The sequence below is a fragment of the Monodelphis domestica genome, chromosome 8 (genome assembly GCF_027887165.1).
Source record: "Monodelphis domestica isolate mMonDom1 chromosome 8, mMonDom1.pri, whole genome shotgun sequence".
Taxonomy (NCBI): Eukaryota; Metazoa; Chordata; class Mammalia; order Didelphimorphia; family Didelphidae; genus Monodelphis; species Monodelphis domestica.
This window is the reverse complement of record NC_077234.1, coordinates 51,911,165-51,983,253: the sequence shown is the minus strand read 5'-3', so window position 1 is coordinate 51,983,253 and position 72,089 is coordinate 51,911,165. Positions and strand designations below refer to the sequence as shown.

Below are 72,089 nucleotides of genomic sequence, written 5' to 3'. Positions count from 1 at the left end.
TGTGAACCCTTTTTTAAGTTGGTGCCCAATAAATGCAATCATTCGAGGGCAAATAAAAACAAACATACTTTAATACCCTTTTCAATACTTTACCAGACCTGTGATTTCATTGGTATAGAAAGCTTCTAAGGATGCCTTTCTTCTACCATAACAGCTAAGCATAATTTGGAAACTTTGGAGCCTTAGCAAGTTTCTCAGGGTACTGAGAGATTAGATAACTTGATCACTCCTACAGTTGGCACCTCTCAAAAGCAGAATTCAAATACTCTCCCTCTCTTTGAGGATGGCTCCCACATTATGTTGCACTGCGTTTCAATGTAAGGGTGTGACTTTATTTTGAGGAGAGGATTGACACACATTTTCTAGAATCATGGATCTAGAAATGGGGGACACCTTAGAAGTCATCGAGGTCAACTTCCTAATTTAACAGATGAGGAAATATAGGACCAGAATGATTCATTATTTTGTTCAAAGTCACTTTGGTAGTAGATGGCTGAGATGAGATTTGAACTTCCCATCATAGCTCTTAAACTCAGCATTCCTGCTTTCTGCTGAGCAGTCAACAAAATGTAAGCTCCTTCAGGATAGAGACTTCTTCCTAGGTATCTTTATCCCAACAGTTAGCACAATTTAGGGTACAGAGTAGGCATTAAATAAATACTTACAGTTTTATATTGGGTCTCTAGGTGGCACCGTGGATAGAGTGCCCAGCCTGGAATCAGAAAAACTAATCTTCTTGAGTTCAAAAATGGCTTTAGACACTTATCAGGTCACATAACCTTGTTTGCCTTAGTTTCTTCATGTGTAAAAGATGATGGAGAAGGAACTGGCAAACCATCCCAGTATCTTTGACAAGAAAACCCCAAATGGGGTTATGAAGAGTAGAATGTGATGGAAAACTTCTGAACAACAACTAGGTGGTCCAGTGCACAAAGTAGTGGACTTAAAGGCAGGACTAGTTGTGCCACTCCGGCAAGTCACTAACTGTTTTCCTTAATTTTCTCATCTTTAAAATGGGGATAATAAGAACACCTACTTCCTACCGTTGTTTTGAGAATGAAAAGAGACAACACTTGCAAAGTGTAGTAAAGTAGTTATCTCGATGCCCTACCCATAATAAGCACTATGTAAATGTTAGCTATTATTTATTGAACTGAATATTGCTTCTGAGAAACCTTTGCCATAGGGAAGAAGTTAATTATATTCTTAGGGTGACTGTTGCCTTCCTGAGTGACAATTAAGGTCAAATCACAAGGAAATGGAGAAAGGAAGAAGAATAAAGACAGACAGGGACAGACAGAGATGGAGTGACAGAGACAGAGAGTCAGAGACAGACACACACACAGAGATAGAGATGAAAATACCTACAGAGAAACCTAGAGGGAGATGGTGAAGAGGCACATTAAACTTGTACAACTATCAAACCTACAGCAGCCAAAATGCTTAGAGTTCTGGAAATGCAACACTGATGTTTGCCAAGGCACGGAGAGGTAGTAAACTTACTCTATGCACAGAAAGCTAATGTTCCCAATATTTGCCATTAAAGTTCTTTAGTTCGACAGCGTTGAAAGCATAGCATTCTCTCGATATCATTTCCCACAGCAATAACCCTATCAACCCTCTCCAACAAAATTCATCACTTTGTATCTTATTTTTAAAAAAGGTCCTAATTCTCATGGAGTAACAGTTCCATCTTGTGGATATTTCAGAAGTTGACTCTAAAATCTTTAAAAGCCATACTGTGTTTTTGTAATAATAAAGCATTTCCTTCCAGGCATTTGCTTTATGTGTCAAAGGAAATGAAGCGAATACTAGATGCATGATACAGGTGTTTCACCTGTTATAAACCAAAGAACACCTAAAAGAATTTTATAAAGCAAAAGTATGCAAAAGTTATTGTGTATTTAAAAGATATGGCAGCTAGGTTATGGAGTATAAAGAGTTGTGGATTTGGAATAAGGCAGATCCGGATTCAAATCTAGCCTCAGATACCTTGTGGTTTTGTAATCCTGGAAAAGTAACTTAACTCAGCCTTGGTGCAGTGGATACAGTAATGGTCCTGGAGTTGGGAGGACATGAATTCAGATCTTACACTAACTATCTGTTTGATCCTGAGCAAGTCACTGAACCCCATTTGTCTCAATTTCTTTATCTGGAAAATGGGATAAGAAATGGCACACTATTCTAGTATCTTTGCCAAGCAAAACCCCAATGGGGACACAAAAAATTAGACACAACTAATCAATTGAACAAAAATAAAAAAATTTAGGATAATAATGGCATATATTTTATAGGGTTTCTATAAAAATCGAAGTGCTCCTCAAATCTGAAGTTCTAAATAAGTGCTAGATGTTATTATTATATTGAATATTTCTGTGTTTCAATAAGGAATATATTTTAGAATACTTTTTTAGAATATATGCTAGAAGTTGCATAAAGATGGAAGTAATTGAACTTAGATGGGATGGGATGGAGTGGTTCTATAGTTAGAGAACCTCATTTCAAATTCTGGCTCTTTTATTTACTATCTGTCTAATCTTAGGTAAGCTAACTTCTCTGATCCTCATTTGAATCATCTGGAAAATGATAGGTTTGGACAAGATGGTCTCTAAATTCCTTTCTTTCCATATGGAATGGGAATGGAATAATCTGTGAGGTAATAAAGCAGATATCTTCTGCTTTATTACATTTCAAATGACCCTGTGGAATCTTAGGGGTGGGGAGAAGAATAGTTTTTTTGTCTAAGTGTGATTGATGACCTTGAATATCATCATGATGAAAAGTCTTTCTCTTAATATTGTAGGACGCCTTAAAGTTTATATAGACAGTCAGGCGCTGGCTATAAGTCCTCTTCCTCTTGGTACCAATTTTTTCCTGATTTTTTATAATGAATATTCAGAGATAGACATGTCCAGGAGATATTGTGGGATCAGACAACCCAGATTCCTTATTAGACATCAGATTAATAGTTGGAGCTGAGAACTTCTGGAGCTAAAACGGATCTATATTTGGCCCCAAACTATTTAGCATTTTTATCAGTGACTTGGATAAAGGTATAAATTCATAAATCACAGATGATATCAAACTGTGAGGGGAAGGTAATATATTAAATGACTTAAGGAGGAATTCCCAACCTGGTGTATATATTCATATTCAGAGGGAAAGAGAAGCTTATCAAGAGAGTATGGGAAATATTTGGCACATAAACATTTTAACCTGTTGAAAATAAATAACTATTCCTATGTATATATGCATAGTAAACTCTAGAATTTGTTTCCTTTCACATTGAATAGAAGATATAGTAATGTTTACTGAAAATCAAGGGATATGGGGAGCAAAAATGATGGGATCTCATTTGTTAAGGCATTGGACTGAATCTATCAAGATGAAATTCAATAGAGATGAATATAATACTTTGTATATGATTAAAATAATCCTCATGTATAAAATGGGTTAGACAGAAGTAGTTCTGAAAAAAATGTGGGAGTTTTAGGAGATTATAAGTACAGGAGTCAACAGGGTGATGTAGCAGATAATAAATCTAATGTGGTTATTTGATTTCATGGAGAGGGTCATTGTTTCCAGAAATAGGAAATCAATAGTCCCAATGTATCCTGAATTCCTTGAGCCTCATTGGGAATATTATGTTCAGTTATGGGCACCATGGCTTGAGAATGACATTGCTAAGTTTGTGCAGTGGATAACAATTGGGATGGTGACAAACTTTGAGTCTATGCCACTTGAGGATCATTTGAAGAAACAGGGGATATTTACCCCTGAAAAAAGAAGACTCCAATTGAAAGAATAATGATGGTTGGATAAAGTATATTTGTTCAAGTATTTGAAGGGATATCATATGGAAGGAGGATAAAAATTGTCCTCTTTTGTCTCAGAGCAGGTTGAACCAGGAAGATGGTGGAAGCTAAAAATGAGCAGGGAAGGCTTAGTTTAAGAACTTCTGAAAAAATAGAACTTTTGAAAAGTGAGAAGGCCACCTAGAGAGTTAGTGAGTTTTTCTCCCCTTGGATTTCTGTTAATAGAGGCAGGTGACCACCCATTTGGTATGTTATAGGTGGTGTTCCTATACTGTATTTGGTTGGATGAGATGGAGATGCCTTTTAGCTATCAAATTCTGTGATTTTGAATCTCTCAGTCTAAATCTTTTCTAGATTATGGTTAAATAAAATCTAAATCACTTATATAAAGTCACACAGTTCTTGGAACATATTAGGCACTTAATAAATATATGTTGAATTTCAGGCATAATAAGTAAATGGCAGAACTGTTGTTTTTCCTTTGTTTTGAAGAGGAGCAATGACATCAATGGGTGATGTCTTGACTTGAACACAAATTGGATTCAATTAAGACAGCATTGCACAAAGTCATTAGCCTCTTTCTTCTAGCACCATCAAAGTCCATTGGCAAAGAGAAAGTCAAGACAACTGATGATAGCCTGGGATACAGTAGATGACCGTGGCATCTTCAATATCTGACCAAGCTCTAAGATCTCAAAATTGTTCTCATCCATTCATTCTGCTAGGAGAAATGCTCATGTTCTTGGAATAGACACCTCTAAGTAACTGATGAGTTGGAAGTCCATCAGTAATCATCAACCTGGTGTAGCCCATCTGCTAAGGCACTTTTACCAGGGTATTGCCATTGTTCATACTTCAGCTTTCCCATCAGACAGAGGTAGACCACCTCAGGTATGGAAAAATACTATACCAATTGCTTTCAATTCTAGGACCATTGCTTTTTTTTGTCTATATTTTTCTCTTTCTTGACATTTTCATTTACTCCTATGCCTTCCACATCTCCTTCACAGGATCATGGGATTTAGAGTTAGAAGAGGTCTTTGAAATCACAATATTTCAGAGTTGGAAGGAACTCACTAGACACTACCTAGTCCAACCTGTCTCTGAGCAAGACTGTTCTTTGCAGTATGCCCACTGAGTGATCATATAGTCTTTCATGGAACCCATGGTGATAAAGGACTCACTGTCTTTTGAAGCAACTCATTCCATTTTTGTTTAACTATCTTTTAAGAGAATTTGCATAACATCAAGATCAAATTTGTATTTTTCAACTTCTCCCTATTGTTCCTGGTTTTTCCTTATGGGGCCAAGAAGACTAAATTTAATCTTTCTTTTACATGAAAGTCCATCAATACTTAAGGTGAACTGTCATGGATCACTAACATCTTCTCTTCTTTTTGCTAACTTCATCAGTCTTTTAATAGATTTTCCTGTGGCATCTTCTAGAGAATCTTCATCATTATGATTGCTTTCTTTTGGAAAATATTATAGATTAATTTCCTTTCTGAAATATGGTTCCTGAACTGAATATAATGCTTCAGATGTAGCCTGACCACATTGTTATTGTACTTCTACTCACCCTTCCTCCAATTTGATTATTCCTGTCATTGATACCACCATTCACCTGTTTTCCAATGTTAATAACCTTCTGTCTTTTTTGACAATTTTCTGTCATACGTGTTTAGAAGCTAGGTGCTGTTGATTCTACTTGTAAAATTTCTTTCTAATCCATTTTCATTCTCCCCTTGTTTCCCTTTCAATTACAACATCCCCAGAATATCATCTATATTTATATCTGTACACATATGTTATATATTATATCATGCCCCACCCCCAAAATTAAAAATCCACGTTTATATATGGATCTATAATTTCATTACTGGAGGTTAATTTCCAGAGAGGAAATTCCTTCTACCAGTATAGATGGCCAAAAGCACTGTGATTTATAACTTCAGAATTGTTTGGGAAATTCATTAATTAAATCAATATTATAATCTATAAAATCATCTCATCTAAGAAGGCAGGACTTAAAATCTTCCTCAATAGAAGTTAGCTTTCTATCCACTAGCCATCATTCTTCCTCTATATAATAGATCCCTTATAGTATATTATTTGTTAGAGTATAAGACAGCTTCTTTTATTCTTGTGTACTCCAAAATGTATGTATTTGCTAGAAGTATCTATCTTCTTCATATATCTGGTCATATTCTTCTGCTAAAACACATTACATAAATTCAGTGGTTCTCTATTTCTACTAACAATGAATAATAAGTTAAATATAATATTATATAATAGTATGTAATATGATAAAATATATAAAATAAAGCTCAAATGCAGACTCACTGTCTAGACCCTTAGTAATTTTATGTTATACTTCCTTTCAAGATTTTTGTCATTTTTCACTCTAACCTCCAGTCAAATCAGAATATTCTTTGATTTCAATAAACAAGCAATATACTCATATCTTCCTAAGTTATCTCAGTTGTTCCAAATCCCTGGGATTTTTTCCTTCCTCTTTTCCTATTCTATAATTCTTAGTCATTCATTAAAGCCCTCTTCAAATAGTGTCTCTTCCCGTAAGCCTTCCTTCATATCCATTTTGTCTTAGGACATTGTTTTATAACTCTCTAAAAAAACCTTATGTAATACTGTATATTCAGAAATTTGTTTTTAATTCAATCCAGAATGAAAGATGAGAATACAGATTAATTCTGATATAAATGTTATATTTCCTCTAGCACCTACATGGTGCTCTGTATAAAACTGATGTTTTAAAAATGTTTATTAAACACTATTTTGACTAATATATCTAAATACAACTAAATACAAAGGGGATATAGTGGATTGGATTCCATGCCTACTGAGCTTCGTTGCAAGGCAGAAATTCATTGATTCTGTACACTGGTGCCATTCTCCATCTCATAACCAATAAAATTTGAACAAAATGAAATTTGATTTTCTTCCTTTACAGATAATAGCAAGGAGCCATATAAAGATTTTCTATGGACTTGCCTTTTCAGAATTCATCAGAAATACTTTCTAAGCAAAAACATTCTAATGTGAAGCATTGCTGCCATCTACAGTACAAGAGAGGAAAGCAGAACACATAATTCAAAGGTTCTATGCTTGGTTCCCGAAACAGGTACATTGCTGGAAAATAGTAGAGATAAGAACTCTGAGATATCATCTCACACATATTAGATGGGCTAAAATGATGAAAGGTCAAATGACAAAGGATGGAGGGGATATGGAAAAATGGGACTACCAATAACACTCTTAGAGGAACTGTGAACTGATCCAACCAATTTGGAGAGCAATCAGGAATTGTGTTCGAAGAGTCAGGAAATTCTGTATATCCTTTTATCCAGCTATATCTCCATTAGGTTTATTACCCAAGGTGATCAGCAGAAAAGAAAAAAAAAACTTTTTTGATAGCAGTTCTCTTTGTGGTGCCAAATAACTGGAAATTGAAGGGATGGCCATCAATGGAAAATGGCTGAACAACTTGTGTTGGGGATTTTTGGTGCCCAGAAGGCTGTAGTGAGGATGGGACTTGTCTGATCTACCCCAAATTCCCATCTAAACCACTTAAAAAAGACTTAACCATTTTGGAGCAGTGAAGCCATCCCCCTACCCAGAATTGTCGAGAGAATCAACAGGAAAAGGTTTGTCTCCATCGGGTGGGAGGGAAACTCAGGTCTCAATGGGAATCCCCAGCTAGGTTAGGCAGCACCCAAGTGGGGGAAAGAGGGAGGTTCTGCCTCCACACTGGAGAAGCCTCAATCCAGAGCACGCCAGCAGCAAACCAGAAAGAGTAGAAATTAGTAGGGAGACTCAACTGGACATTGGATTATAACAGGATACCACTCCTAGTGTAGGGGCAGATCACAAGCTGCATGAGAAAGATTAAGAATGAACTTTGGGTGTGGCTGATTGAACATTTAATTTGTATGTATACTTTCATGCCAAAGGGGTCTGCCCCCTAACTGGCTTTTTGTCAATGTGCCTAGCAATCATTGGTTTTGTTCTCTTTTCCTCTTATCCTCAAATTATTGTAATGTCAAAGTTGGTATGTTTACAAGCCTCAGCAGAGACTAGTCTTCCTCGGGCCTCAGGGGAGTAATGTAAAATGGATATTTGAACCCTAGACTTCAATCCCCAGAAGTCCTTGGTACTTCCCAGAATTCCCTATAATCTCACTTGAGTCCCCACCTGGGCAAGATCACAATTTGTATTTAAACTGGCTGTAACACCTGCTTTGCTCTCTCTCTCTTCCTCTACTCAGACATGGCAAGATGTAGTGAGTAAGACGTGAATGGGCTAATTAGCCCATTTTCTATCCTTGATTTCTAATAATTTTTAATAAACCTCATAAAATATCATACTTTTATTACAAGAGACTAATTAACTGTTACAGTATATAATGATAATAATTCAAATAATCCTTGTCCACAGAATTTACTTTCTACTTGAATAAAGAAACACATATACCAATAAATCAATATTCTGATTATCTCTGATCTTATCAGTATGAGTATTCCCTTAAGTGGTGTGTGTTACAACTTATCTATTTCTACTTATTCTCTTCCACTCCTGTTTTTATTTCACATAAATTTGTTAGAGGGAGCCACTTGACATTCTGAGATCTTCTTTGACTTCTCATGACATTGCACAGATATTGTCCATGTCTTTGTTATTTTGCATTATGCACTTTTTTGATGCCATCCTTCAGACTATTTCTATGAAAGATTTTATTTGTAATGTGTTACATCATGTTGAAGGTCAACATGAACCCCTCTGTTGCTCTTTGGATGGTCCTCAACTGTAGATTTTTAGAAAATGTGGAGTCCTGTGATTTGTACTGATATAATGTGATGAAAATAAAAGGAGGAGGAAGAACTGAAAGATGGGAAAGAGGAGGGGGGAGAAGAGGAGAAAGAGAAGCATGAAGAAAAGAAAGTAAGAAGTGGTGGTAGAGGAGAAGGAAGTAGTGGGAGCAGTGGTGGTGATTTTGTAATGGTGTTTAGTGACTTGAAGAGATGAACATTAGAAAGGAATTTTTTTCCAAGAATAAGAGATAGCCCCTATGTGAAGGCATGGAGATTGAAGATAGAACCCCATTTAAGAAAACTATAATTGAGGACAGTTTGGCTGAAGTATAGATTCTATTGAGGAGTGGAGGAGGAAGATAGCATGGAGCCAGGGCTTTCAATTCCAGACTGAAGAGTTTCTATTTAATAACAGTGTCCTAGGAAACCAATGATGAATCTTGAGCATGGTAGTGAAGTAGGAAAACCCATACTTTAGGAATATCTTTGGTAATTACGTAAAGAAGAAATTAGAGAATGGGGAGAATAGATGAATGGAAGGAAAACAAATAAGAGGTTAATGAAATCTTTCAGGAGAAAGGTAATGAGAGACTGAATTAAAGTGGTTATCATGTGATTAGAGAAAAGTAAAGGTACAGATCTGAGTCATAGTGTGGGGGTAAAATTGATACTATTTAGCCATGGAATTCACATGAATGTAGGGATGGAGAGGTAAGACCCAAGGATGATTGTCATGTTATAAACTAAAATGACTGGAAAAATGATGGTGACCTTGATAAAAATAGCGAGGTTTAGAATATTGGAAGGTTTCCTGGCTGGAGATTATGTTCTCTTATATATATTGAGGTTCTGATACTTAAAGACATTCAGATGGAAATGTCCAATGTTTAACTGATAATGTTGTTTTCATTTATATATTTCAGCTCTTCTTTCATTACCCATCCTAGTTAAACAACCGTATATGATTCAAATATGTAACTTATTGTATAATTCAAATGTGTAAGTAAAATATATGTATAAAATATAACAATATAGTATTTATATTGTTCATATAATACTAATAAAATATATATTTGTCAAGAATATATAATAACACATAAAGTTTAATTGTAACATATGATTCAAATTTATAAAAATTTCCTAGGTGAAATTTTCTTTTTGCTAGATGTTTTTCAGGATATTTTATTTCTACTGAAATTCTGGATTTTAATGACACATTTATGGGTGAATTATATACTCTAACAGTTTGCTATGGATTCTATTAATCTACATTTTAAGCTATTTTCAATATTTCTTGCCACTTTTCCTGCGTGATTTCTTGGAATTAGATTTTCACACTATATGAATATTTTTTTACTAGGAGAACAATAATTTTTAAGATGTCTAGCTTAGTGGTATTATCTAGTGTGGCAGAGGCTGGCACATAAGAAAAGTGCCAGGCTGAAGAGTGGGTGAAACTGATCAAGGGGAGACCCTCTGGTCTCGAGTAGTGGAGGGAGGACAAGAGGGACAAGAGTAAATTGGGGAGAACAGCTTTAGCTAAGGAGGGAAGGCAGAAGGGGGACAATCTTCAAACCCCCTCTCCTCTTTCTGAGCCAACCCTAAACATCAGCTGTGTTCCTTGTACCCCTCTTTGAGAAGGGAGGTCTCCACTGTTTCCCCCTCCCTATACTGAAGGTCTTAACTGCTCTGTTACAAATTAACCTCCTCCCCTTATAATGCACTAGCTCCATTCTTACAGTATGTAAAACTCAAGACTTACAGTTTTTTTTCTTATCTTTTTCTTTCTTCTTCTTTTTTTGCTATTGATTTTTATTTTTTACCTAAGCTGTTCCATTCCTTCTGTAAAGTATGGTTTTATTAAGATCTTCCTCCAAATGTTCTAACTTATTGAGTTTCCTTTTTCTGTTCTACTTTTCAATAATTTTATCCATCTTAGTAGATACCAGCTCTTCCTTTAATTAAAAAAAAACTCAAAGTTCGTAGAAATTAGTCTATTCTTTATTCTAAGTATCTAGGTTTTCCTGTATTACTCTTTGCTGCTAGCAATTTCTTTTTCTTTCTTTCACTGTATTAAATTTATTTATTTTATTGTAATCTTAACTTTTTTCTTCCAACTTTTATTTTTTCCACATGGGTCTTTTTCCATGAAATTTTTAAAATCACAGCATTTCATAGCAGGAAAGGACCTCAGTGGCCATCTAATTTAATAGCACAAAATAAAGAAAATAATTCTTTATTAATGATCACCAAATCTTTGTTTGAAGACTTCCAATGAAAACCATTTTCCTTTTGGGTAGCTTTGTTTATTAGGAAGTTTGTATTTTCTAACATAAATCCTACACACTTGCCTTTCAGCAATTTCTACTTAATTGTTGTTCCTAATCTTATCTTCTTTGTATGAAGAGAATTAGTCTAATTTCTCTTTTGCACAATTATTTCTCAAGAACTTGAAAACAGATAGTATGACATCTTAGGATAAACACTCATAGGTCCTTCAACATATACTCATATGGTATGCATTAAAGGTCTTGTCTCACCCTGGGTACCCTCATGTGGATGCTCAATATGATAATCAATGGCTTTTCTAAATATATCCTTCCTAATGAACTCAGTATTTCAGACATAGTCTGAATAGCGAAGAGTATAGTGGAACAAGCAGTTCCTTATTCCTCCATAAAACCATTAGAATTTATAGTCAATTAATATCTGACTAAAGAACTCCACCAGCCTCATAAATTATTTCATTGCTTCTAGACTACCTCCCTTCCAATTCATCACTCTCTGATTAAAAACTTTTGGTGGCTTCTTATTGTGTACCAATGCACCAATATGTAGCCAGGCAAGGACATCTACAAATTGGTACTTCCATTTCATTTCAGTCTTATCTTGTTGATGCAATATATTTTAGTCAAGTTAGTCTTTCATTTCTTTCTCATTAAAAAAACAAACTTATATACCTTCAGCACTTCTGCTAGAACTGATAAGAAGGCTGAATCTGGAGATTTTAGTTTAGGTCTAATAACTTTGACTTTACTCCCAAATCTTGTATTTGGGGACAAATGGTAAGATCATTTTGAGTTTATTAAATTGTAATATTGCTGGGATATTTAAGGAAAATGCATAGAAATAATCATCAAGGGCAAGTATTCAGTAGGAATTTAAAAATCAGTGAATCTAGAACTTGAGAGAGATTGAGGTGGATATATAGAAATAGACATTATTCATATTTTTATATCCTTGAGTAGCTAAAAATAAGATTCAGATATGGTTGCTATATACATAAAACCTATAATAGAAGATGTTTTTTGCAATATGTATTATTTTGTAGAAATATGTAATAATTACCAAAAAGCCATAGAATAAAAAAGAAGTGAAAATTATTTCTAATGGGAAGGATTAGGGAGGGCTTCCTGAAGGATTTGGCATTTGAGTTGACTTAATAACCAACTTATTGATTAATTGATTAATAAATAAGGTATTCATAGCATAGGGGATTTCAGACAAAAAAGCATCATACAACATAGAGATAGGTTAACAAACTTAATGGCAACTTACAAGAGAAAGTAAGATGCTACCTGAAGTCAGAGACAGTTTCAGTATGCATGGGCAGCACACAGGGTGCTGTGATAGAATCTATTGGAATGTCTTGAGACCCTTATTATTTTAGACAAAGAGCCGGTATTAGACAAATGAGAAGCTGCTCTTATTAGTTAGCTATATTACCAGTAACATGAGGTTTTCTTTTTTTAAAAATTATTTATTAATAAAAAAATTACAGTAATTAAGAGGAGAAATAAAATGGGGTTAGTGAAATTCTTCAAGTGACTAAGATATTCCTTAAATGGTTGCATGGGCTGATAAATTAACTCTGTGAAAATCAGAAGAAATGCCCAAATAGGAATTTTTTTCTACATTAAATGTCCCTTAGTGAATAAGGTTACTTGAGTTAGTAAGCATCAATCATTTAAGTGCTTATTTAGGGGTAGACAGGTGGCTCAGTAGATAGATGAGCCTAGAGACAGGAAGTCCTGGTTTCAAATTGGACCTTAGATATCTCCTAGCTATGTGATCCTGAGCAAATCACTTAACTCCAATTACCTTGCCCTTCCCATTCCTCTGTCTAGAACTAATACTTATTATTAATTCTAAGAAAGAATGTAAGTTTTTTAAAAGTTTATTAAACATTCATTATTAAACATTGTTAAACATTCAGTACACATTCAGTGCCAAGTATTAAACCAAAAGCCAAGAACAGAGAGAAAGGCAAAAACTAGTCCCTGTCCTTAAGGAGTTTACAGCCTAATGTTGGAGATAACATGGACATAAGTGAGGGGAGGAAAGGAACATATATTTATTAAGTGCCTACCTATTATACCCAAGGTACAATTCTAAGTTCTTTGGAAATAGCTGATTTTATGCCATCTACATATAACTATGCATATATAAAATATATACAGTAGATGAACATTGCCAATGAAAAAGAATTTATTGAGTGTTTATTACATGCTAAGTGCTAGGACATACAAAGACAAAAATGAAATATCTTTCTCATGGAGCTGGAGGTAAAGTATAACATAAATATGTTCAGGAGAGTGTTCATTAACAATCTCTGCTCCATTTTCATTTATTTACCTAATTTTTCCTCTACCAACCTTTTTTTATTTTGAAAATCAGTTTTTAGCTCTTCAAGGAATTCATGTTGGACTTGTGTCCATTCCCACCCCCACCTTGAGGCTTTGCTTGTAGCTATTTTGACTGTATTATCTTTTTTTTTTTTCTGAATTTGTGCCTTAATCTTCCTTTCCCATATTAGTTTTTATGGTCAGTTAATTTTTTGTTGTTTTCTCATTTTCCCAACCCACTTCTTGACTTGGAATTTCATGTTAATTAATATAAATAATGGTGAATCTGTTTCTAGGGCAGGAAGTGGGCACTATCTCAAAAGCTTCCAGCTTTGAATAGTTTTGGGGGTTTAGAAGTGTTCATCTATTACAAAGTGATGTTATCTGGGGAGAGATATTATCACTGCTCTCCAGGTATACAATCTGGGCTTTACTCTGGAAGGATCTCTAATCCCTTCAGACCAGAAATGATACTGTCCCTCAGGGCTTCCATTCTATCGTAACCACTAGTGCTCATCCCTGCTCTAGGGCTATGAATAAGAAGCATAGGCAATAGAGGTGATAAACAGCATCTGGTTCTGCAGCTAGTGCTAGCTCAAGGGCCCCTTGTCTGACCAGTGTAGATTTTAAAATTAATATCCAAATACTTCAAGTATTTTATTTAATAAAAGTTATTAATATTAACTTGAAGCAAAAGGAAGCTAAAAGGCTAGAGTCAAGAGGGAGTTCACCCAGCCTCCCACATGGGAAAAAAAGGGAGGGAGAGGAAGGATCCATAAAATTATATACACACATGTAACAAACACAAACGTGAATGAAGGGACAAGGATTCTTGGGACAAAAAAATAATTCTGGGAGATGGAGTCTGTTATAAGGAAAAGAAGGAGCAGGAGCTACTGCAAAGAGGAAGGTTCCAGAATTCTGGGGTTGTGAGAGCTTGGTTTTTGACTGGTAACAGTTGAAGCTAAGGATGGCAGTGAGTCTAGCTCCTTGTGAGTTTGACTAGTCTCCCTCTCTTGTGACTGTAACCCTTATCCAGCAGTTGATTCCTGTGTCCCTGTGTGTGTGTCTTGTGGCTGAAAGAGTGAATTCCAATGGAGCTGCTCAAGACATCCATGTGCCAACTGTCAGTGAGAACTCTTTCCTCTTGTCCTGTTCCTGCTACCTTCAATTCCTTACTATCTTTATATATCAACTAAGAGGGTTTTAATTTAGCTAGTTGTAGGAATTAGATTTGTAGGCAGAGAAGTGTTAAATAGTGTAGGTTATCAATTTGATTTTGGGGGAAGGTTATTTATAGTCTTTATAGATAGATCATCCCAATTCCCTTCCCTTCCTTCCCTTATCTTAAATAAACAATTATTTTAGTTTTGTATATATATATGTATATATTATTTCAGAATAATATTTCAAGTCCACAGGTTCAAGATTTTCTAATTACACATTAGGTCATAAAGCTGCCAGATGCCCTTGCCATCTCCAACTTGAGAAGCTGCTGCTTCTTTTATCATCACCTCCTAGTCTCACCACTGATGGTTCATCCACATGGACTCCAGATTATCCTTCTTCCCTTTGTCACAGAGCTCTGTCTTCAACTACTGATGTTGTCTTAGTCAGAAAGAATGTTTTACTTTGACCTTTTGCTGTCTGTGCCAGTTCAAAATTTGATTTGGGGTATTATTTTAAAGTTGTTTGGAGGGGAATATTGGGAGTTCTTTCTCTACTCCACTATTCTGGCTCTGTCCCTGCTGTTTTCTAAATTACCTAATGAAGAATGAAGGATACAAAGCAGGAATTTGTAATGAGAAACAAGGAAGTAAGAGAGTTAACCGAAATGATTCTACTGGAATGTACCCTTTACCAGTCATGAGCTTATATAATAAATAATAACATACCTATTAATAAATGTTCTCTGTTTAAATTTATTTTATCTATTCATTTTATTTTCTGTAAGCACAAAAGCACTTTCAAGCACAAAAGAATGGAGAAAAAACACATCCAAATTGTATAGAAATGAAAGAATGCCAATTTTGTTATAGTCATACTTTTATTGCAAAATCTGAGCATTTAAGACAAGACGAGAAAGTAAATTTTGCTTTCCTTCACTAATGGCATCAAAAATTGATCTTTGAAAGTTAGATGATAGATTCACATCCAAGGAAAAAAGTCAAAGAATGAGTCTGACCTTTAAAGGTCCTATATTACATCTTCTTTATAAAAAGGAAAAATATGACAAATCAAACAACATAAAATATCTCTGTAGGTACAAATCAGTCCTAATTTTTGGCAAAGTCCAGTAAAATTGATTAGGAAATCATCAGCATTTTCAGAGTATCTGTTAATATTATTATTTCTAGGACTCAGGCGAGATAAGAAAGCTATAGATATGCCTTTCGCCTGCAGGATCTCTGCCAGCTATAGGGTTGCTGACAACAGGTTTGACTAGGAGGGAAGTGAGAGGGAAGAGTTGAAGATCAGAATGCAGTCAACTACTATTATCATTCCATTCATATTTACCCTAAAACTTTCCTCTTTGCTAGTTAGAAATTATACAGGGGTTTAAGGTTTGCAAAGTGCTTTAAGTATCATTTGTTTCTTAATAACATTGTCAGGCATGTACCACTAATAGCCTAATTTTATAAATGAGAATGAGACTTGTTCAGGGCTTTACTCTTCCTCTTTTCCTACAGCAGATTAAAGAAAAAAAGCTTCTTTAATCTCTTTCTGTTTGTATTTAGATTCCTTCACCAGCTTCTTCTGAACTTTTCCACTTCTCATAGTATTGTTACATGACTATGACAAGTTTTTGAATTATCCTTCATTCAATGACATTGCTTGGGTTTTCTTTCTAGATGTGCCTTTTAAAAATCTAAATTGGTCAAAGAGCTCCCTATGCATCCACATCAGGCTCTTTTAGTAGCTCCCCCTTTTCTTCTCTTCTGTGCCTTCAAATTTTCATTCCTGATAACTTCTTGTTTATTATGCTATTATTTACTTTTAGTCTATTGGCTCTTGCCACTTTTCATCCTCAAAAGTCTTTCAAATAAACTCTCAAAAATATTGAATAGCTAGCTTTTCTCAATTATATCAGATTTTGAACTTAAGATTCACATTATACTTAGCAATGAATCTCTCATTGTAAATGAAAATCAGATCTAAAAATACAATTTTCTACTTAGTGGTTCATTATCTTTAGGAAAGGATTTTTTTTTTGTTTTTTTTTGTTTTTACTTTTTTATATCATGACAGTCTGGTGAAATCTGTGAACTCAGAATAAGGTTTTAAAATTCAAAAAAAGAAAATACATAAAATCACAAAGAAAATCATTTATATTTAAAGTAATGGATTTATATGCATAGATATAGACGTGCATATATAAATATATAGATATACAAAAAGGTTTTGGTCTCCAGGTTAAGAACTCTTACTTTATGATGATGAAAATTAACCAAAAATATTTCAATAAATTATTAGTTGCTTCCTTTCTGCCAGAATGAATTCAAGTAGGTAACCAGATAAATGAAAGCTAGGTTCAATACTCTGTAATACCCTGATCTTGAGATATATTTCCAGAAGTCCTCATACCCTCCACTTTTTTTTTTGCTCTGATACCAATGCCATTTCTGCTTCCACCTCTCTTGCTTTGCAGTGAAAACATTTTCTCCCTTTCTGGTTGCTGGACTTTCTTATATGCTTAGTTTTAATTACTCTATTCTTTTAAAATAGTTTATACTTCTAAATTGACATATTTAGAAAAAGGGTCCCATTTACCATCTATTAGTCATGCCTGGGAGGTCCAGTTTTCTTTCTTTTATTGTGCTACCTGGTTTACTTCTTTATTAGCTATACTTTGTGCATTTGCATTTAGCTATCTGAGGACAATAGCTCCTTGTATTTTTCCTCTTAGAAAATTAGAAGAAATTTAGAAGAATGTTTTGTTTCTTGAGATATAAAATTTTAAAAATATCCTTCAATTTTACATGTATGAGTACAAGGACACTATAAATAAAACAACTAATATTTTTCTCTTTCTGAGTATCTTTCTCTCTCTCTCCCCCTTCCTCCTTGCTTTCTTTCTTTCTTGCTTGCTTGCTTCCTTTCTTCCTCCCTCCTACCCCACTCTGTCTTCCTCCTCCCCCACTCGTCTTATTGACAGAAATGATAGAAATATCCCATCCAGTCCTCCATCTAGACACCAGTGCCTTCCTAGTGCAGACATGTTACCATTTGAACTGCCACTACTATATAGAACCTCTTTCTGACCAAGTGCTAAGGTGAGACATAAAATGCCTACTCTGGATGCCTTCAAACTATATCATAGGTTGATTTTGTTAAAATATCGATCCATTGGGAGAGCACAATTTCAGTTTGTTTCTGATTCCTGTTTTGAGTCTCTATCATGCATGATTTCCAGGCTTTATGCCCAGCATTTCTTTTGCATGGAAGAAGTAAATTCCTCTCTATTGAATAACTTTTCCTTTTCTTTTGGGGACACCTTGTAGAGCTATAAAGTCAACGAGTTTGAGTAAAAGAGTTTAACCCCTGTTTTTGGAGATTGTACTACCCTAGGGACTTAACCTGATCTACCTCTACCTGTGTCCAGAAATGAGGAATCCCTTAGTGGACAGGTAGCGGTCCCCAAAATAACAACCTTGGCCAAGTTATTTGTAAACAAGTTTTGCAGGTGTGTGTGCACATGTGTGTAAACTTAAAGTTAAGCTTTTGGAACAACCCAAGTTGTTTTGTTACAAGATATCCATTTAGCTTTCTGTTCAAGTTTCATATGTAGCTGAATCTCTCTGAAAGTTGTTAATACTAAAAGTAAAGCTAAAAAAATCTCCACTTTCAAAACCAATTTTACAGGATTCTTGGGTCCCTTCGATTCCAGACCAGAGACATGTAACAGTTGAAGTGAACTTGTACTATTGGGGATGCTGTCAAGTAGTACAGATGAGTATGTTGAGATATACTTGTAATTATCAACTAAAAGTAAGTTAAAGGGAGCAGCTAGGTGGCTCAGTGTATTGTGAGCCCGCCCTAGAGATCCTGGGTTCAAATATGGCCTCAAATAGTCATTCCTAGCTGTATGAAACTCGGCAAGCCACTTAATGCCCATTGCTGTTCTTGCCTCATATCCAATATACAGAACTGAATCTAAGACAGAAGATAAGAATTTTTTTTAATTAAAAAAGAGTAGGTCAATCTGGAGATCACTTTAATTTCCCTTGTCCCCTGATGTCTATACTACCTTCTTTGTTTAAAATATTTTTTGTGTGTATTGAAGATCTCCAAATCATGGGTTTGGAAGAGATCTCAAAGGCCAGTTAGGCTAACCTATGCCTGAACAATATTCCCCTCTACACCATACCTGAAATATGGCCATCCAACTTTGGTCTGAAAACCCTCAGGGAGACTTCATGAGGTAGACAATTTCACGGATTATGGATAGTTTAATGTTTCTGCTTGTTATCAAGCTTAGATAAATCTTTACTGGTCATTCACCTGGCAACTGTTCCTCTATGACAGTGTTATAGTAACCCACAGATGTGGAAATAAGGCAATATTTGAATATGTGGAGAGATGTTTTCAGCAAGCGTTGATTTGTAAATTTGGACTTTGAGGTGGAACAAATCTCCGTTTCTCCCAAGAAAAAAGTGATTAGCTCTGCTTTCTACACCAAGTCCTTCAACATATATTTTTCCCACTCTTTACCTTTGATTGAAAAATACAAACAATTTGATGGTGATCAGGGAATTAAGAAACAAAAACAGAAGAAACTATGTTTGAAAAAAGGGGAGGGGAATCCTCTTCTTTTGATTAGTAACCAGTCCCAGTCCCTGCTAAACTTCAAAGTATTCTCTAAACACTGAATTTTCATCAGTGATGCTGCAAGTCTGAACTCTCATCTTTCATGCCATAACATCAAAAGAGAAAAAAGAAGAGTGGCCAGATTTCAAAGCAACCTTGTACTCGGGTCAGAAACTCTATTTAGCTACCACACATACACAAGTAGTTAATGACTTTGTTAAGTTATATTTTAATAAATACTATCATTAATATTTTCTTTAAAAAAAGAAAGAAAGCTGATATCCAGGCATTTCAGAAATAAATCCTGAGCCCAAGGGATTTCTAGAAGAAAATGAAAAAAGAATTAACCAGCGTCAAATGTGGACATCTTCAAAGGGAAAAGGATCGTTTAGAGTTACTTTTTACTTACTGAAAAATGGCCTGCATATTTTATTGTTTCTATCATCTTGCTTGTTATAGTCCAGCCAGTGAATGTTCAAAGAACATAAAGTCCTACAAATAAATAAACTGTGAATATGAAGGATGATACAAAAAGGCAACAATTAAGATCAAACGCTTGACGTGTAAGCTTTGATTATGAGAAGCAATTATGTTTCCCAGTGGTTCTCCAGCAAAGTGTCATTTAGCCAAGATAGCAGTGCAGCAGGAAATCGGAAAGTTGTAAGTATCATTGCACAGTGAGTAATTAGGAAAACATATCTGGATGGCCCAGGCGTCATGGAGGTGTTTGCTCTTATCGATAGTTATTTCTGCTCACAAGAGTCAAATACGTCTTTCTGGGCTAGGTAGGGAGCTGTGTGCATTGGTTTGAATTTTGTCAGATGTAATTTCTCATATGAGATATGCCTTTTATGCAAGGGAAATTGAAATTTTTGCCATCGAGTCAAATGTGGAAGCCCGTGACATCACGTACTTCTCAACTTTCATGTGAAAAAGTATGGCGGTTGGTTCTAAGCTGATATAAAATATATACAAGAATGCGCTGTCACAGACATTTGAAAACTAACCTATAGAATATGTACAAGGGGTTTGGCACAGGAAAGGTTTATGCTTTTAATGGAAAGACTTCTAAACTTGTTACAGGACATGAATTTGCTTTCCATCTCAGGCTATCATAATAGTTGTGTGACCTCATGCCAGTAATTTAATCTCTCTGAGACCCCGTTTCTTTATTTTTAAAATTAGGTGTTTGGACTAACATAGAGGTTCCTTCTAGCTTTAGATCCATTGTTATATGGTTAGTAGGAGAAATGGTATTGGAACATCTTCCACCAAGGAGTCAGAACACAGCTGATGTGCCATAGGACCATAGATCTAGTGCTGAAAAGGACCCTAGCCAATATTTGGTCTAGTTTCATTATTTCACAGGTTAGGAAACTAAAGCCTAAACTAAAGTTTGATTAATTAAACTAAAGTTTAATATCTCATACCAGGTGCAAGGTCATTAATGGGAAAACCAGGGTTATCTGATACCAAACCCAAGAGTTATCTAAGTCACATAGAAAGTGTCAGAAATTGAACAGGAATCTAGGTTTTCCTGCCTTAATGCCCAGCACTCTCTCTAGTAATGAAAACTATTGTGACAAGGAAAAGAAATAAAAGAGGGATAACAACACCCTTCTAGTCAGTTATTTCCTAAATTCTCGTGTGGGTTGACTCACAGTCACAGTGAAGGTCAGGTGAAATGTCAGAATAGAGATTTCTTTTCTACTTTCTGCAAGAAAATGTAAATGACATTTAGTAAGGTTGCTTGAGTCAGTCAAGTATCAAATATTTGTGTTTATTAAGCATTTTTATGTGTCAGGTGCTGTGCTAAGAGCCAAGAACAGAGAGAAAGGCAAACACCAGTCCCTGTCCTCAAGGAGCTTATGTTCTACACGCTGGTGTAGAATAAGGATGGAGGGAAGAAGGGAACAAGCATTTATTAAATACCTGCCTATTGCTCTCCAGGCACTATTCTAAGTGTTTTGAAAGTCATATATTTTATAATAAGTACATATAAAATGTTTACACTAGATGAAGGCTATGTGAAAGTACCATCTGTCAGTGACCAAGAATGGAATGAGTGCTTGTTACCTGCTAAGTGCTGGGAGATGCAAAGACAAAATGAAAGAGCCCTTGTTGTGGAGCTCAAGCTAAGGTAAAACATAAGGATGCTCAGGACAGTATTCATTAACAATCTCTGGCCCATGTTTACATTCAGAGATCATTGCATTTAGAAATAGAGATGCCCTTACGAATCATTCATTCATAAATGATTTGCTAAGGTCACACAAAGAGTGAGTATCAGAGACATGGTTCAAATCCAGGCTCTTACGAGAGTCAGAGTCCTACAGTCAGATCCCATGTAGAGTATTATGTTTTGTGTTTTATATATATATGTTTGGATATGTATGTATTCATATATTTTACAATTTATATACACATACACACATGAAGGACATTGATGCACTGGAGAGCATCCAAAGGATCACGACCAGGATGGTGAACAGTTTCAAATCAAACCCTATTAGCCCTGGCTGAAGGAACTGGACATATTTAGCCTGGGGGAAAAAGACTCAGGGTCAAGGTGATGGCTCTCTTCGAGCATGTGAAAGGGTGTCATTTAAAGGGGGTGTAGCTGGAACTCAGTGCCAGCCTGAGACTTAGAAGGGTCCTGGATTCAAACCCTGAGTTCAACATTAAATTCTTTGAATCTGTTTCCCTATCTGCACAGTGGGGTACCCCAATTCACAAGATTTTTTATTTGTTTCAGGTGGCATTAAATGTGATTTGCTTATGAAGGACTTTGCAAATGTTTCAGCACCATGTGACTATAAACTTTGGCTGTTAAGCCCAGGAGAACAGAACTAGGACCCTTAAAAACTATTGTGGAGAGATAGATTTAGGATTGGGGGAAGGAAGACCTTCCTAATATACTCAGCAATCAGGTGGAATAGGAGGTTCTCTCTTCCCCAAACCACAATTGAATGACCTTTTGTTGGGTTGATTGTAAAGGAAACCAATTGCTGCCGGATCTAGGTTTTAACTCCAAGATTCTTTGTTTCTGAATCCAAACTTCTTTCTACTGTTATGCTTTTGCCCACAGGTACTAGAATTACATCAAAATGTGGTGAAAAAAAAGTTAAGATCTCTTTGAAGAATTTCTTGAGCTATAGTGGCCATTGAGGAAATTCACTGAATAATATTCAGAATGGTTCACACTGAGTAACTCTTTTGAAGACGCTGAGACAGGAGCTGTCAGAGCACTTTTAAAGATTCATTTCTTGATTCCTGTTTTATCAATTTCAAAAACCAAAATTTATCTCGACAAAATTAGGATTTGGAAGGAACGATGGTTTACAGTTTGATACACCAGGAGCTCTCCCATGCTCATATGTGCCCCACAAACAATGATGCTCAGACTCACTATATTCTTCCAGCTAGATGACTTCTTAGGCTCCCCTTATCCCATATCCAATTGATTCCAAAGGTGGGTTATTTTTTCCTTCATGACATCTCTAAAATATGCATTCTTCTCTCCTCTGCTGTCTTTTAGTAACTGGTTCATGCACTCAGCATCTCATGAGCTATTGCAATAGCCTGCATTTTGGTTTCCTCAATTCAAGGCTTTCCCACTCTAGTCCATCCTCCACTCAGTGTAGGTCTGTACATATCTCTCCCCATCTCCTTTCTATTCATTAAACTCCAATGGCTCCCTATTGCCTCCAGGATCAAATATAAAATCCTCTATTTATCTTCTTAAGTGTGCCATAACTTGTCTCTTCCAAACACTCCAGTCTTCTTGCATCTTTTTCCCTACTTGTCTGTGATCCAGTGACACTGGCCTCCTTGCTACTTCTTGCATTAGAACCTCCATCTCCTGAGTCTAAACTGATTCACTGGCTGTTCCCTTTGCCTAGACCTGTCTTTTTCCTGATCTTTGCCTTCCAGCTTCCTTCTGGTCTCAGATCCTCTCCTATCTTCTACAAAGAAGCCTGTCCCAGTCTTCCTTAACCTTAGCATCTTCATTCTGAGATCATATCCAATTTAGCCGGGTTATATTTTGTTTGTTCATAGTTAGTTGCTTATGTTTTGTCTCCTCCATTGGACTGTGAGCTCCTTGAGGGAAAAAAAAAAACCCTGGTTTTTTGCGTTTCTTTCTTATGCACTTAGCATACTGCCTGACACATAGTAGGGCTTATTGATTTAATTTGATTTGAGGAAAAGGCAGGACAGAGAAGTGGTCTTATTCAGGTCTGGTTTAGCAAGGGAACATAATGGGGTAGCAAATTAAATAATTATCCTAATACTTTGTTCAGATATAAATAAAGAGGTATTTGAACTTTGGGGAGGACAAAGGGATGACTGCTGATTTATGGTTTCATTGGTTTGGTGAATGTCCTAAGATCAAATGTCCCACTACTGATACAAAGAGGCTACTGTTCTGCCAATTACAGGTGTTTGGGGGAAAGTGAGAGGACTTGCCTAGGGCCAAACAAATCTGTCAGTATCCAAGAAATAATTTGAACTCAGGTCCAATTTTTTTTAATACCACATTGCCAAAATCATTTCTATTTATGGGAGATCCAAGATCAGTGATTCCCATGATTTAGATAACCAGCTGCTCTTTGTTATTTTTGATGTTTTGTTTTAGAGCTTCCTGGCACTGAAGAGATTTCCAGAAGATTAGACTATCTTATTATCACTATCAAGTGTCTAGGACAAAAGATAAATATAACTTATTGTGCTCCATGCAGTTTACCTAAGAAAACTGACTATACTTACAAAGAGAAAACAGGCTCCAATCATGGCTGCTTTGATTTTCACATCTAGATCTGCAGGAACATGTATCCCAAAGTTGTCAGCATTTGTGAAGACATCATTTACAAATCCTGACCAATATTTTGAAATCTTCCCAATTGTTATCTTCTCATTAATGGTTTTCACCTGTAAAAAATATTGTTTTCAAAGTGAAAATAAGGAAATCAATACCATTTAAAAAGTTTTTAAAAATTTCCTTTAATCAATATGGATTATTTAATTATAAGATCTTGTTACTTAGAGAACCAAGACAAAGAAAGAAGCAGTATATAGGGTATAAAAGAAACACTGAACTGGGGCAAGATATAACCTGCTAGTGTTTTGATTTCCTCATTCATAATTTGAAGGGATTAGATTATATTATTTCTAAAGTCCCTTTTACCTAAAAAATTTATGGTAATACCCTTAAATCTTATTTTCTCCTCTCATTAAATAACTAATATGAAAAAGACTACTGAGGGCTCTGCAAAGATTTGGAAAGTAATTATTCAAGTAACTTCATAAAATATTATCAGAAATTCAAATCCTTTTTTGCACCATCCATCTTAGCTTTCCATAACAATTTCAGTTTATGGAGCTCACCTAGGAGTGGGTGGACAGCCAGGCAGATGAGCAAAGCATAGTGCCCTAGAGTTAGCAAACTCAGCAACCCAGCCCTTTGATCTTGCTCTCTTTAGATCTTCTTGTTGACCAAGCATTTCTTCACCTGGTGTCTGATTTAGCTCACAGCCCATCTGGATGACCATTGGCAACATCCTAATTGCACAGTGTGCACCATAGGAAAACAAATGCAGCCCTCTACTCTCAAGGGATTAGCTAATATATGGCGCTTCTAAAGTCTGGATCTCTGTACTTAGGAACTTGCTGCTTCTGTTTATACTATCATTTCCTTCCATCTCTTGAGGGTAAGGTCTTTAAGGGCAAAGTCTGTTTGGAGGGAGCAGATGTCACATGGTTTCTTGGAAATGTTTGAATTTTAGAAAGAGCTTTTGAATAAACTTTTCATTTTTATATTATTGACCTTAGTTAAAGGATGGCATATTTTTCATTCCCATTGTTGGTTTAATATTCAATATTTTCAAGTTTGTTTTTAACTCTCAAAACCTGATACCGAAATTTGACTAGAAGTATCTGGTCCAAACTGTCAGTTATGAAATTAATCTAATTCCTATTTTAGCTATGTATTTTCCATTTGCATATGTATATGTGCAAAAGAGCTAATATATATACATATGCATATACAAATAGAAAAAACACATATATTTATTTTACCTATATATAAATGAAAAATAAATATATGTATTACACATATGTGAGCACACAAACACATATATATCACTTTGTTTAAACTACACACAAGGCAGTAAATAGTAGTTCTAATTAAATAAAAAATTAAAACAAATAGTCTTCTACATATAACCTAATATTATGTTATTTCTTCTTCTAAAATATCCATTATTTCTTTGCCTTAAGAAATAACATAACTGACAGTTTGGACCAGATACTTCTAGTCAAATTTCGGTATCAGGTTTTGAGAGTTAAAAACAAACTTGAAAATCTTGAATATTAAACCAACACTGGGAATGAAAAATATGCCATCCTTTAACTAAGGTCAATAATATAAAAATGAAAAGTTTATTCAAAAGCTCTTTCTAAAATTCAAACATTTCCAAGAACATGATATTGATCATCATTAGTTCCATCTTTATCTCTAGACTTTACCTAAAATAATATTCCTTATTTACTCACCCTAAATAGAGACAAATCCTTTTTTGGGAGGTCTAAATATATAGTTTCAGATCTTGATACTGGCTTGTCATGGAGAAAACTTATAAGCTGCCCCATTTTTAAGCCAACTTGCCCTCAGATGCACTTTACGCTAGACTCAGAGTCAAGTTAAGGCTAGATCACCATTCATTGAACTGTCCTCTTTCTCAGGTTTGCTAGTCTGGTTTCCATCATTCTTCTTTTCCACATCACGGAAGGGAAAATGGATACATTTAAGTATGACATGTCTATGTTGAGTATGACTAAACTACTTCTGATGTAAAAAAAATTTCCATTTTATGCATAAAGAATCAATTCTCTTTCTTCCCATCCCTTCCCCAAAGGCATTTTTAGAGCAGCAATTGTCTCTGATTGGAGGAGAGACTCTTCAAAGAATCTCCATTTAAGAGCTCTCTTAAACTAGCTTTCTTTCATTTTCCACTGGTCTACACTCCCCTGGACTTCTCCATCATGCTCATGCACTCATGTATCATCTCTTCCACTACTGCTTTTGGATTTTCTTCTGTGAGTTGGATTCTCTATTGGGATGTAAGGTCATTGAAGGGAGGGGATGATGTTATTTTTTATGTGTTTATATTACCAGGGCTTAGCACAATCCCTGGCACACAATAAGTGCAAAATGAATGCTTGTTGAATGATCGACTGGCTAGATAGAACCTGAGTCTACCTAGGATCATTGAACTAAATTTTAATGAGAGCTCATAAACTATCTTTTTTTTTTTAGAGTATTCAGTTAAACTTTTAGAACAACATATTTTAAATATGGGTTTTGAATGTACATTTTAAGAGGGAAGATCAAGGATGAGAACTCCTATTTTGTAAAAATTTTCCTAACAATAAGGACTATGCACTTGCATAGAAGCAATAGAAACAAGGGCAGTTAGTTGGGTCAGTGAATAAAGGGCCTGGACTGGAGATGGGAGTTCCTGGGTTCAAATCTGGCCTCAGAAACTTCCTAGCTGTGTGAATCTGTAGAAGTCATTTAACCCCAATTGTCTAGCCCTTACTACTTTTCTGCCCTAGAAATCATACTCAGGATCAAGGTTAAGGATGAAAAAAAAACCAATAATCACAATCATGGAAGAAATTGATGACATCTGAGATTTCATTATAGATTAGGAAAGGAACATCATTTGACATGTTTTTCATATGTAAGAGAGTAGATTTCAGAGAGTTCAAAGTTAAATCCCACGATCTAGGATTCTACAGAGGAAATAGATTCTAGGTGGATAGATTCTTATCAAAATAATAGTTCTGTTAACACAAACACAAATGAGTGCAACAATCTTATTTCTGTTTTTGAAAAAGGAAATGGCTCATAATTGGGCAAGGAATCAGATGACCAGCTTAGATTTACATAGGAACATATAATCAGAGCTACAAGGGACCTTAGAGGTGATTAGACCAAACCCATAATTTCACAGAGAAAAAAAAGATTGCCGACATTCATGTAGTTAATAAGTGTCTAAGGTAGTGTTTGAATCATGACTTTAAATCTATCATTTTATCCACTGAATCATCTAATTGACATTTGAGGAAAAGAAAAATGCAAAGACAAGCAATTGAGGATAAATAAAACATAGCAATATGGCCCTATAAGAACAATATTGGGATACTAAAGCTAAGAATGAATGAGGTTTCCTATGAAAGCTTAGAAAAATAAAAGCTAAAGGATTTTTAAGGGTATGTTGAGATCAAGAGGAAGATCAAAGAAAGGTTATGATCTTTTCTTGCACTGAATAATAACAGATGATATAAAGTAGAGCTTTTAAACTCCTATTTCGCAGGCATTTAAAATCCAAGGACAATGATTTTCAGCCTTAAAAATATAGCAGAAAATGGAAAGTGGCTAGTTGAAATAAAAGATAAGGAAGGAGGTAATGTGACTATACCTAGATCTTCTTAATGAATTCAATTCATGAGGTCAAAATTATTCAGTTAAACATTACTCTGATTGTAGTTCTTTTTATGATTCTTGGAAAAATGTGAAAAAAAAATAAATGCCATCAGATTAGAACAAACAAATATTCTGATTTTCACATATTATCTTACTGTTCGCAGGTTAGTAAGGTTGACTCTGTCTCTTGACAACACCCTAGAATAAATTTTGGAAGGAATGGTGTGTTACATCAAGGGAAGTAGTGATCCCTAAGAGGCAATAAGAGTTCATCAAAACCAGATCAAATGCAAATAACCTCATTTCCATTTTTGATAGGGTTAGAGTATTAAGGAAGAGTCATAAACATAGTATACACGGAGTTCAGCAAAGAATTTGACTGGACGTTCATAACCTTCCAAAATGGATATTAGAATAGTTAGGAGAAGTTGATATTGGTTGAATGAGGTCCAAGGATTCTTATTACTGGACTGATATCAGTGTGAAAAGGGACCTCTGGTACAGTGTCACAGATTCTGACCTAACCCCTTTGTTTTTCAAGCATAGTAGTAGATCAGTTAACAAGCATTTATTAAGCATCTACCATGTGCCAGACACTATGTCAGCAGTGGGTGAAACAAAGACAAAAGTGAGACATCCTCTACCACTAAGGAATTGATTTTATCAACATCCTCATCCTCATAGCTAGCATTTACATAGCCCCTTTCATTTTATCAAGTATTTTACATATGTGATCTAATTTGATCTTTACATTAATCTTATTAGGTAGATGCTTCTATATCCCCATTTTTCAGAAGAGGAAACTGAGGATTAATAGTTAAATGAATTGCATAACTAAGAAATGTAACTAAAGCAGGATTAAAAGACAAGTCTTTCAGATGCTAAATCCAGAATTCTATCTACCTATCATAACTGTACCACCTCTCATGTAGGAGGCATATCAATTTTGCAAGTGGTCCCCGAGGTCAGAATTGGTAGTGAGGAATGAATAGAGGTTGAAAAACAGAATGTTTAGGTTTGATGCAACCAACAATCCCCAACAGCAGAAACAGCAGCAGCAGCAGCACCACCACAAACCATGAACACCTGCTGCATTAAATTTTATCTTTTTCTGGTCCTCCTGACCACATTGCCCACTCCTATTCTAGTCAACAGTAAGTTTATTCATACCAACATAAAGTGGTGATAGGGGAAAGTAAGATTATGAGAAAGATCTTAGAAATTACATAGAAACCTATAAAAAAGAGACCTTAAATTCCTGCCCTCTAGAGTCTTCGTCTATCCCCTTTGAATCCATGCTGCTGAGTGTTCCCATCTCTGTGAGTGATTTTCTGTGTCTTTCCATCCTTTTCGCACAGTCTGACTTCCATCTTCATCCCATCCCTGTCCCCATGCGTCTGCCTCTGAATTTCCCCTTTAATTGCATGTCTCCATACTTCCCATGTTATTTGCTCCATAACATCTGTGCCTTATACTGTGATTGCAGCCTCGCTTGATGGTAGCCATCAATCTTTCCCAGATAGCATCCAAAGAACTAGATATGTCTGCCCCATTTCATCATAAATTATCAACTCACTCGCCTAAGAATTTGAGTTGTACTACAGTGGACCAAAGCATCCTTATAAGGCTGCAATATGTCCTTTATTAGAGGCTTTTAATCAAATTTGGACTGCTGGTGACTTTTAGTTATGTCATACGGTTCTTTCTTGTATGAGTTGGTGGATTCTGACTTTGGTATCTTCCAGTTCAGAAATTCTGTGATTCTTTTCTCCCTCCACTCCATCCCCCTAATCTTAAACTAAGGGAAAAAACACCTCATTATTTTCTATGAAACAATCACCATAAGTTATTTGAATATTAAAAGCAAAGTTGATGAAAATAATAATCTTATAAAAAACCTTGACTCTAGGACTTCATGCCATTTAAAAATTGGGAATTATTTTTAAAATATCGGAATTTTCACTTCAAGGATGATCCCTATATAACTTTTTAGAAGCATTTCTATATACATTAGGCATGTTTAAAGTATTAATCATTAAAAGGATAAAGTATGTAATACAATGCAGGAATCTAAAATGACTATTTTTCCCTAAAGAAACATACCTCAAAGTCAACATCTCCAAAACAACCACATGTTGCATAGGGACCCACAATTTTCAAAATATCTTCTTTGTTTTCATTTTGAATCGTGAACTTTGGAAGGAAAGGATCCCATTTCTGTACAACATAACCAACTATTGTGCCAGGAGGGGCTTGAATTTCTAACTGTAAGAAGACATAAGAGAATGAAGTCAATTATAAGATTACAATATTTTTATTGTAACTTAATGATAATTTAAAGTGAAGCACACAATCATGTCTATTGCTCTTTAAATCATCCTTTTTTTTTTCTTTTCCCCAAGTCTGGTCTCATCTTACCCAGATTGGTAGTGTAATGGCCACTTATGACCTGATCTCACTAATTGTCATAGTTGCTTTAATCTACTCCACTTTCCAAATCCAGTTGGTTCACCTCTTTTAAGGTAGCCTAATTGGTTTTTGTCTTATTGCAACTCAGAACTCCAGAGCTCAAGCAATCTCTCAGGCTCAGTCTCCCCAGTATCAGTGATATTACAAACATGTGCCATTGGTCCAATTCTTCACATCATTCCAAGTAAGTCTTCAAAGGAAAAAAAGTTCTTTTTCAAAATACTTTGACACAATAATCTTCAGTGTAATCACTTAATCAATGGAAATTTATTAAATACCTACTATGTTTCAGATACTCTGCTAGGGATAAAAAGACACTAAGGAAATGGTATCTGACCTCGGGAGCTTATATTGTACCAGGGGAAAAATCAAGTACAATTAGTTATATTCAAAATATTTACAAAGTAAGTACAAGGCATTACATTTGAAAGAGTGGGATATACTAACTTTTACAGAGATCAGAAAAGGTTTCATGAAGATACTGATTAATAATGAAGATGAATCTTTGAAATCCATATGTCTCTTGATTTATTCCTAAATATCAAACAGGATAATCAGGCATAGAGATTTTAATATGAAGTTATTTGCAAAAGGGAGAAAAATGTATCTTTTAACTTTTCTGTTTTAATGTCATAACCCTTAAACTATGTATTCCAAATATAATAACAAAAGTGAAAATTCAAATGATGTAATATATGTAAAATACTCTGCAAACTTTAAGGCAACATATAAACCTTTGCAGCTATTAAGAGCCCTGGAAATATTTAGTCAGTGATAGAAATGCCTTTTGAGAAATGCTTCCTAAAGTGTAATAAAGTACACTGTATACAGGATTTCCTTTATTGAATTATTTTTATTTATTTAGCATTCTCACAGAAACCTTTTGATCATGATAAACAATTACAGCCCAACACCTACACTCTGGCAGTCACAAGGAGAAATCTGACACATAAATCAAGGCTTTGAGTATACTTCCATCTTTCCAGTGTCACAGTCGGAATTGATGAGAAAATAATGGGTTACAGCAAACAAACAAGTATCATTTGCTAATTAGATTGTAAGTTCCCTAAGGGTAAGGACTCTCTTTTACCTCTTTTTTTTTTTTTTGTAACTCCAGAGCTTTGCACAATGGCTGGCACATAGTAAGTAATTAAAAATGTTTATTGATTAGTTGAATTAATCGAATTCTCCAGAAAGTATATAAAAAATGAAGAGTTAATTTAGCACTTTGAACCACTATATTGCACATTAATTTTTATTAGGAAAAAATAGAAAAATACTGAACAGCATGTAATTCTGAGATTTCATTGGTTATATTTTTAACACCAGTAGCTCTTGGGCATTATTATTATTATTATATATTATTATTATACTTATTGTTGTATTGTTATCAGTAATATGGACACATAGAGTATTCTATAGTTTCCCAGTTCCACAAATATTTATTAAGTACTTTCTTTCAAGGTACAGTGTGATATATGAAGGGGATACATTTCACATCCCATGTCCATGTTTTTTCCACAAGCTATTTCCTACATGTGGAATCCTCTCTCTCTTCCACTCATTCTTTAATAGTTTAGTTCTTTCAAGGTTCTCCTCAAAAACTACCACTTGTACATGAGATATGTCCTTTTATTTCTGGGTGTTAGTGTTCTCCCCTCATCCTTATAGTTACTAGATATGGATTTTGTATTCCTTGTATATTATATATTTTATATTTATTTAGCAGAGTCTGTCTATCATCTATCGATAAATTTATCTACTATCTATCTAGTTTCTCTCCAGTAGAATGTTATCTCTTTGAGGGTAGAGACAATTTTGTTTTTGTCTTGCACAAGGCTTGGCATATGGTGCTGTATAAATTATTGTTTAATTTAATTGAAACAGATAAAAACAGAAGAGCCCTTGCACACAAGCATCTTATATTCAACTAGAGAAAGAAAAAGAAAACAACACTTGACCTTCATCATCTCATTTGAGTATTCATCTTGGTTCCATCTTTTTTTTCAGTCCAATAATTAAACAATGAATGGTATTTAACTGACTTAATCTCAAGTTTTTTACTAATTTTGGGGGAAAACATAGATTAGAAATAACTCATCTCACAATTAAATTATAAAAACCCCACAAAAATGTTTTAAAATACATTTACTATACCTATGACTATTTCTATCCAATATATTTCAACTGGACATCTGAGTATATTTATACACACCTAAACAAAATAAATTAGTACTAGTCGTACAACTTAAGAAGAAGATAGATGAAAATTTCTATACATCTTGGAAATCAGTGCTGCTTACTCGAATTAAAATGTGGGTATGGAGCTTACACACAGACACAGACACACACATCACTGAAACTAGGACTTTATATTGGTAATAGAAAAAGAATAGATCCTGATTTATATATGTGATTATTAAGGAAATGATTTGACTGAAAGTATAAGGAATCCAGGTGAGACAGTATAACACATTTTATGGGATACTGGTCTCACAAACTAGAAAAGCTACATTTAAGTCCCACTTCTAACATACTGACATGTTATTCTGGGGAAATCATGGAGCATCTCAGACTTCTATGCCACTGATGTGGCATAGAACTAAAAGAAATTGACATATTAATATATTAAAATCAGATTGATTTATGTTTTAATTTGGTTAGATATAGCAAGAGTGTGAGCTGAATGGAGCTTACCTGCCTAGTGTTTGAGACTTCTGCTCTCAGCCACACGCTATTACCATAAACTTCAGAGAAGTTGCTGACCATCATTGCTAGGAGTTTCCTAACCTGGAAGATTCTCACCAATGAATTAGAGGGCCTCCTCCTATCCCTATAAGGAATCCATGGCAAAGGGAACTTATTCACAATGGGATTTTATTACAAAAGAAAATTCATTGGGCTAATTATCACTAGGTATGGTACATGTGGGCTCAACAGAGTTAAAATAAACTTTTTAAAAAATGAAATTAACTCTTGTCTCAAAGATTTTATATTGTCTTTCCAAATGCCATTATACAAACACACATACTGTATAGTTTTAACAAAAAGCTAGTTTTCTAGAAAATGAACTAATCTTAGCACTCCCGAATATTATAAATTGAGTTTCTACTATATAGTAGATATTTAACAGTATTGTTGGATTATATTAAATTAATATTCCCTCTACCATTGTTTTCCTTGTTATTTATCTTATTACCCTAAATATGCAACCTGATTTTTAAATTTATTATTATTTATTAACCTAAATTTATTACCCAAAATAAATAAACTAAATAAGAGTGAGAGGAAATATATCATAGTGGATATGTTGACCTCAGAGTCAGATTGATCTGGGTTCAAGTCTGGCTTCTGACCAATGCTTGATCTGATACCCTGTGAAAGCCACATAAATTCTCAGCCCTACAGGAATCTTTTAAGTCTAAAAGTTGCAAAGAAGTTGATTGAGAGGACTTCTTCTCTATGAAGGTTCCCTATACTGATGAAATTAAAGAAAAAATTGAGGCATTCTCTTTATATCCATCCCCTAAAGTAACAATATTTATTATTATTACCATTTTATTAACTCATATTTATATATCATTAAGTTCCCAGAACCTTGTAGCCATTTCTGGTTTTTGCTATTATTTGTGTATTCTTATGATAATTTATTAAATTCTATTGCTTCTGTCAACAGATTTATAGAGAAATGTCTTTTCCATTTTGACAAAATTAACTCTAGAACTATTTATTCCTAAAGAACAATAATATAAAGTGATTGGGGAATATGCTTTATCTGTATCTACTCTCTTGTCTCTTTTCCATTTAGAAATTTTCCTCTGAGCCTTGGGTATCTCTCACTAGGACTACAGAATTATATTTCTCCATAAATTCTCTATCAGTCTTTCTTTCTTTGATTAATCACATATGTATTCTTTGAAGCCATTTTCATTACACACCAACATGACTGATATCTAGTCTTCCAAATTAGTTAGTGACTCCCCATTGTTTTCTCCAAAAGTTTCCCATCCCAATAATTTGAAGTTTTCTGCATTGTTGATTCTGGTTCTTTATAAACACACTCTTTGCATATTTCCTCCTCACTCTTCTTTATATGTTTTTGAAATTACTTTTTCCTAGTTGATTGAACAAAGTGAGACTTCCATACAGCTATTTGGCACATTATGTCGGTTTATTTGCTCTATTAAAAACCTTGGAAGGAGATGGGTAATTTTGGACAAAAGTGTTCTATTTGTAATGATTATCAAGATAGTATGTTTGGTTTGTAGATTGGTCAGCAGGAAATGCCATGGTAAAGTGGAAAGCAACTTATCCTAGAATCAGAACATCTAGATTTAATTTGTCTTTCTTATACTTAATCCCTGTGTGATCTCTGAGAAGTGCCCTAGCTTCAATGGGCCTCAGTTTCCTGATCTTTAAAATGAATATTGAGTGAAATGGCTTTTCAGATTCCTTCTATTCTATATCTTAAAACAAGATGGAAACAGACATTTTTTCAGGTTGGTGTGATTGCGTTGAAAGAAAGCAATTTTCAATGCTACTTTTTTTGTGTTTACATAGTTTGTTGTTTTTTGATGGTGAACTCATAGGAATCTGGAAAAATCAGTTTTAGAAGTAATATTAGAAGCCATTAGCCCAATCTGTGCTTCTACAGTAATCCCTTTTACAACATCTTTGATAAATGTTAATCCTCACTAGAAAGGAGAGATGGAACAATTAAATCTTGGTGCATCCCATTTGATTCTGTGAATAACTCTTATTACTAAGGAGGTTTTTGTTTATTTCCTTACTTTTTAAATGGAAGCAAATTTTATTTCCCTGCCCCTTCCCTCCAACAATGATAGTTCTATGTTTTAGGGACATACAGAACAAACCAGTACACACCAACCTTTCACCTTCCTTTGAAAGTGTTACTGTACTGTATGGTATGCAATTACTATAGCTGGAAATGGATAAGAAAGTCTCCTCACAAATTCATGATATGAGTCATGTAATAATCTTGAAACACAGAAAAGATGGGATATCCTACTGAGACCCAGCCCTTGTTTTGATGAATGCATGAAAGAATGAAAAATCATTTAGTAAGCATTCAGTATTTGCAAGCACTATTCTAAGCTCTAGTGATATAAACAGAAAAATGAAGTCAGTTCTGTCCTCAAAAAATTCATATATTAATTGGAGGGGACAACAGTGGAGAAAACCCCCAGAAAAAAAACATAGCTCAGCTTCAAAGTATATGGAAAGTCCAAGAAGTTCTAAGGGTGATTTGGTAGAAATTCAGGTGGGGAAGATGGTCCTTAATCTATGACCAAAGATGAGATGATAATACCAGAATATGCAAGCCATAGAGGCAAGGCAGAGAGTAAGGTCTGAAATAACTTAGGATCTAGTAGCTGGGTAGATGCCAATGCCTAGTGGTACTCTTATTTCACTATAATGAATGGAGTTAGTGACAAGAGAAGGATTGAAGGGGTAGGACTTTCTACCTGACTGTTCCTGATTGATTTTAGAGCTCTCTCTCTCTCTCTCTCTCTCTCTCTCTCTCTCTCTCTCTCTCTCTCTCTCTCTCTCTCTCTCTCTCTCTCTCTCTCTCTCTCTCTCTCTCTCTCTCTCTCTCTCTCTTTCTCTCTCTCTCTCTCTCTCTCTCTCTCTCTCTCTCTCTCTTTCTATTTATATATATATATATATATTTCTTTCTCATTCTTTCTCTGTCTCTCCTCTTCTCTCCTCCCACCAATCTCTCTCTCCAATCTATTTTATCTATATCAATATATAATTATGCTACTACCTATAATATACCATATAAAGATTATAACTTCCTAAATGACTGTAATCATATCCTTTTATAACTGTAGTTGATATCATTGACTTAATCTTTCTTCCTGAAGTCTCATCTTTAGACATAAAAGCATGTGGTTATTTAAGTGATATAGTAAACTATGTACCATTTACAAGATGAATGAAATAAAGAAGTTTAACATGGATTAGGCAACTAGAGCTTTGTTATAGGGTGCCAAATTCATACAGTTATGAGTTCTTCCCTTACTCATCTTCTCCCCAACTAAGCATATTTTCTGCCACTTATAGCAGGTGCAATTTATGGTACTTCCCATAGACTAATATCTTCTCCAATGTACCATAATTGTAGTTGGAAACGAAAAATCCTAATCACTAATCAGTTTCACAAACTAGTCTGCTCTTAAAGCATGCCATACTAATTATAACCATTGAGATAACTGGGTATTTTAATATAATAAGCAAATAAATACATTTAAATAAATTTAAATGTAAAAATTTTAATTATCCTAGGTTCAAGCTGAATGCTAATTAAATAGGAATATTAATTTTATTTATTTTTAAATAGGGAGAAAAAATCCCCATTTAAGTGCTGTTGAAGAAGACTAACCTCTTGTAGGTAGCAAGGACACCAGCAGCTGGTACATCTCAAGGGTCTGTGCACTGTAATCACCTCTCGACCAGTGTTATCAGTGACCCTCAGGGTACAGGATCTTAATGGTGAACAGAAATTACGGTTAAAGCAGATGCTTTCCTCCACTGCAAAGTACACTCTTTGTCCCAAGCAGTTTTTAATCTCATATTTGTTGGAAGTTTCAGTGCCAAGTATCACTAATGAAGGGAAAAAAAATAAGTTATCAAAATGTTATTTTATTCCAGTGTTAACTAACTTTACCTATGTAAACTGAAGGTCCATTTATTACTTATAAAAGTTTTAAAAAAGATTTCTAAATACATAATTAAATTCAAAATAACCACATTATATCACCTGATATTTGACTTCAAAATTATGTTCATTTAAAATCTACCCAAGAGGTTATTTTGTAAGTAATTACATGAAATTAATTTTCTTTCTCATTTTCTTTCCAGACTTGCGTCCAAATTGGGAAATCCTGTATACATCTTCCACCATTTCAATTTAATAAAAGAATACCCAGAGATCTATATATTTCATATACAAAGTTAAAAAGAAAAAAAAGTTCAAATGTTATCTTTCTGTTTTGAAGATTAATATGATTTTATTCTAAATCTCTTTATGACTCTTTTCTACTTGGATGAGCTCTATGTCTTAATATTCATTTTGGTTATTTTGACATGTTTTAGGAAAAATTCAGGGCAGTTAAGAATAAAAATATCTATTTAGTAAAAGTCAATCAATGGTAATATCTTTACATTGTTAAATCACTTGTAGATTGATTTACATCCTGGTGGGACTAGAGGAATCCAGAACTCTGCTTCCTGTAGTTCTTGACCTTATTTCCACCCCCTGAAAAACATTCATTCACTTTCTAGTTTCAAATGATTTACACTGAAATAAATGAGTTCCTGACTAACCTTTTAGAATCCATTATATTGATATGATGTTGAGAATAAACCATCACCAGCAAAAATGTGATGATTTTTAAATGGACATTTCTAAATCAATCAGCTGATGGTTTTTTACTTGAGGGAATGTGTGTGAATATCCAGTAAATATATAAATTATAGTACTATGTATTAAGAGTTAGAGAAAACATGGCAGAGTAGATAAGGATTAGTAGACCTGGGTTCAAAACATGTCTAAGTCACTAAGTAACTATGGAACAATTTCCAAAATAATGAGCCTCTGTGTGCTTCAGACATTTCTTGATGTTTATCCATTAAATCATAGATTATTTAAGATTCCTATTGATGGAAGAAATACCCCCATCACGAGTATCCTGTGTTGAGGAAATCATAGTCTTTATGTATTATAGTACATTGATTTCTTTGCATTATCTTAAAATAAAAGAATTTATTTTATTTCTTATCAAATTATTAACAAATTTGGCTTTCTGAGCATACGGAACTTAACTTCTAAACGTTCAAGGGATATAGCATGGACCATACTTACTTTCAAGCAGCTCCACCTGCTGGTGTATAATGATCAGGTCTAACTGTTAAAGGATGACATAAAGGAGATACCAGGTTTACATTGTGCCTCATAGGAAAGTTGGAGTTGTCATAGAAACCGTCAACACAAATCACAGCGTGCATGAAATTTATCTGTTTTCTTGGTTCCCAATTAAATAATATTTGGGGAAAGCACTCATTTCTCATGAGGCAAAAAAGGGTAAAAATATTATTTTACTCAAGTAACAACTTCTAGGACTATGAAAAAATTCCATGAAAGAATTGCTAAGAATAACAACGACTTCAGTAAACTCTCAGTTATGAAAATGGCTTCTGGATAATGCAAATTCCCCTCCCCCTATTAATTTTGGATTTAAAATGAATGCACTGCTTGCATGTGATTGCTCATGGCTCAGATATTCTGAAAGTTCACAGTGCCTCCAATAAATAGATGAAATTGCACCCTGGAAAAATATAATTCTTAGAGTTCTTTATTCTGTCATGTTTAGGTAAACTCCTGTCTCTGCCTTGCTATGAATCATTGAGGCTCATATTTCATAGATATGTAAAGATATTTAAAATAAAGCTAGTCAGGTTTTATAAAATGTGGGATTTATAACTTCCTTTTGATAGAGAAGCAATTGATTTAATTTCAAGATGGTATTCAGGAGGTCTACAGTAAGATTCCATTTATAGCATCAAAGATCTCAAACAGGAGATAACAGTCATAGTGGGAAAAGTGTTTAAGATTAGCCATGAGGAAACATCTGTGTTTGTATGTTTTCCCCTACTTACCAGCTGTTTGATCATGTGACAATAATTTAATAATTTTTAGCTTCTTCTTCAGTTATTAAATGGGGAGAGAAATATCTGTAATATTTAGCTCACAGGAATTTTTGATGGTTCAATGAAATAATCCATTCTAACATATGCCAGCAATAATGATGGTTATTATAATATTAATTATCATTATCTGGCTCTTTATGTTTGCAAGGCATATATATATATAATTTTATATTATATTATTTATCAAATTAAAAGTCCTATACAAATATAAGCTTAATATTTTTTTAATAAGAGCTGGATGCAGAAAAGATACCATGAAAAGCCAATCATTTTCTTAAGAAAATAAAATATAAAATGCACATGCATTTTAAGACACTTTTGGTGTTTAGTATCTAGAAATGCCCTGTAGCAAGATCATGCTTACTTTGTATATTATGATTCTTTCCTTTTTTATTTCATAAAGACTATAACTTCCATTTGTTTCTCCTTTTTTTAGGAGTTTCTTGAAACAGGTTCCTAAACTTTTTAGACATAGAAACCCAGAGCAGGCAATGACAAAAGTTGGTATTTGTTTAGTATCTTGAAGCCAGGATTGTACAACATTCAAGGATTCAATCCCTTCTTTCCACAGGTATTCCTCATTATCTCAGATAGGAAAGGGAGCAATTATATCACTTTTCTTTCTATTTTGTAGCCATATCTATTAATTTCATTATTAAGGAAGCTTCATGAAACAATTGGTGGTGACTTTCCATACTATGAATTCCAGACAGACAAATAAAACACAAACAAAAAATCTAAATCTTCCTCTTCTGCTAAAAAATAAATAAAACAAATGCAAGCTGTTCTAAGTCACACATATCCATTGTTAATAACAAATTTATATATTTTCTCTCCCCCAAATTCTGCTATATTGTTTCATAATAGTGTAATGAGAAACAACCCTTTCTTCTTGAATCCATAACTATGACGTTTCTTCTGTTTAAATTTGCAAATTAGTTCATAAATGTAGAGCTTAGGGATATGTGTCCTTTCTTGAAAGGTACTAAGATAAATCTGTCAAAGTTGACTAGGCGATTTCTATCCCCCCCAAATCAAATGGGCATTTAAAAAAGTTTAGATGATGTTTGAATCGACATATAAATATATATTTCAGTTGAATATTCTGAATGGTTTTAATTTTATTTACCACGGAGTCTCACCATTAGTTAGAAAGTAGCTTCAAAAAATGAATTTTATTTTCTGCATTTTTAAGGGAATCTGTAACAAAATCTATACTTAAACAATAGAAGAAAAAATGGAGACTATCAAGACATACAAACCTCAACGTGATGTACTCATGTGGAAGAAACATGACATGGAAGATTTGGAGCCAGTTTAGATAAAGAATCAAGAAGACCTGAATTCATATAACTGGCTACATGATTAGGCTAGGTGTGTCATGATACTGGCAGGCAGCACAGTGGCTAGAGTGCACTGTCTGTAATAGGGAGCATTTGAGTTCATATACAGTCTTACATACTTACTAGCTGTGTGATCCTGAGCAAGACATTTCATGTCTGCCTGCCTTAGTTTATTCCCTGGAAAGTGGGAATAATAATAATAATAATAATAATAATAATAATAATACTTATTTCACAGTTGTGAAGATAAAATGAAGATAAATGTAAAGTTCTTTACAAAAATTAAAACATTACATAAATGCTAACTAACAATGATCGTATAAAAATCATCTCACCTCCTTACCTCAGAGAACTCTCTGCAACTATATAGAAGTTGTACAATAATTGTGGATCTGAATTAATGGAGTTTCCAGTTTTTCTCACTGGGAATTCCAAGTTCTAAGATGCATGCATGTGCACATGCACACCCACAGATATATATTTAATAGATCAGTGACTTTATCAAGTATAGAAGTCCTGATCAGAAATTTCTTTGATAAATTCAAATGAATATTAATGACATTAAAAGGTCAAGTGTCAACAAGGGCCACCTAGATAATATTTGTCAGAAGACTTAAATCTAGATCTTTTAGACTCTGAGAATGACTGTTTCAAATATGCAATTCTATCTGTGCATATATGTTTGCATGTGCATGCATGTATATATACACTATATAATATGTGTTTATTTATTATATGTATATACATACTAACTGTGTGACTCTGGACAAGCCCAACTCTGCCTCTATTCCTCATCTCTTAAGTTATCTGGAAAGGGAATGGAAAAGCACTCCAGTATCTTTGTCAAGAAAATCCCAAATGGGACCACGAAGTTGACTAAAGTGACATGTGCACAAAGTGTAGGTCAATGTGTTCACATACAATATACTTAAAAATTCATTGAAGCAATGCACATACATAGATGTGTATGTATAGCATGCACACAAATATAGTCCCCACATATCTGTACGTGTCTATATTGACATGTACAAAGAAATGAATGTAAAGTGTGTATGTTTAAAGCACAATATAATATATAGCCTATAGTACCATATGTGCACATATGAGTATATGCACATATACTTATGTAATGTGTATATACATCCATATTATATTTTATATACATATGTAATATATACCCCAATATGCTATCTAGCTGTGTATATTTATAAATACACACAAAAATAGAGGGTTCCAATCCTAGTGCAATTTCAAGGTACTAAAGATGGAAACGTTACTATGAGTTTCGAGTCATCCCCTATTCATATATTTCGAACCTGAATTTATTGGTGTAGAGAAATCACAATGAGGATACTAGAACTTCTTCCATCAAAGCAGATTACTACCGTTCTACAGTTCCACAACTCTTCTGCATTTTCTGTATCATCTTAGACAGTTACTTAGATAACTACGAAGTTAAGTGTCTTTTATGGGGTCACCTAGGGTATACCCCAGTGGACCAGAGTATATATTTCCCTATATAGGTATACATATTCTCATAAAACCCAGGTCTCCATGTAAATAAGCTACACTTTTATTTGAAGTAAAATCTTCCTCTTTCAGACAGATCTGGAAAAGGGAAGCATCAAAGACGTGTCTAGACAACTTACTCCACTTTGACTGAACTGCCTGTGCTTGCATCTCTCAGGGAGAGTTGTCTCTCTCTGCTGTAGAGTGTTTTAAAAGCCTCCGTGCATTGCCAAGCCTAGGATGTCTAATCAATCCTGGATGGAGAAGGATAGGGGATGACCATAAGTGATTGTGCAATCCCAGTCCACTGGCATTGGCATACTGCTTCTATATTTGGCAAAGCCCTGTCTGACAACATCCTCCAACAGCTTGCAGCCGTTAATCAACTCTCGTCAGCTATTACAGCTGATCCACTTTGCAGATGGAAGCCAGTAGGCTGGTTTCCCCAGCTCTTTTACATATCTCCATGTGCTCTCTAGTCTCTGAAGTGCATTTGTCTGCCAGTGGGTTCCTGGAGAAGGCATCTGCAATTATAAACATTTTCCCAGGAACATATGCTGCTTCCTGCTTAAACCCTATCAGGCATAACAGAAATCTCTTGTAACTCGAGGGAATTGAAACTGAGATTTGATTTTGATAAAGGAGATAGACTTTATGGTTTGAAAGAATGCCAAACAGTCTGGAAACTGTAGCAGATGTGCTGAGAACTCAATATTAGTGTTCACGTGAGTCCTTTGTGGACTTGGATGTATGAACATCCAGAAAAATAGCTAAGAGTTGATGGAAGTTTGGAGCCCAGGTTCAAATCCCATCATAAAATTCTACTAGCAGAATGATTCTTGTTAAGTCATTTTACCTCTTAGAGTTTCAGTTATTGCATCTGAAAAATGGGAATAGTAAGAGAAAAACAAACCACTTGCATGTAGATGATTATTGTTATTGCCATGTCTCAGATGAGTGATAATCAATATCTAGTAACTGAAGGAAGTGAGACCTGGGTCACTGGCTATTCTCCAATGGCCAGTAGTGACTCCCCATTTTCATCATCTAGTGTTGGACTTCTTGAGATCTATGCTATTCTTTCTATTATAACTACTACTGCCAACTGCCCCTACTACCACCACCATTATCACCATCAATGGCACTAACATTAATCTGAACTGGTGAGAGTAGTGGCTTCAGAAACATATTCTTCCTTTAGTAATAAAAGTGGCATTGTGTAAGAAACTGCATTTCTAATGTGCTTGCTATGTGCAAGCACTGCGATGGCGAGAGGACACATGGCTGAAAATAAAATCCCTGCCCTCAAAGAGCTGACTTATGGTCTAATAGAGAGCCATAGGAGAGCAGATTTAGAACTGGAAGGAAATTGGGAGGTCAAGTTCAATTTGTTCATTTTAGACATAAAAAACTGAGGCTGGTAGAGATGAATAATAATAGCTAGCATTTATATAACCTTTTAATTTTTGTAAATATGATATAAATCAGATTTATATCAAAACTGTCATTTGATTCATACTGCCACCTAGAAAAGTAGGTAATATTCTTATCCCCATTTTGCAGATGAGCAGACTGAGGCTGAGAGGTAAAGTAATTTCTTGAGGGTCAGACAATCAGTAAATTTGTGAAGCCTGATTTGAGTTCAAGCAACTCAAAAATGCACTATCCATGACATTATGTTGTCTCTTTGTATAACTGTATAAACATAAGTAAATACAACATAGTAGAATGAAGAGGGAGAGAATATATACAATTTGTAATGGGGAGAGACCAAGACAGACTTGAACTATGTGAATAACCTCAATAACCAGTCAGCACTGAAGTCTGGGACAGTTGGCACTAGAAGATAAGGCATTCGGTATTTCAAATTCTATATCATACTATTCCTGCTTTGAAAGGGAAATACACATTTATATTTTTATTGTAGATTACCAGGTAGACGAATTCATTGTTGGTGGAATTGCAAACTTGTAGGGATTGGGGTAGTTTTTATGTTTTTTTTTTTGTTTTTTTTGTAGCACAATCTAATAATCTCTAACAAAAGTTGTAAAAAATCATCTTGACCTTTGAGACTATACTTCCATTGATGGAAATATGTTTAAAAGTTTTATTATGATGATGATTATTTTGAAGCTAACCATTCAAAGGTTTTCAAATAACATTTTTAAAATTATAACGAAACTGCAGCCAACCTAAATGTCTAAGAAATAGGGAGTGACTAAAAAACAAATTGTTGTGAAGGGTTTTAATGGCATACTATGTAATAAAACTAAGACAAACCAGTATGGGAAATATTTTTTCAAAGGAAAACTATTATATAATAAGGCAAAGAAAAAATGACAAGGAGAAACCCAGAACTACAAAGTATACTCTGAGAATAAATAGAAGCAAAAGCACTTACTAAATATGACCAGATAAAAACAAAAAGTGAATGATCAAAGAACACTAATAGACACTTTTACTGATAGAAAGTTATGCCATTAGATATATGAAAATTAACTCATATGCATTTAAATAGCTGCAAAGTACATTTACTACTTTTGTCTTGATGTTTAAAATTGAGTCATTTATGTAACTTGAATTAGTAATATGTAGGTTCTGAAATTCTTGCCACCTTTACAGCCTTTTTTCAGTTATCATAATAATAATTCTCATAAAAAATCTTTTAGTCTTGAAAATTATTCTTCTCTTTATATGTTAGTCAATAAAAATGTCAATGATTTTGTAAATTACAAGCATGGAACTGATATAAAATGCCTTATGCTGTAACAATTGGCCTAGTGACATCTGTATCTGTTTTCTTTTACATGTGGCTAAAAAACAGAGACTTCTATTTGATTCTGAGAAGAACAGATCATATAATCCCTCAATGTAAAATGAAGTATTGATTTAATAAATTAAAAGAGCAATAAGTAAATGTATTTCACCCTATAAATAAAATTATACAGAAGTAAGTGTAAGACAAAAAGTTTGATCTGAATTATATTTTTAGAATTAACATTTTACACTGAAATCAATAGCACAACTAAAGATTTAAAAGAAAAGATCACAAAAACTGCAATTGATCCTCTTTCTCTTCAATAGGAAAGAATGAAAGAAAACTCAAACATCTTCATACTTATGCAATGGGAAACTAATTTTTTAAATGGAAAACTAAATTAACTATTGAATCAGCATTTTTAAAGTCTTAACATAAATTCATTTCAGGGGAAGGAGGAGGGAATTGTAAAAACAGAAAGATAAAAACACCTGGCTCAAGTATTCTAGACCAGGAGGGAGATTTCCTGGTGGTGGGAGAGACTGTAGTGATACTTGCTTCCTTGAATTCGAAGGCACAGTGGGATGACTTTGATCAGGGTCAGGATAGCCGGGGAGAAAACCAGGAAGACCTCTGCTTTTCTGATTCTGACCATCTGTAAGAGAATTGCAGCCACATATAATTTTTAAAAAAATTGTGACAATGTTTTTGTTTTGAGGAGGGGAAGTTCACTAGTTCTTTCTTCTGGTTTTCATTTAAGTCTCAATGTGTTTGCCTATGAATCTAGAAAAGAGGTTGCTTGGTGATTTCCCCCTCAGCTGTCTCTCCATCATTCTCATAGGTTAGGACTTAATTAATTAGCAGGAGTTGCCTGAGTACTGTAAAGGAGATGAATTGGTTGACTCTGTTCTCATGTTTAGTAATTGAGTAAAAGGTAAATCATATGGTCAAATTAAGAACATCCTTTTGAAAGTCAGGAGAGGCTGAAGAGCATGAAATGAATGAAGATGTATAGACAAAAGTGGAGCTAAAATGGAAGATGCCTATGTATTCCTAGGGTTCCTAATGCATTCTCCCCAGTGGCTACAAACCAAAACTCTCCCAATTTCCCATCCATGCTTTAGGTCCCTTTCAGTTTAGGGAAGGCATAGTCCTTCATGCTTTCAAGACTACTATCTTCTATGGAATTGGCAAATTTCATTTGTCTATCATTCTCCAAACATATCCTCTTGGAACTTCTACAAAACACTTACAATTTATAAAGTGGCTTACAAAAACAAGGTGCTTTCGCATGAATTTTCTTCCCTGAGCTTTCTAAAGACCCTATGAGGTAGCTAGGATAGCCCTCACTCATCTCTCTCTGTACTCTTCCCCCCTTTCTTTACCTTCTGCATTTTCATCCTACAGAATCCTCCCATATGAGGTGCTGCTCCACTGATTGATGATTCTCTCCCAGGTTCACCATTGTAGGAAGAACCACAAGTATGCTTCATTTTAGTTCTCTTCTCTTCCTCCTCTTCCTCCTCCTCCTCCTCCTCATCTGCTACATTGCCTGCTTACTTTCCTGCAGCCTCTTGCTTTCCATTGCATTGTATATTGCCTTCCCCATTAGAAGTGGGCTTCTTGAGTAGGGAGACTTACTTGCATCCCTATTAAGTAGCATTGTGTCTAGCCTAAAGTAAACACTTAATAAATAAATATTTACCTAGATATCAATTCTATTGTTTTCAATGGTATAAAATTGCTGTTGTCTTCAGGTATTTGAAGGACTGTAATGAAGAAAAAAATTAAACTTATTCTACTTCTCTTATAAATATAAAGCCTCCATAGCAATGTCAAATGAAATGAGAACTGTTGGCCACCCAGAAAGAGCCAAAACCAATGCTGGTATATCTGTGTACACAATGGAAAATCCATTAATTGCTAATGGTAGCAACATAGAGGAGACAGCTATGTAGTTCAGTAGCTATAGCACTGGGCTTGCATTCAGGAAGACCTGAGTTGAAACCAGACAACCCAAGAACCAGTAATGTTGCCTCTCTCTTTCCATTCTATACCTTTTTGTCCAATTTTATCAAGAGAAGATTCTATCATAGAATATACAATGCAATGAATACCTGACCTGAGATTGGAAGTCTCAAAAAAGATATGATCAAGTGCCAAATACCAGTATCTACCATGCAGCTACATTCAGCTAGGAAGACCGAGGGCAGATGATGCAAAGAGGCAAAGTTTGGAGAAAAAAACCAAGTGAAACAAAGTAAATTATAATCTTTGAATAATCAGAGCTTCCCCAAAATAGAACAGACTGACTCAGCAGAGGTTTCCCCTGTGTTGAAGATATTCAAGCAAAGACTGGGTAACCCTTTGTTGGGAATTTCTTTTTTAGACACTAGTTGCACTAAATGGATCACAGGTCTTCTCTAGCTCTGAAATTCGATCCCCATTTTCAAGATCCATTGTCATTTATGTAGTAAAATAAGAAAATCCAATACCAGCTCAGTTATAAAAATAACTGACATTTACATTGGATTTTAAAGTTTGCAAAATACTTTCGATAAGATCATAGTTTAAAAAACTAAAGAGATTTTAGAGGCCATTTAGCCCAACTCCCTTATTGTACAAATGAGGAAACAAGCTCAGAGAGGTTATGTGATTTGCCCACGGTCACCTAGGTATCAAGTGGCAAAGGCAGAACTTGAACTCAGTTCCTTTCACTCTAGGTCTAGCACTCTTCCATTCTTCTCAGTGGTATATGCTGTGAAATAACTTTGTGAGGTAGGGACAAAAGATATTATCCCTGTTTAATAGATGAAGAAATATACCAAGAGGTTGTGTGTTGTCTGTAGTCACATGGCTAATACACAGGAGAAGCAGGATTTGAATCTAGATCTACCTCATTTCATGTCTAGCCCTCTATTCATAAAGACATACTACCATTTAAAGAATTTCAAATCCATATAAGCTCACTGATGGCAGATATCCTTATTTCTATATTCTGAACATCTAGAATATTTCTCATTTATAATAGGGGTTTTTTTCTAACCTAATTTATCCTAGACATACTTACTTGCTTATATCTTGTCTTCCCATTAGCATGGAAGCTCCTTGAAGGCAAGAACTGTTTTTTTCCCTAGTAGCTAGCTAGCCATTCTGAGAAGATAGTGGGCAATTAATATTTGCAGTTGATTATGTAATAAAGATTTATTGAGTGTTAGGATGGTTAGAGGGAGGTCCCCCTTTTTATATATCACTTAATTAGAATGGAATGCTAGTTTTAAAAACAACTTTTTTTCAAATTGAAATTCAGAACTTTCTAACTTCAGAATATATTTGGCAGGTCTGCAAAATCCAGTTGGAAAGGATCACTGCCCTGTTAAAAGTCTCATTATAGGCCACTTTGTCTTCATGGAAAAAAGGTTTCATGTTCTTATTCATCAAATTTCAAAGTCAGTTGTGGGAGGTTCAGATTTGACAAAGATCTAAGTTCTACTTAAGAATATAAGGTGAATTGATAATGAGTAATAAACTCCATGAAGGTTGATCCATTAAAATATTTTATAACTAGTCATTGTCATATTCATTTTTTTCCACAGTATTTTTTCGAGGTTACTAATTCAATTTAGATGTTATGTTGTTTTACAAAATTAATTGCATTTTGATTTATGCTTAATATATATCTGCTCTTAAAAAAGAAACCCTTGCCTACTCTTAGAAGCAATACTATATATTGGTTCCAAGGCAGAAGAGCCACAAGGGCTAGGCAATGAGAGTTAAGTGACTTTCCCAGGGTCACACAGCTGGGAAGTGTCTGAGACTAGATTTGACCTAGGATCTCCCTAGACCTGACTCTCAATTCATTGAGCCACTTAATGCCCCCATTTATCCACTCTTAAAGCAAGAACCAGGAGTATTCATGAATTCTCATATTTTTAATTTACTCACATCCTTAATATTTTGCCATTTAATTGTAATATGACAAGTATGTTTCTCCATATATGAGGCATGTTTATGCTATATGTGTATATGTGAGTGAGAGAGATAGAGACAGAGAGAGACAATGAAAGAGAAGTGGAGCAAGGAGAGCAGAGGACAAGGGAGCCAGGAGAGAGGAAAGGAGAAGAAAGGAGAAATGAGGAGAGAAAAGAAGAGAAGAGATTGTAGAGAATCGAGAATTAGCAGAGATCATTGGTAGCTCTTTAGTAATGATCTATATAGACCCACTTTTGTTTCACCAATCAAGAATTCTGGTCTGGTCCATTGTATATCTTGATTATTCCTGGTCTAGACCAGGCTAGGTTCATCTGGAACTAGGATTGTGGAAGTACCTTAGTTTTTCTGTTGCCTATGAAACAAAGATATTTCCTCTAACGACTCTGCAGGTTTCTGTATGGATAATAATGCAGTGGTTCAGCTCACCAGGGAATCATTGTTTCTAAAATCTGTCTTGGGTTGGGCCTCTACTCTGAAACTGAGTAGAAACTTGTGGGTTACTTGTGGGATAAGGCAATGTGAGTTGGTTGGATTTGGGTCCAACAAACCTACTTTAATGGGTGATATAACCATGAGAAACAAGGAAAAGCCCCCTGGGGGGAAAAGCAAACTATTACAATCCTTATGGAGACCAACCTTTTGTTTCATTGTTTAAAGGGTCATGAAATATGTGCTACTTTTGTAATTTTTTAGTACATATGACTATTGTAACTTTAAGATATCTGTTGCTGGCATCTGTGACCAACCCTAAAGTGCAATAGTCATAGGAAAGCTTAGGTAGTGTAAGTACACGCAAGGATACCACTCACCCGTAGTTTTCTGCCTTTATCCTCATCCCTGACCCCACTCTCTTTGTAGGGATTTAAGAATTTCATCACCATGATTGGAAAGAAGGGCCTTGGAATATTTTTAAATGGTTTCTGCTTAGTATTCTGTGCTGGTTCCTCATTCATCTCCTAAACCAAAATTTTGCCTTGAGTCTTCTTTCTCCACATTCTCACTTGAAAATTTCATCTGATCTCATTGGATTGATCTATTATCACCTCTTCACTGAAAATATTTGTCCAGCCTTCCAGATGTCAGTTCAACGTCCCCTGGATGGATGAACACTTTCGTGGCACAATTGATAGACTGATAGATTTAAATTCAGAGAGACTTGAATTCATATCTGGCCTCAGTTATTCACTAGCTATATGACAATAGGCAAGTCATCTAATCTCTCCTAGTTTCAGTTCTCTCTCTCTCTCTCTCTCTCTCTCTCTCTCTCTCTCTCTCTCTCTCTCTCTCTCTCTGTCTCTCTCTCTGTCTCTCTCTCTCTCTCTCTCTCTGTCTCTCTCTCTCTCTTTCTCTCTCTCTCTCTCTCTCTCTCTCTCCCTGTATATATGTATATTCATATATCTATGAAATGGAAATAGTTCCACCTCACCCCACAACCTCAGGTTTTTTTTGAGAACCAAATGAATATAAACTACTTTGTAAAGCTTAAGGTTCTATAGTGATGTTATTTATTATTATTATTGCTAATATACCCAACACTAAACTCACCCCCTCAAAAAATAGTTGGTTAATTTTCCAAATTTTCCTATATCTGTGGATGTTATCACTATTTTCCCAGTCACTTAGCTTTGAAGCCTGAGTCATCATTCATTCTTTCCCCTCTCCCTCACTACACACCTATAGCTAATCTATGTTCTGTCTCCTTTCCACCCTATTATTTCTAACCTATACTATTGTAATTAACCAGTCTGCCTGCCTCTAGTCTCTTCTCTGCAATTCTTCCTTCACACTGATGCCAGTATTATCTTTGTAAAATTCAAGTCCATATAGATCCCTTTCAAAAAGCATTAGGAACCCCTTTTTATCAGTAAGTTAAAGCAGGTTTTAGCATCAGAACCTATTTAGCCTGGCATTTAAGCCCTGTCTCCTCAATGTGGCTCCAAACTTCTAATTGTTTTTTTTACATTTTTCTCTTTCATGTATATTATGTTTCAGTCACAAGCTATTCTCCATCCTCCATGGATTGGTGTAGAGTCCTTTCCACTCCTGGAATTCATTCCCTTCTTACCTCAGCCCTTTAGAACTATCCAAGCTCAGATTTCCTTGCTACCATCTCCATGAACTCTTCCTTGTTCCACCAATCTCACTCTTTTCTTAAAAGGCTTACTATGGACTTATCCCATATCACATAAATCCCTAACTTGTGCTATATTTGTAGTCACTAGTAGCCATGCTGAGTATTAGTGACTTGTCTGTTTTTCTCATGATCTTCAGGCCATCTGGTTGTCACTTCCTCATTGGCTCTGGCCCCAACAATAGGTTTAGCTGAGTTCTGATGTCAGTCTTAGGGGTATGTGCATGTCTGTCATTCAAATCACTTAATTGCTATTACAATTGTCAACAAAATGCACAAAGGAGCATTATTTTAATAAGCTGTTTAATTGGATGCAAGTAAAAGGTAATAAAATTGGGGAACATTAATTGTTGATGCCTGGGTCAACCCTCTAGACAGACACATATCCACTTGGATTGGCATCCATTTTCCTCTGTAATCTTCCCTGCCAAGGTGTGGGATATGTTATCTACCTTGTTGGGTCTCAATTTCCTAGATCAATGGAATGTAAGATATATTTGGAGGTTGGACTCAGAGTAAAATCCTGCTTCTGCCATTTTACTACCTGTGTGTCTTGGGGATATCACATCACCTCTTTTGAAACTCAGTTCCCTCATCTATAAAATGAGTAGCAGATAACCTTTACAATTCCTTTTGACTGAAAATATTAGATCCTTTAATCCTATAATGATTCTGGGCTTTAATGTCCTTTCAAATTTAAAATACTAGATTCCTCTCATTAAATCAAATTGTTTCTAATTTATATTCTAAAAATTTTAAGGGCAAACATAGACACAAATATTCCCTGAATTCTCAGTGTAAACAATTTAAATTAATATAGTAATTCTATCTGTCACTCTAATCCATTCAAATTGTACTAGGGTCCATAAGATGCTAAATAGATGTGTACGTTTTCCATGTGCTACACAGTTTCAGCACAATGCACTATGTTACCAATACGAGAATATCCGTTTTCAGTTGGAAGTCTTCCCTTTAAGTCTGGAATCTTAAGCTAGACCATTTCCATTTATTTGAATACTGTAGCTTTTTCTGGTGGATGGCTGATATTTTGATCATAATCTTCTTTTCAGCCCCTGGTTTCTTCAAAGTCTTAGACCACCGGAAGAAGAAGGGAATTCTTTGAATTTCTATCTTGCTTTGAATTTCTATCTACTCCTTTAAAAATGTATAACTACCTTATAAATATTTTATATACTCTGCAACACTTTACCTCACAGGCCACAGTCATTCTTCCAACTCGCGTTTTATGAAGTCGAGAAGTGTTTGGGACTAAGTGTGGGTGTCAGACTTAAATAAAAGCAAAAAGCCTTGTTACATCTCCTCCCACCACCATCCCATATCCTACTCCCTTGCTCAGTTTAAAATATATAAAACCAAAGCACCAGTGTATAAAAAATTCATGATTTTCTTATTCAAGTTTATTTTACATTTTGTTTGGTTCCACAAAGTGCTACTTGAGAGCAGGATTGTTCTAAACTTTGAAGGAAAAGGAAAACTTATCTCAAACATTGGATGTTAAATGCACAAAAGAGGATGTTTGGTGAAGAAGTAAATACCATAAATAATCAGTAAATGGGGCACAAGTCTAACTTGGGATGTTAACAACTTGTGGGCCTCATCATTCTATTTGTAATTAGGTTAGAAGTTTCTCACCGATTATCCTAATTGTACCCTCTCACAATAAAACTTTTCATTACAGCCTGGGGTCTAATAGCTTCTTCTGATAATGGAATGAAAAGTTATACTATGATTGAGTCTCTTATAATTTCCATAGGGGGTATTAGCAAGTATGCACCTCATTACCTTCCTACCCCCCAAAAGAACATCTCATGCCTTTTGAAAGCTGCTTCAAAGTCAGAAAGCACTAATGGCATTTCCATGGTGTTTCAGGGACAATGGGGACAAATTTTGTTGTGGGGATGGGGAGGGGGGTGAGTGTAGGAGGAGGACATTCAACACTATTCATCGCTTTGCTTAAAATTAGACCAAGATTTTCAATTTACTTATAACGTTTGATTCATGGGAAAAGAGACTTAAAAGCTTCTTACAATATACCTTGGCAGCATTTATCTGGAGCTTATCAAATCCAATTGTCTTCAGCAAAAGACAACACACACTGACTTCATAAAAGAAAATAGCTCAGTTCTAATGAAGACCGGCTGATCTCTTTCTTCTTCCTCCTGCAGTTATTCAAAGGACTGTGCCCCATCTTTTTAAGACCCAAAAGGATATAAATGATTTTTTTTCAAAATGGGAGAATACTTTTCTCCCCCTTTAGCACATATACACTCTACATGGAAGGCAACGTAGAAATCCCTTTAACCTTAGAATTTCTACCTGCCTGGGTGGCATTTAATGGAGTTTCTCCTAGTGTTCTTTTGAGAAGCCCTTCTTATTATTAACGTGATATGCACACCAGTGCAAACGTTGTTTCTCTCTTAACATTTTCTTTTGCTAGGAACAATTTGAGAGAGCACTGCAATCATTCTAAAAGTAAAACAATAGCTGCTTTTAAAAAAACACCAATTATTCTCTTTTCAGCTATATCACATCTGTGATCAACTTAGAGAAATCATTATAGAAGGACAAATATTTACTAGAATTATATATATATCTGGATTGTGTATATAGATAAACACATTCATAAATGTATATGTGCCTGCATTATCTATATATATGTTATATATAATATGCATATTATACATATAATTTGCATGTTCTTACCTTGATAGGCCATGAAGGTGTCTGAGTCACTTCTTCAAAGGGATCCAGGTTAAAAGGAATGACTTTTCTTGATGCAGCAATGAGAGAAAACACAGCATGTGTAAAACTTCAGAAGGTGTCCGTCTACCTCTTGTCAACTTACAAAATAACTGAGGAAGTGAGTGCCCAGCTCCAGTTCTTCAGTGCTGCTCTTGATAAGCATGGAAACAGGGGGAGGTGAGGATGCTATCTCTATACAGTAAACATGACTGCAAGTCATCTGACACCTTGGTGGCAAAAGCAACAATTTAGAACTCATAGAAATGAGAAAATCCTAGTGTGCCTGCTGCTCTCCAGGGAAAGACTCCATCTCATTCTGGCTTTTCTTATGACAATTATATGATGTGTGTGTGAGTATTTTTTTTTATCCATATTAAAAGATTGAAATGATTTCTTTTTCTTTCTATTTTTTTTTGGCTACATAGATAGAATACTTACTTCTACAAGTCTGCTTTTTTGGAATAAAGGATCCAGATGACTGAAAGTCTTACCAAATGCTAAATGCATTTTCCAAATAGAAAAAAATAAAATGATTCCTATCAAGTTGCCCATATTCTTTTTAATTTTCAATTTCATTATGAACTTAACAAATTACCTCTAATTACCTACTCCTAGTCATACCTGAACAAGACTCTTTGTTTCCCACCAGAGGAGGATTCCTTTTCTATTATTTTAGATTCAGAAACAGATTCTGCTTTTAAAAATTTGGGGGCTCATTTTAAACAACAGAGGGATGTCTTAATTACGTATTTTGAACAGTGAAAGAAAGGGGACCATAACCTTGACCTGGAAGCTCATATTTCTAGTGCAGGTGACTAAGTCACCATGGAGATAATACTCACCTGGTTTATTATACTGACAAACATGATTTACAGCTGTTGGATTGGAAAGACTCACTGTAATATCAGCAAAATTTTAATGCAGAAACATTTTAGGGCATCACTTTAATAATGTCAATCAACCTCTCTTTTTCCCTGCCTTCCTCCCTCCCTCCTGCCCTCTCTCTCACTTTTTCTCCTTCTTTGCCCTAATCTTATGTTTAAAAGTAAAGGCAATAACTGCGAACATACAGAAAACTTACTTCTAAATCAAGGAAAATAAACTAAAAAGGGAATAATGATTATGATAATTTATATAAAAGTTTAGGATTTATCACAGAAACTTACATATATTTTTTTCATTTTAAATAATCTTTCCTAGTTTAAGGCACCTTTGAATATTATTTATAGTGGACTCATGTTTGATTGTCTTTGGATAAGGGAGTCCTGAATACAAAGGCTTGAATTTCCATCTTCTTTTGAGTAAGATTTGTCTTTGGAACCTATTTGTAACATATTAATTTTAAATCAATTTAATAAATTCTTATTTATTTTTCTTAGTGTTGTGATATTTAATCAGTTGTCATCGATTGACTGATTGGATGCGTCAATGAGGTGCTTTACAATGAAATCAGAGGCTTATCTACTTTTCTGATGAAGTAATAGCTTAACTCCTACCATAAATATTCTAAATTCAACTCCTTTCATTCCAATTTATTTCCATTAATCAAGTATGTATTAACTCTTTTTGATAAGTAAAGTTCTTGCTCTACTTTGGTTTCCATGGCGCTGGGTTTGGATTTTTCAAAGCCAAAAATAAGACTAAGTTTAAGGAGAGCTCACATTAAGCCAAGAAATATGGCATCCATGGCTCTCATGCTAAGATTACCATCTGCCTAAGGAGTCTTCCTTTGATCTGTGTCAAGTTCGTTGTCCAGGAAGCCACCCTTGTCAACAACTGCATTCAGTTTTCATGTTATCATCCTGCTTGATGCCATAAGATTCTCTCTCTCCCCTGCCATGTTCTATCATGCCATTTGGCTTTAACATTCAAATGGTAAATGACTTCTGTTGCCAGCATATTTTTATCGATTTTTTTTATGTTTAGAGGCTAAAAATTCAGTACATCTGTCAACCTCTGTATAGGAGGGCTGACTCAGAAACTCTAGAATCATATAGCTTTATTTCTTAAATCTCCCTTTCCATCAATAAAAAAGTATCTGGTACTGGTGGGAGTAGAGGAAGGGAGTAACATACAGAATGGAGGCCACTTAGTAAGCAGTCATAAGAGAGACTCAGATATTATGTGGTTCAAACTATACCTCAGCAGGAATTCCTTTTTTGACACTCCCAATTTATCATTTACTTCTATATCTCTAGCCTATTCCATCTTCCCTAAGGATCCACCCCAGTGCTTTAAAAATGGTATATATGTAATAAAATATTTGTTGAATTGAACTATTGGAAATTGAACACCTATTATGTAAAAGACTCTGTAAAGAATACAAACCTGAATAAGGCAAAATCTCTATGCTCTATGGAATTATTATTGAATGGGATTATAAAAAAGTTCATGAATAACTAAAAAACCAAAACAGAATATGGCCAGTGTTGTGCAAAATACAAAGGGCTGTGAGGATGCAAAGGTAGGGCAAGAATATCTTTGGTTGAGAAGATCAGGTAAGGCTTCAAGAAGGAGGTGGCCTTTTACATGGGTAGGATAGATGGAATTTTGATGAGAGAGAGATGCAGGGAGAGATATTCCAGGGACTAGAAAAAGTAGTCACAATTCAACTAAATTGTACTAAATGCTATTGTTTTCAATGCCCTAATGTTCAACTAAAAGCATATATTATATTTTCAGAATTTTTGGCATCCTGAGTTTATCTACACAGAGAGGCTACCAGTAGAACTCCTGGAAGCACCTGCAATATATTTCATTTCACTCCATAAATGTTTAAGGTCTTCTGGACGTCACTTTCATTCTTTTAGAGAATTTTCATGAATTTATTTGTCAATTATAATACAATTCCCAGGTAAGTCTCTCCTTCCCTCCCCACATTGGAGAAGGTTGACAATCACTCTCTATACTTGAGTTCTACTTGACTCATTCATTTAGCTATATTCCCACTTTTCTGCAAGAAGTCCTTCCAAGTCCTCTTTAAATGTAATGTCTTTCCTCTAAGATTATATCCTATTTATCATATATACACATATGTATTTATGAATTAATAGTTGTTTGCATGTTGTTCCCCTCATTTGACTATGAAATTCTTGAAAGCAGGGACCATTTTAGTTAGTGTCAGAGGTGGGATTTGAACCCAAATCACATTCCTTTCAAATCTAATACCAAATTAATTAATCCATCAGTAAGCATTTACTAAGCATCATGAATGTTTTAAGTATTAGGTTCCATGATTACATTTTAAGGGTACAAAGACAAAAAATAAAATAATCTTTGCCTTCAATAAGCTCAAAATAAATTGGGGAAAACAACTAGGACACTGTTACTATCTTATTAAGTATTTGTTAAAATTTAGAAATATGATGAAGTTGCTATTCAAAAATTTCCAATGGAGTTTTTTTAACCTAACCTTTGGAACCTGAAAATTCTGGAAAAGAAACATTTAGTGAATATCTGATTTACAAAGACTAACTTGGCCTATATCATTACATTTTTTGCTTCTTTGTTTTTAACAATTAAATAAGGGGGACTGGACTTGACTCAGGCCTCATAGCCTTTTTTGTTTGAACGAATCCTGACACTTTCTTTTGTCATTATGAAAGTAATCACATTCAGAAGTCTGGACAAAATGGTGCCTTCCATAGAATAAATAATTTGCTACCCTAATTTCTTGAGATCTGAATGAGAGTTGGCATTCTTATATGGCCTGCCATTCTCTTTACGTTTTTCAGCCTCTATAGAAAAGGTTTTTCACTAGAACCTATAGATATATTTTAGGTGATCTATGAACTTAGATGGGAAAATATTACATCTTTATTTTCACTAATGTCTAATTTTAATATTTGCTTGAGTAATGAATGTAGATTTCAAGATATTATTCCAAAAAGAGGACTACAGACTTTCCCAGATTTCCAAGAACTCTGAGATGCCAAAATGTTAAGAACTCTTGATCTAGAAGGAAATCCCAATGGACAGAAAACCATGAAGATCTTTTGGTCTATGGAATTCTCCCTGGGTGCAAGTACAGCATGAGAAGCCATGCCTTCATTTTATTTTCTTGAAAATCTTTTCAATGACATTGTGTTTGTATGGGTTTTTCTTTTCCCTCACCTTTCTAAAGATATTGAGAATTTGCTGCCAAAAGACTCTAGAATATTTATGGAAACTTTTATCCTTTATTCTTCCAATGCCAGTCAATTAATAGAAAATTTAGCTATGTCCCTTTGATTCGACTGCTGTAAGAGTCAGAAAAATACCTCACAGGTAGAGAGAGCAGGAAATAGTTACTTCAAGCTGGGCTACCATGCTGTTTGGGGTTTTGTTTTCTTCAACATTATACCACTGCCATAGCACCCTAGCAGGATATTTGTCTCATGTTTAGTTGAAAATTCATCTTTATACAGACTGTCCTTGTTTTTTGCTCTCATGTATTTCTAGAAATCACAAAGTGCATAATACCTGCTATAATTTGAGAGTGCTTTCTTAGCCATTTTATCATCTTACTAAAACAAAGCTGTTATTTTTAAAATGAAAGTTTGATAAGGAGCTTCCAAACTCTAGCTCATTTATTATATCAATAATGGTATGACTGATGGCATGCGAACAACTATATATACCTCTATAACCTCCATAACCATATAATAAAAATATAATCCAAATGTCTTTAAAGACTCAAATTTTGAAGGGATTTTAGAGATGTTCTAGTCCAATTTAAAACAGAAAAAGTCTCCTATATAATAAACACAACATACAGTCATCCAACTTTTGCTATAAACTTCCAAAGAGGTAGCTCATTTCACTTTAATTATGATTGTTGAGAAATATTTCTTGACATCAAGTGTAAAATTCCCCCTTTGTAACTTAAGACTCATTGCTATTGGCATTTTCCTCTAAGATCTAACAAAACACATACCAACTGTTTTTCTATTTGAAAAATTCTCAAATATCTGAAGAGAGTTCTTAGAATTTCCCCAAGTCTTCTTTGAACTAGCCTAAATATTGCCAGTTCTTTCACCTGAATCTTATTTGACTTGAGTTAAAAATCCTCATCCAGTGTAATGCAGCAGAAAGTTGAATTTAGAATTGGAGGACCAGTGTTTCAATTTAGTCTCTAACAATTACTATCTGTGTGCCCATTTGACCAAGACAAACTAGCTTTTTTGTGCCTTTATCTTCTTTTATAAAAATGAAGAAGTTAGACAAGATGATTTCTAAAGTGCCTTCTAATTCTAGGTCCATGATGCACATAGTTGCCGTTCCTTGAGTAACCTGCAGTTTATCAATATCCTTCCTAAAAGGGGGTGGCAAGACCTGAATAGAATATGCCAAGATACTCTAACTATAGTAGTATTAGGGTGACTCATAAAATCACCATCGCTGTAATTAGTCTATGTATGTATATGTGTCTATATGTATGTTATCTATCCATTTTTCTTTCTATCTATCTATCTATCTATCTATCTATCTATCTATCTATCTATCTATCTATCTATCTATCCATCCATCCATCCATCTATCTATCTATCTATCTATCTATCTATCTATCTATCTATCTATCTATCTATCTATCTATCTATCTATCTATGCTTTAGTACTTGACAACCATTTCATTGATGTGATTGTTAGCTTCATGAATAGATGTAGCCAAACAAATTCATTACCTAGAGCCAAATTTCTCTTCAGAATTAGCCAGTTTAAACTTTGACTATTAGAAAGAGAATCCATTGTTGAGTCTATAGTGGTAGCCTTCCCATATGGGTGAGATTTTGCTCCATCAAGCTCCTTTATATATGAAATTAGAAAAGTGTAAAGAACTTACAGATAAATGGGAAGACAAATAAACAAAATATCTTAATATTTCTTTCTCAGCATGATGAATAAAGGAGTGGAAACTGAGTTCATGTGCTCAAAGGCAACCAGAAACCTTGAATTGAATTTTTTCCCATCTCATCTTGGCATGCCCGCAGAATCCCAGAACCTAAAGGGATGTCAGATGTCAGTTATTCTAGCTCATATATGCCCAAGAACTTAACATTACACCTCTCTGTTCTGTGTATTTGCACAAGACAGTCCCCACATTTGGTATACCCTCATTTCTCTTCTCTGCCTATTTTATATTCTTGCCTTTGATGATAAAATCAAGTGCCACTTCCTCAATGACTACTGACTTAATTTCCTTTTCTGATGCCCCAAATCTCAGTTGTCCATGTCCTCTACTGATTTATATTGTTTATTATAGGAGGCATATCACTTAACTATTTAGCCTCAGTTTTTCCTTTGCCAACCCTTCTAACCTTTTCTGGTTTTTATAGTATTATTTAATTTATTATACTAAATTGACCTGTGTAGAGATTTTATCCCTGAAGTTGAACGTAAACTCCTGGAGGACAATTGATTTTATCTTTGTATTTCAGAACCTAGTACATTGGAGACACTTAAAAAATATTGTTGAATTAGGAACCCAGGGTTATCCCTATGCTCAGCGGAACCTTGAAGTGGAGAAAACACACTGATAGAGGAAAGTTGTTTTTTTAACCATAAACTTTACAAGACGAAATATCATGAACTAAAATATCATGACTATTTCTAGAACTTTAATGAGTTTTAATTTGGAAGGTCTTGTAAAAATGTTCAAGGAATCTGGTTTCACAGCTTCCTTGAAAATGGTCATCCCCCCACCATCCAGACCTATGAATTCCTCCTGGTGAGGAAAGTCACTGTAGTGATGCAGGCTGTTCTTCTAGAAAAATGAAGAAGTTAAACAAGATGATTTCTAGACATTGAGAGCTTAAATAAGTTGTCTAGATTCATAGAGTCAATATATGTGAAAGGTAACTTGAATCCAGGTCTTTCAGCCTCAAATGTTGGCTGCTTACCATTCATTATGCCATGTTTTTCTGAAACTACTGGGCTTGCTCAGTAAGTATTTTTTTTTTGCAGGAGATGATGACAATATTTGAAATGATGCCTTCTATTGAAAATTATCTTGAAAAGTAAGGGCAGATTCAGTATTTTTTCTCTTTCCCTTCTCCTTTTGCCTCAGTTGATTAATACTTACAAATGTAGTCATGTGTGCACTATCAAACAAAAATAGTGCTACCAAGAAACAACAAAGGGTATTAAATCATTCTTAGTTTCCACTGCAGAGGGAAATGACACATTGACTTTATGCTTCAATGGGAAAGGCAAAAACAACTGACAGGTCATTATCAAGAATTTTCTTTATCGAGAAACAAAAATTCTCCCACCATTTTTAAGGCAAGCAAGGGAAGATTGTAACAAAGAACATCTGGTCATTTTAATATTCAGTTGTATTCCTTGTCCATTAACCTTCTTGTAGCTTATTCTCATCTTTGAATTTTACTTTCTTTAAGAAACTGCTGTCAGCCAGGGTGACTTAAAAAATGCTAAATAAAATCAGGTTCACCTCTAAACTTGGAGTAGGGACAGTGTACCTTTCAGATGTATGTGTAAGTATTCCTACCCTTTTTTCTAGTCAAAATTGACTGTGGCTTCACAAAAAAAAAAAGAGAGATAGATTTCACCTTTGACTCTTACTTCATCCACTTGTTACCTATGTAGCCTTGGACATTTCTAGACAGTTTTCTGGACCTCAGTTTCTTAATTTTTAAAATGAGAGTGGTGGAATAGAAAATTCCCAAGAATCAATACTGCTATAATATACTAATACTAAGAATCTAGTGCGAACTATGAAATTTGACTTCCATGCTCTCCCAAATCTCTTTCAATAACCTTCCCTCCAATTCAGGAGCTACCTCTCTTCTCCTATCTAAGATATTCACAAAATCCCCAGATTTTCTTAGTGCTTTACCCAAACCTTTGCTTCTATGGCAGGGTTAATTTAATTCATTCAACAAATATTGGAGAATTTCTTATATAAGTTTCATATTCTCTTTCAGTCTTTATAAGAGAATGCAAAGCCATTGAAGACATAATTCTTGTGTCCAAAGAGTTTGATATTTTATGGGAGAATAAAGGAATGAAGCTCTTGTTTCTCTAATGTTTTTCAAGTAGCTAATAGATACTCTTGCTATACAACCAACAAGCTAGGAAATTTCAGCAAGAATTTTAGGGGGTCATGATTAGTTAGATTGTGATCTTTTTGTCTTTCTTTGTATCTTTAGAGCTTAGTCCAGTGCCTGACATATGGTAATTGTTTAATCAATGTTATAGACTGACTATTCTAAAATGTACAACAAAGTTTATTAGACACATTTGGAAGATGGGTTCATGTTCTAGAGCTGTGGTTTCATTGGCATGCTTCAGGTAAGGCAACTCTCTTTACCAATGCAGAACTGCAAATATTTTGGAGCTTAGAATCTTGGAAAATGATCTGGAAGCATTGTGAGCTTCAGTGATCTAAAAGAGAATAAGTACATAACATACTCAGGACCTGAATCTAAGACTTTGTATTTCATGACTGGCACACCGTCCATTCCTTTATGATGCCTTTCACTTCTGACTGTTTCTTAATTTCAGACATAGTTATTGACAGTCATAATCTTTTCTATGTTACACGATGATTATATGTGATAAGCTACTTGAAAATGAATCTTTTGTACATAGACCTGGTAGTGTGACTGCTCTATTTAAAACCTTTTCCTACTGTTAGTGAATAAGATTTGCATTTTTGAGATTGGTATTTAAGACCTAACAAAATTTGACATGACCCTATCATATGCCACATCTGTTTTTAAATTTCCTTATAACCTGACCCCACCTACCTGTTCAGTCCCATTATATGTTACTCCCTTTGTTATAGTGTATGGTAGAGCCAAACTGGTCTTAATTTTCCTTTAACACCATTCTCCCTTTCCCCTCTCCATGCCTTTAGATTGCCCAGCCCTCATGCTCCCCTCTCCTCTATCTTGTAGAACTCCTAGCTGTCTCTAAGATTCCACTCAATCACTACTATCTATGTGAAATATTTTCTGCCATGCACAACTCCTAGTGCCATACTCTCCTCAACTATTTCCCTAAAATATTTCTATTCTTTGTGTTTATTCAGTGTGTTGTTATGTCACAGGACTATCTATGTCTCATATTAATCTACTTATGTCCCAGGAGGACTCAGTCCCTCTAATTCCCATGAATGAAGGAAAAGGAAATAAAACCCACTGACAGAGAGAATATAGGTATATTGTAGAGTTCTATTAGAATGTGCTTCATGATAATGCTGCTGTGGTCATAACTTTTACTACAAGTGCAGAGAAGGAAAATTCAAGATGGTAGACCCAAGATTATAGTTGAGCTAAACTGAAGTCATATGGAACAGATGCCCTATTGCTTAAAACAGATTTCTGGTGATACTGTGCTTTCCATTACTTCTTCTATTTGGTCTTTTACACTATTCTGACAGGGCACTGGCTGATTCCCCATTCATTGTTTCCCTTAAGTTAGTTTATGATTCATCACGATTTAGTCTAAGAAAATCAGCTTCTCTGAACTAATGTGTTTGCTTATTGTATTTCTGGCTTGAATATATTTGGAAGATAAATGCTGCTGAAAGAGGAGGGCAGTAAGGAGTCATTTCTCCAACAGAGAGAGGTTAAGAAGAATATTTTTTTAAAGCTGGGAGGTATTTCCTGGGAAAACCTGGGAACTCAAAATTAAACTGATGAGTGATTTTATTCATTCATATTCAGTATCCTAAGCAGAGAAAGACCAAGTGAGTTATGGACCAACCATATTTAGGCCAAATGAGAGTGAGCCTAAATAACTTATATGGAGGAAGGAAAAGGAACCTAGGGACATCTCTGAAGTTAGTAACCTTAGATGACTTTGATATCTCATTCATGAACTGCTCCACTTTGAGATGGAGCTGAAAAAATCATTACCAAAGAGAATAGTCATTTTCAGGGCTACTATTTATCTCATAGTAAGATTCAGAAAAAGGGAATAGACAACCAATCTCCTGCTCATAGCCTAAGCATCTTGTTCTCAACAGATACCCACACACAAACACACACACGCACTCACACACACACACACACACACATATTCTCATCCCTCTTTCTAGAATGTCAGCTCCTTGAGAGAAATGACTCTCACTTTTGCCTTTGTACTGTGCTAGGCACTGAGAATTAATTATCCATTCATAGTCTAACTTTTTGGTTCCTTATCTGGAATATGCCATTTACACTGCCACCATTTATCCCCTCCTTTCCTATACATCTTCATCTGTCAAATACTTATACCTTAAAGCTCAAATCAAATGGTGCCTACTTCAGGAAGGTTGTTCTTATTAGTCCCTTGGCCAGAAAACAAACAAACAAACAAATAAAAACAACCCAACAACTTTTCCTCTTAAGATTATACAAATACCATTCTATGTTTTCTATGCATTATTTTATAGCTAGGCAGAAATTGTGACCATCCTACTATGGTTGAAGCCAGATGTATGTGAGGAGAGAGACGTCTTGTTTAGATTTATCTACCCAATGAGTGGCAGTGTTCCGTGTACAGTAGATACTTAATAAATGCATATAATGTGGATATTCCTTTAGTGCCTTTATGTTTGTTAGGTGTACTGTTACTTAAGATGACAGATTTAGACCTAGAAGGGATCTGAGCTGTCATCTAGTCTAATCCCCTCCCTTTACAAGTGACAGTTGCTACATGATAAAAAAGGTGACAGAGCTGGGATTTGAACCCTTTTCCTCTGGTTTCAAATCTAGCCCTTCTCCTGTACCAAACTACTTTTTCTTTCCCTATTCTGGGGTTAAATTTTCATCTCAGTAGCAGCCAGTAGAGGCTAGTTATTTTCTTCTCTTTTTGTTATTGATATGTTTTTTTTCTTTATATCACTCTCATGTCCAAAGGTATTCCTACCAATGGCTAATTATTTTCAATCAAGTGTAAGAAATTAATTCCTCCCTCTTTCATAAAAAAAGAGACTTGGGAACCTGAAATATATCATTGTAATGATAATCTTTTTTCCTTGTCTTCCTTTTGTTACTAGATGCTTGAAAGTTATTAATACAGTGAGTGCTTAAAAAAAAAGAGTCAAAGGCTTGAATCACCCTTCTGTGGCAGATGTACATTGCCTAATCCTTATGTACTTACACTAAAAAAAAGATACAAGACAGTTTTAAGATGAACCTGGGAGAAAGAGAGGGTTCTGGAACAAATATATCTGGAGGCATCCCCATCTACCAAAAGCCCACTCCTAGACTTAGAGGTCATTTCCCACAGAGAGGACCCACTAGGCAAATACTATCTCCCGATTCCAGGTCAGCTGAACCTAAGGCAAAGGCAAAGGGCCATGGTATATTTGTAGAAATTCTCTTTCAATTTCAGTCTTATAAATTTCCCACAGGGGGAATAAAATAAGTTGGATCAGGAGCTTTGAAGTAATCTTTACTTATTGTATTTCACTCATCTGACATTTGCTTGATCTGATCCACATAATGTATAACTGTCAGAGTTACTAACAATCTTTTTCTCCAAAAAGCCTAGAAAAGAGGGAGAAAATTCTGAGAATTTCAGGCTAATATGCATGTATTAGGAAATTAAAAACAAATAAACAAAACCATCGCTCAGAAAGTTCATGATGAGAACATATAATAGTAAGAGATAAAACCCTGGCTCAGGAGAACATGCCTTCTACCTCTGGCTCTGCTCTTTATCAGATGTATATTGTTTGATAAGTCATTTTACTTTGATGAGCTTCAGTTTCCCCACCTTTATAATGAAGGAGTTGGATTAGATGGTCACTAAATTCCTTTTAGATGTAATATTATGTGGCTGACTTGTCTATGAACTTTGAAACCCTATATTTAAAGATCAATGAGAAGAAGAATAAAAAGAGGTTTAGTACTGGAAGGTTCCTTGATGGCCTACTATTCCTAGTCCTTCCTTCTGTAATTGAGGAAACTGAGGCCTGCAGGGGTCAAAGGACTCATCTATGGTCCCATTTGTAGGAAACATTAGAGGAAGGATTAGAACCCAAGCCTTCTGACTCCAGAATTCCATACCCTCTGCTCCATCACAGGAAAAACAAACAAACAAAAAAAAAAACAACTCCATTCTTTTTCCAGCTCTTTCCTGGTGCTACTTCAACATTCTGTTCTTTGTGCTAAAGCTAACAAGCAGACTGAGAAGGAGAATAGGAAACAAGCAAAAAAAAAATAATTCCCAAGACCCCAGAGCTCTTCATTTTCCCCAACTAATGCTAATCTTTCTAGGTTGGAATGTTTCCTGAACCTAGCAGCATCAGCTGAAACCCATCTCACCTTGGACTGTGGCTGTTGGTATGCCTTGCTTGCCTGTGGGGGACTCTGGTCACTGTCCTCCAGACATCTGCCAGGGTCTGCCGGGCTCCCTGAAATCCTGCAGCCAGCCCCTTGCCGGCTCACTGCAGCTCAGTACAGTAGATTACAGTGGCTCTCTGCATGAAGCTGCCTCCCTCCCTCACAGCAGCCATATCACACACAGCTCAGATTGGTGCATTAGGCAGGCAGCTCACAGCCCAGCCCCGAGGGCCCCCGAAATGTTGGCTGCAAAAGAGGTGACTGATCATGTAGCCTTTTCTAAAACACTGTCCTGTTTGCCAAGTCCAGGCAGCGGCATCACATAACTCAATGGTTTTCCCTTCACTTTACAATCTGAATTAATTTTGTCTGAATGAATGGGGAAGTGATTGCTTGGTTTGCTTACGGTTATCTCATCTGGTCTTTGTTTCTCTGGGAGAGACTGAGGCTAGCCCAGTGCTCCGAACATGGGGTTTGAGGATGTTTAATGACCTGAGCTGAGTGGAACTGGATATTTCCCTCATGAAAATAGACTAGGAGCCAAGGATGCTAGGGATGATTTGGCTTGGGATGAACACATAGGATTTAAAGTCTGACATGTTGAAAGGAATGAAAAAGCCCAATCTCCATTTGTAACTCTGACTGGTTTCAACCCCATATAACAAGAAGTCACCATGCTCCGGATTTTCCCATCCTCCTTTTCAGATTCCTTTTGTGTGTTTTCTTCTCCCTTTAGATTGAAAACTCTTTGAGGGCAAGGGCTGTCTTTCTCTTTCTTTCTTTCTTTCTTTCTTTCTTTCTTTCTTTCTTTCTTTCTTTCTTTCTTTCTTTCTTTCTTTCTTTCTTTCTTTCTTTCTTTCTTTCTTTCTTTCTTTCTTTCTTTCTTTCTTTCTTTCTTTCTTTCTTTCTTTCTTTCTTTCTTTCTTTCTTTCTTTCTTTCTTTCTTTCTTTCTTTCTTTCTTTCTTTCTTTCTTTCTTTCTTTCTTTCTTTCTTTCTTTCTTTCTTTCTTTCTTTCTTTCTTTCTTTCTTTCTTTCTTTCTTTCTTTCTTTCTTTCTTTCTTTCTTTCTTTCTTTCTTTCTTTCTTTCTTTCTTTCTTTCTTTCTTTCTTTCTTTCTTTCTTTCTTTCTTTCTTTCTTTCTTTCTTTCTTTCTTTCTTTCTTTCTTTCTTTCTTTCTTTCTTTCTTTCTTTCTTTCTTTCTTTCTTTCTCTCTTTCTTTCTTTCTTTCTTTCTTTCTTTTTTTTTGTATTTCCAGGGCTTAGTCCAGAGTAGGGGCTTAATAAATTTTTCTTCAGTTGAATTTAATGGTTTCAACAATTATCTCTGAGCCCCTACTTTTTCTGACTCCAGAATCCTATGCCCTCTCCAACATACCTGCTCCCTCACAGGAAGAAAACTCCATTCTCTCTCCATCTCTTTCATGGTGCTCCTTTTACATTCTGTTCTTTGTGCTCAAACTAACAAGCTTTCCTTTTCTTCCCTCACTTGGGATTTTCCTTGTCTCATGACTCCTTTTTTCTTCTGCCTCTCTTTCATATACTTTTTTGAGCTCTTAAGAACTCTTCTTTGTCTCCTCTTCCAGCTTCTTCATCCCAATCCTGCCTTACTTCATCTTCTCATTCTAACATTTGCTCTCAATTTAGTCAAACAGGTATATTAAAAAAAAAGACAAAAGAGGGAAGTTCACCCCCAGGATGAACAGCACCCCATCTTTCACTTAATGTGCCTTTACAATGGTGGTCTTCTTCATTGAAAATGCAATCATTCTTTATCTATTGGAATTCTTAATTTTTTGAAAACACAACTAGAGTATCACCTACTATTTGAATCTGTTCTTATCCCAGTTGTTAAAGAATCTAACTATTGAAACAGCCTTTAAATCTTTGATCCTAGGCTTTGGATTTGTTATATATAAACATCCATTGTCTACACTTGTAGATTATAAATTCTGTGAGGAAAAAAAGACTGTCTAGTTTTGTATTTAGGGGCTAGGATAATACCTTCCATAAGAAATTTTTGTCAGACTGAAGGCAATGGAATTCTTTTTCCTTTTCATCTTCCTCTCCTTTGCATATTTCTTTGTCATCTAATGAAGAAATTGAGTTATTAATTAAAATCAAAACTAATTGCAGGTTGGATAGTTCATCTTCCAATGCTAGCTCCTAATTCAATGCTTTGAGCTCTGAAAATTGGTGAAAGAAAGGAGATATTGCTGTTGACATTAGAAAGGAATCACTCATTCCAAGTATAGGATAAAACAAGGGAAAGGGCTAGATTTGAAATTTCATTGACAAAAAGAATTCCCTAATGAAGAGGTGAAGTGCTTTGAACACAAAGTGAAAAAATACTATGAACTAGATTGTTTTTTAAAAAAATAAGACATTCCATTTCCTACATGTGCCTTTTTACTGCCTATCCCTCATTCCTTGAACTACCTCCTTCCTCATATCTTCCTCCTGGCTTCCATGACTTCCTTCATGTCCCAGCTACAACCCTCCCTTCTACGTGGAAGCTTTTCTGATCCCCCTTAATCCTAGGACCTTCCCCATTTCTCTTGATTATCACCAATTTCTTCCACGCACACACACACACACACACAATTTGTACATAATTGTTTTCATGTTTCCGTCACTTTGATTGTGAGCTCCTAGAGAGATTGTCTTTTCCCTTTCTTTGTAACCTCAACATTTATCATAATAAATGGTACCCAATGTGTATTTAAAATAAATTCTTGTTGACGGACAAACCAACTGACTGATATATGCATACATTGATATAATTAATGATTAAGTTTAACAGTTTGCTTAATCTAGTTCATAGATTCTAATTTGGTCTATTATGATGCATGGTTAGTTCTGGACTTAATAAAATACTAATTTTCCTGACCATATGTATAAATATATGTGTATATGATAGATCTACACTTTGTGAGACAAGTAAAGTGTAACAGTAGACAGAAATCTGGATTCGAACCCCAGTACAGGAAAACCCCAGTACAAATCATGTCTCCAACACTTGCTAGATGTGTATTTCTGGACAAGTTACTTAACTTTTCCTTAGCTTCAGTTTCCTTTTCTGTGAAATGAGGAAAATAATAATATCTACCTTCCAGAGTTTCTTTCTTTGGCACATATTGCCATTCTTCTCCTAGAAATTATCATAATTATGCTCATAAGCCCTAACTCAGAATTTATTCTGGGAAATGAAAATTTGGCTTTTATGTGGATATTTACAAAAGTCAATGTCTTTTAATCTGAAAAAGATCGCCCATAGAAAAATGTTAAGACAAGTCAAGGAGTTCATATCTTACCAAGTTGTTATCCTGGTCAAAGGATATTCTCAATAGGGAAATAGGTATCAAGTGATAACATTTATACAACCTGGTAGAATTGCTTGTCAACTCTGGAAGGGGGAAAGGAAGATGGAAGGGAAAGAAAATGAATCATGTAAACATGGAAAATATTTTAAATAAATAAATGAAAAGGAAAAAAGGGTGCATTCTTACCTCCTTAAGGACATTTCTCACCTTAAAAGGACATCCTTACCCTTGCCACTAAGTGAAAATATAATACCCTTTGCCTGACTTTTGAAGCCCTTCATAACTTGACTCTAAACTACCTTTCCATGATTATTACAAATGACTCTACAGTCCAGTAGGTTCTATATACCAACCATTTCATCTATGTCTTTTTGCCTCAGAACAAGCTGTCTCCTTTGCCTAGAACATACATTCTTTTAAACAATTTATCTTACCATCTCTACTTTTATTAAAATATAGTAATACCCAAGGTCTTTCTTAATCCTCCAAGATGTTAGTGTTTTAACCCCCTTCCAAATAAATAACTCTCTGTTTTCATTTATGTTTACTTGATGTTTCTCTTGAATAGAATAGAAGCTTCAGAAGGCCAAGGCTTGTTTCTTTTTTGTCTGTATTCCCAGTACCTAACACGAAACTTATCATGCAATAGGTGCTTCATAAATGCTTACTGGATTAACATTTTATAAGTACCAGAATATCTTTTATCATTTAATCAAAAGAAAACTTTTATATCTTCTATGGAGAGAGGTCATTAATATTTGGAAAAGACCTTCTGAGTGAGGGCACAAAGGCCAAGGACAATGCTTTGGTGCATTTACTACATTAGTCACACATTGTTTATAGTTATATAGTAATGTTATATAGTAATATGATAATACAGAAGGGTTTGGTTGTAGAGAGTTGACCTCAGCCTGAAGGAGGGCTAGGCTCAAGACCCATTACAGACATGTATCCTGACTTATTAAACTAGAGAGAACTAAAACAATAAACTATTGAATAGGTGTTGTCTTCAATATTAAAGAGAGTGACCTCACTTTTAGTTTCTTTGCATTGAAATCCTGGATCTAATTCCCCAATAATTATGTGGCCTATTTATGGTACACAGATTTGAGAAGGGGCTGTTCTTATAATTCCTTCCACAAGAAAGGAAAGATGAGGATGTTGTTGTGGAATTGCATAACTGACCCAAGAGTCAAACATATAGATGAAAACTCTATATTTAGTAGATGTTATAGGGAGCCATTGCTCTAATTTTCTTGAAGTTCCAAATGGAGATTCCATGACCAACCTCATAAGTCCTGTGTTAGGACTCGTTCAAAAGAAAATGCCTTCCTCTAACTTTTCCATTTCAAAGATCTTCATGTGGTTGTTCTTAGCAGGCAAGCAATAGAAAGCCTTTAAAATATCCTCTCTTGCTCTAAAACTTTCCAAATCAGCATTAGGCTACTATGCCAATCAGAGCACATTGTGTTTGGTGAACCTCCCAGATCCAATCTTGGTATCTATGGAAACTATAACAACCTTTCCCCAAGGTTATCAGCTCTAATCCATTAACTTCACTGTCATTTGGAGTCTTTCTAGCTTTAATAAATTCACTAGTTTGACAAAAGTAATTACTTCTCTGTATACTATTTAATTCTTGAAATATTAATGTATCCAATATTCACTCCCAATTCAAGGTATAAAGCAGAATGTTACTTCTGAACAATGATTGGACACATAATTTGTTATAGAATACATAAAACATGCTCATTTCCTGCACTTTAAAATATTATTCAGGACTTTGGTAGTGGATATATTGGAATATTACTGCTCCAGAAAGAACAGCAAGAAAAAATGCAAAAAATGAAGAAATCTGTTGGAAAATAAACATAATTCCTTCACTTATTTAAATAAAGACAGCTAAAAAATAACACCCTTAAACAACATAACAAGAATTAGGACTAATTGTAAAGCATAAAATTGCCATGTCTTACAACAAAAATAAAATTATGTAACCATAAGTTTTCATTATCAATGCAATCATAATCATTTCTAAATTTTTTCAAAAATATTTGGAGGGATGGTTAATTACAGAGGAATTACTTTGGACATGTACCAAATGAATTAAAACAAAATTTTTCTTTATAATATTCATTTAAAAAAATGAAGTCCAAATTATCTTCCTCCCTTCTGCCTCTACTACCCCTTGAGAAGACAAGCAATATGATGTTAATTGTACATATGGCATCATGCAAAACACATTTCCATATTTCCTATGGTGGAAAAAAGAAGCAAAAAAGAAAAACAAAGTTTAAAAATTCTTCTTTAATCTATACTCAGAACTCATCAGTACCCTTTCTGGATGGGAATAATGTTTTTCATCACAGGTTCTTTGGAATTTTCTTGATTACAATAATTAAGTCTTTAACAGTTGCTCATCATTACAATACTGCTTAAAATCTTCTGGTGTTTCTCACTTCACTTTGTATCATATAAGTTCATATAAGACTTTCCAGGTTTTTTTTTTCTCAAACCAGCCTGCTCATTATTTCTTATAGCACAATAGTATTTCATGATAATTATTTACCATAACTTGTTCAACCATTCTCTAACTTATGGGCATTTCCTCAATTTTCAAGTCTTTGCCTCCACAAAAAGAACTACTGTAAATATTTTTGTATAAATATGTTATTTTTCCTTTTCATTGATCTCTTTGACATACAGAACTAATAGTGGTATTCCTGGATCAAAGGGTATGGACAACATCAAAACAAAATTTAAAACTCAAATATTAAAAAGAGAACTTCAATGTATTTTCTGGTTTACTTTTATTAATTTATTTGTTTTTTTCATAAAATATAACTAACTCCCCCTTTAAAAGTATATTTCACTGAAAATAAATTTTATCAACATGATACTCAATTTCCTTTTCTTTTATCTCTACTTTTTTCCATATGCAGAACTTCTATGTGTTTGTGTTTGTGAATTCTTCATATCCCTCATCTTTAAGTCTTGATAAGATTCCATTACTTTTAGGTGCCATAATTTGCTTAGACATTCCCCAATTTTTAAACACCTAATTAATTTCCAACTTCTTAATGTCATAAATAATGTTGGTATTTATGTGATTTTTGTACATGAATCTTTTCTTGGTGTCAATAGCCTACTTAGGTTTTAAATACTCAGATTTCTGGCATAAAGGATTTTCAAGCACACTTAAATCAATTCATAGCTCCTGCAAAAGTGTAC

At 34.8% G+C, this 72,089-nt stretch overlaps 1 protein-coding gene across 1 annotated transcript; it reads right to left on the bottom strand.

Annotated features, from left to right (window-relative positions):
• Window positions 1-19,286: 19,286 nt before the first annotated feature.
• LOC100018515 (phospholipid scramblase family member 5) lies at window positions 19,287-53,524 on the bottom strand. Its single transcript, XM_007502071.3, has 8 exons — window positions 53,226-53,524; window positions 44,869-45,032; window positions 37,923-37,965; window positions 36,441-36,661; window positions 29,669-29,830; window positions 23,845-24,006; window positions 19,487-19,569; window positions 19,287-19,398 (listed from the first exon to the last, which is right to left on the bottom strand). Exons 1-7 carry the CDS (start codon window positions 53,236-53,238, stop codon window positions 19,531-19,533), a joined length of 804 nt encoding a protein of 267 aa, XP_007502133.1. The 5' UTR covers window positions 53,239-53,524; the 3' UTR covers window positions 19,287-19,398; window positions 19,487-19,530.
• Between the last annotated feature and the right edge of the window lie 18,565 nt (window positions 53,525-72,089).

Excerpts from the sequence above, each read along its gene's own strand:
- LOC100018515 (XM_007502071.3), bottom strand. Across the intron at positions 24,007-29,668 it reads TTGGAGATGTTGACTTTGAG|GTGAAAACCATTAATGAGAA; the intron begins GTATGTTTCTTT and ends TATTTTTTACAG. Across the intron at positions 19,570-23,844 it reads TTGGAGCCTGTTTTCTCTTT|GACTTTATGTTCTTTGAACA; the intron begins GTAAGTATAGTC and ends ATTTATTTGTAG.